The sequence below is a fragment of the Numenius arquata genome, unplaced genomic scaffold (genome assembly GCF_964106895.1).
Source record: "Numenius arquata unplaced genomic scaffold, bNumArq3.hap1.1 HAP1_SCAFFOLD_55, whole genome shotgun sequence".
Classification (NCBI taxonomy): domain Eukaryota; kingdom Metazoa; phylum Chordata; class Aves; order Charadriiformes; family Scolopacidae; genus Numenius; species Numenius arquata.
Window position 1 is genome coordinate 428,147 of NW_027415134.1, and position 70,454 is coordinate 498,600.

The following is a 70,454-nucleotide window of genomic DNA, read 5'->3' on the forward strand; positions in this document are numbered from 1 at the left end:
AAATCTTCTCCTTTTTATTTTGTCTGGTACATTCTCCCACATAATATTTCAAAACAGCTTAGGTTCTCTTTAGCTCTTGGCTTTACACGTAGTCTGAGCAGAGCTATGGGTAATGCCTGATACCAATACAAATTCGCTTCCTGACATATTTTGGCTATCTGCTGTTTTATCGCGTGATTCATTTTTTCTACTTGCCCGCTGGCCTGCGGCCTATATGGGGTGTGTCATTGCCAATCAATTCCCAATCGTTTACTAACTTGTTGCACTACTTGTGCACAGAAGTGAGTACCTCTATCTGATGAGACGACTGTAGGTACCCCGAATCGAGGCATTACCTCGTTCAATAGCACTTTAGTCACTTCTCTCGCCTTGCTTGTTCTACAGGGAAAAGCCTCTGGCCATCCAGAAAAGGTGTCTGTAAGTACCAATAAGTGCTTGTACCCCTCTTTTTTCTTGGGAGTTTGGAAAAATCGATTTGCCACTGGCCTCCTGGTGTGTTTCCTTTCCCAATAGTTCCTCACTGTACTCGATTACCTGTGTTGGGGTTGTTTCTTGAACACATTTCACACTGCTGAGTCACTTGTCGAACAGTGGTATATAAATTCTGTCCTATCCATTTCTGACTCAAAAATTTATATAACGAATCTGCTCCCCAACGTGTCTTACCGTGTTCTTCTCTAACAAGTCCCCACACTAGTTTGGCAGGTGTGATAATCCTACCGTCACTCAAATGAGCCCATCCCCTGGAGGGAACTTCTCCTCCTAGTTCTTGGATGAGCTCCTGGTCTGGTCTAGAATATTCAATGCCCTCCTGGTCGTCCAGGTCTTTATTTCTACTGTCTGGAATTAAAGCTGAAATGGGTTCTTTCTGGGTTCTTTCTGCTGCCTGTTTAGCCTCACAGTCAGCCAAGCTCTTACCTCTTTCTTGGTCAGTGTTCCCCCTCAGATGTCCTCGGCAATGCATGATGGCCACTCTAGCTGGTAACCGTACTGCCTCCAATAGGCGAAGTATTTCTTCTGCGTGTTTGATCTGTTTTCCTTGCGCGGTGAGCAATCCTCGTTCCTTCCAGACTGCTCCATGGGCATGAACAACTCCAAAGGCATATTTAGAGTCTGTCCACGTATTTATCTTTTTCCCTTTTACCAATTCCAAAGCCCTGCTCAAGGCAATAACCTCAGCCTTTGGAGCTGACGTCCCGGTAGGCAATGGTTGGGATTCAATTACCTTATTTGTTGTGGTCACTGCGTATCCAGCTTTACGGATACCTTGTCGGACAAAGCTGTTTCCATCCGTAAGCCAGGAGTCCTGTGCGTCCTCCAGGGGTTCTTCTTTCAGATCTGCTCTGCTGGAGTACACAGTCTCTATTGTTTCCAAACAGTCATGTGTCAGTGGTTCAGTTGTTGCCTCACTAAGGAAAGACGCTGGGTTCACAACGCTAGTCACCTCAATTTTAACATCATCGGATTCAACCAGGATGGGCTGGTATTTCAAAAACCTGGATGGGGAAAGCCAGTGATCCCCTCTCTGTTCCAATACAGTGGATACCGAATGTGAAACCAATACCGTCCTCTTCTGGCCCAAAACACATTTCTGGGCTTCCTCAATATTTAGTATTATCGCTGCTACCGCTCGGAAACATCCTGGCCATCCTTTACTTACTTCATCTAATTGTTTAGAGAAGTAAGCTATGGCTCTTTTGTAGGGTCCCAGACGTTGAGCTAGAAGTCCTAGAGCTATTCCTTGTTTCTCGTGAGCCAAAAAGGTTTGGTTACATCAGGCAAGCCCAAAGCCGGGGCTCTCACGAGCTCTTTCTTGAGTATTTCAAATGCATTCTGGGCTTCTTTGGACCATATCAATTGAGTGGGATTATTTTTCAAAAGTTCATATAAAGGTTTTACTATCATCCCATAGTTGTAAATCCCTAATCAACACCAACCCATCATTCCCGAAAAATTTCTGAGTTCTTTTACCGCCCGAGGGAGAGGGGTCCTGCAGATGGCTTCTTTTCGTTCCGTTCCCAATTCCCGTTGTCCTCCAGACAGCTCGTATCCCTAGTAGGTTACTTGCCTCTGCACCATCGGAGCTTTCTGTTGAGAAACCCAATATCCCTTTGATCCCAAAAAGTTTAACAAGCTAACAGTCCACCGGGTACAGTCATGTTTTGTTTCGGTTGCTATCAATAGATCATCCACATACTGTAAAAGGGTTCCGTTTTTGGAAGGAGGCTTCCATACCTCAAGCTCTTGTGCTAACTGATTTCCAAACGTTGTCGGACTGTTTTGGAAACCTTGGGGTAACACTGTCCGGGTAAGCTGGGTTTTCCTACCAGTGGTAGGGCTCTCCCACTCGAAGGCAAACAACTTTTGACTTTCTTTGGCCAAAGGCAGACAAAATATTTCAATAGTCGCTGGACACCGTGTTGTTTGGTTGTTCTCGTGGCTGTCTTATGTAAATTCCTATATGCTCTAGGTACTCCTCACGATGCTGGAGTCGGGGATACAGAGGATGCAAAGCCCCCTTTGTTCAAACTGAAAAAGAGATATTGGCAGCGTATGAAAGGGTTCGAGCTGCTCCAGGAGTGGTTGGTACAGAAGCAGAGCTCCTCTTAGCACCTCGGCTGCCGGTGCTGGATGTCCAAAGAAAGGGTCCCTGCCACACATCGTGCAACTGATGCCACGTGGAGAAAGTGGTTTGCCCTGATCACAGGGAACTCGAATGGGAAACCCCAGTCACCCTGGAATTCTGGAAGTGATCATGGACTGAAGGCAAGGATTTCTAATGTCACCAGAGGAGGAGGTGACACACACGGCAGAGGCTCCACTCTATGAAATACTACCAGAAAGTGAGATGTGCCCTCTTCACTGATGGGTCCTCCTGGATTGTGGGAAACATGGAAAGGGGAAGGCGGCCTTGTGGAGTCCTACACAACAAGTTGCAGAAGCCACTGAAGGACAAGGTGAATGGAGCCGGTTTGCAGAGGTGAAAGCCATTGAACTGGCCCTAGCCATTGCCGGAAGAGAGAAATGGCCAGTACTTTGTCTCTACACCCATTCATGGATGGTGGCAAATGCTCTGTGGGGGTGGTTACGGCAGTGGAAGCAGAGCAACCGGCAGCGCAGAGGCGAACCCATCTGGGCTGCTGAACTGTGGCAAGATATTGCTGCCCGGGTAGAGAATCTGGTTGTGAAAGTACGTCACATAGATGCCCATGTACCCAAGAGTCAGGCCACTGAGGAACATCAGAACAACCAGCAGGTGGATCGAGCTGCTAAGATTGAAGTGGCTCAGGTGGATCCGGACTGGCAACATCAGGGTGAGTTATTCATAGCTCGATGGGCCCATGACACCTCAGGCCATCAAGGAAGAGATGCCACATATAGATGGGCTCGTGACTGAGGGGTGGATTTGACCATGGACACTATTGCACAGGTCATCCGTGAACGTGAGACGTGCTGCAATCAAACAAGCCAAGCGGTTAAAACCTCTCTGGTGTGGAGGACAATGGCTGAAATATAAATCTGGGGAGGCCTGGCAGATCGATTCTATCACACTCCCACAAACCCGTCAAGGGAAGCGCCATGTGCTCACAATGGTGGAAACAACCACCGGATGGCTGGAAACATACCCTGTGCCCCACGCCACCGCCCAGAACGCCATCCTGGGCCTTGAAAAACAAGTCCTGTGGCGACATGGCACCCCAGAGAGAACTGAGTCGGACAACGGGACTCATTTCCAAAACAGCCTCATTGACACCTGGACCAAAGAGCACGGCATTGAATGGGTCTGTCACATCCCCCACCACGCACCAGCCTCTGGGAAGGTCGAAGGGTACAATGGGCTGTTAAAAATGACACTGAGAGCAAGAGGTGGTGGAACTTTAAAATATCGGGATGCACATTTAGCAAAGGCCACCTGGCTAGTTAACACCAGGGGAGCTACCAACCGAGCTGGCCCTGCCCAATCAAAACCCCCACGTGCTGTGGAGGGAGATAAAGTCCCCGTAGTGCACATGAAGAATATGTCAGGGAAGGCCGTCGGGGTTAGTCCTGCCTCGGGCAAAGGCAAACCCATCCATGGGATTGCCTTTGCTCAGGGACCTGGGTGCACTTGGCGGGTGATGCGGAAGGACGGGGAAGTGCAACGTGTCCCTCATGGGGACCTGATTTTGGGCAAGAATAGCCAATGAATAAACTGTATGATGTTAATTGCTAAATGACCCTGCCGCTGCACATCTCATTTCTATAACTGCTCTTGGTTGCACTACAGCAAGAATCACCCAAACTAATGGACTCTGATGAAAAATCAAGTAAAGTGCAGCGGTGACGGCATCAGAACTGACCTCAGCAGCTGGCACCCAGCAACTTCGTCGAGGTCCACATCTTCAACCCATGGACCGTGGCATAAAACATCAGCAGCTACAGCTACAAAACGTTCTCCCTGATCCTGGCACCAGCCATTCCCAAGGATGTCATGGCCTTTAGGGGGTTAGTTGAGATTTTGCACCCACAGCTCCCCGCCTGCACCCACGGGCCCCAGGGCACCCCTTCACCAGCTCCCTCTCCCCAAAGCCCCCCGCAGCCTCCCCCGCAGCCTGCGCTGCGCACTCCACGGGTCGCCCCGAGTCGGGGAAAGGGCCACTACCAGCAGCAGGAATGGCAGCAGGGAAAGGAGGGCTTTGCTCGGGGCTTCATCTCTGCTCATGGCCCAGGGGAAATGCAGGCAGGAGGAGAAGCAAAGCCCTGAGCGTGGGGAGGTTCAAAGGTTCAAGATTTTGCCTCTTGCGTCTCTGTGGCCTGATCCCGGCTCGTGCCCCGTGAGTCCCTTCCCTTTCCCTCCAGCAGGAAGGGGAGCAGAAGGTTTCCTGCTGCTTTGACGGCATCACGGCAGGGGTGGGTCACCTCAGAGCTCAGGCTTCTGCTGGGGACCCCGTTGCTGCTGGGGACACCGCTCTCCAGCAGCCCATGAACCCCGCTGCTGCCCAGTGCCGTCCCCTGCGTCAGCGGGACCCCTCTGTGCACAGGGACCCCCTGCCCCCGGGGCGGCCGTGCCAGCACCCCCAGCCCCCTCCAGCCCCAGGAACCCCCAGCGAGTGGAAACCACAGCTCTGCAAACGCCGCGGGTGCCCAAGGAAACACAGAGAGAGCTTGGGTCTGAAAAACATACATACAACTCTTTATGAAGAACAAAACAACTTTCAACAACTGTTTACAACACAACAACAACAACTCTGTAAAACTATTTCCAAAAAAAAAAACACCCAACCCTGTAAAACTATTAACAAAACACCAACTCTCTAGAACTATTTACAGCGCTTCCTCTTCATCACTCCTCTTCCTCGCCGTCAGTCCCCACAGCTCTGCTGGCCCTGGAAGCAAAGCAAGTGGCAGGGCCGTTTGGCTAACGAGCAGCGCCTGGCCCAGAAGAGCTGGGGCTTCCTGAGCCAGCTCAGCGGCAGCAGCTGCTTGGGCTGGGGCTTGCCCCTGACGGGCATTCGATGGCCACAGCCCTGGGACACGCTGGGGAGAGCGGGACTCTGCCGCCAGCGCTGAGCCCCGGCTGGGCTCCGGCTTAGACTTGGGTGTCCCGGCCCCAAGAACCTGCTCCTGTCCCAAAGCGGACGGGGGCTCAGGGCAGCGCGGGGGGGGCGGTTGTGCCGCCAGGACGAGGGCACCGGGAGCTCTGTCCCTGCAGCGGGGACCCCCCAGCCCCAGCCCGGTGGCAGGACACCCTCCCTCCCTGCGGGCAGTGGGTGGGGAGCACGTGCCTGTGCTGCTGGTGGGGGGTCTACATCCATTGCCTCCTCCTCCTCATCCACCTCCATCTGCTCCTGTTCATCCTCATCGATCTCCATTGCCAGCTCCAGCTCGATCCACTCTTTTACACTTTGGGCAGCTGCCTCTGCAGACTCAAGGGCAACTTGGCACATCCTAAGCCCAGAGGCAAGCAGAAAAGTGCGTTGGTCCTGCCCTGGCCAGCCAAGAGGACCCGTGGAACAGGGGTCTCGCCACCCGGCAAGAGCCGTGGGGTGATGGGACCCCTGGGCATGTCCCCAGTAGGAGCTGGCTGGACCCGGGCGACTCCTTGGCCACCAGCACCCACCAGCAGTCGAGGGCCACTGCTTGCAGCTGCAGGCTCCTCATCTTCTTCTCCTTCCTGAGTTTGGGGTGTGTCAAGGTCTTCTGGATCTGCCGGAGCAGAGAGGAGAGGGGTGAGCGGCCCTGCTCCCTGCCCCGTGGGGCCCGGGCACAGACCCCGGCCCCGCAGGCGCAGACCCCGGCCCCGCGCCTGCCTGGGTTCCCAGAAGCTCCTTACTCTGTGCAGCCGCCCTTTGGGCTCGGCGCTGCTCTGGGGGCAGGGCTCGGCTCCCCCGGCTCCAGCCTGGAAAGGGGCAGAGGAGGCACGGGCTCAGGCTCTGGGCAGCACCCGGCTGCTCCCGGCGAGCATCCCTGCGGCACCAGCCCGGGGCGCCCTGGGCTCCCCCGGGGACGTGTCCCCCCGCGCAGGGATGCTCCGTCCCATCAGGGCACGAGCAGCCCAGGAGGGCTTCTGCCAGCCCCTGGCCTTGCAGGGCTGGGGGCAGAGGGCGAGCCCAGCTCCTGGCCCCCCAAGCTCCCCAGAGCGGGGTCCCTGCCCCATCCCACCCCATCCCTGCGGAGCCTTCTCCATCCTGCCTGGGCACTGGGGGGTGCCCACCTCCGTGGAGCGGGGCCGTACCTCTGCCAGCACAAGCGACCTCTTCCTGAGGGCCTTCATGATTCCCAGAGTGCAAAAGAGAGGGAGGAAGGTGGTTTTGGGAGCGGGAAGGGAAGGGCTGGGTCGTTGGTCCAAGGCACCAGGAGCAGGGCAGAAGGGCTGTGGGGCGCAGGGCAGAAGGCTGCGTCGTGCCCGTCACCAGGCACTGGCAGTTGCAGATGGAACACGGGCCATGGCAACGGGATGCGCAGCGGGGATGGGGACGAGTCCCCTTAACGGGGGGGCAGCTTAATACGTACACCCCCCCAAAGTTAATAATCCCAACACATTTCACTTCCTTCCTGTCCTAAGCACTTCTCCCCAACCATCCCATCACTGATCAAGTGGGTTTTGCCCAGAGTCTTGCAGAGTGTCTGTGGGACGCCGGGGCAAGTGGTGCCCGTCCTTCCCAAAGAGGTCTGGATGTATGGAAATGCCACGGGAAAACCCAGCCCCTCCTCACGGACAAATGCCAGCCCAGTCTCCAGGCAGCACCTGCCGGGCCTTTGAGCCACCCACCCCTCCCCATCCTCCATTCCTTACGTCTCATCACACGGCAGCTCTTACGGGTCAGGAGGTGACCAGCCAGAACAGCTTTTGTCTCACGGAGAAAGCTGGAGGGGCTGCTCCAGCTCTGTTCAGCCTGGGCTTTGGCGGTCTCTGTGCTGAGATCCTTTCTCCAGGGCTCTTTCTCCTCAGACCAAGAAGCCCTGCACCAACCCTTGCTCTCGCCGCTGCGGGGAGGGACAGTGGCGACTCCCCCTGGGGACCGCTCTGCCACATGTCCTTTGGGTCCCCTCGGTCCGGAGCGGGGAGGCAGGTCTATTGTGGAGGCCCAGGATGGTGCAGGGGAGCAGGTTCCAGCAGCCGGTGCCAGGGCTCACCCAAAGGGAGCTGCAGCAGGGAATGGGAAAAAACGGGGCGGGAGGAGATGTCCCTGAATCAGGGCCCTTCACCCGCTGTGTAAAATCCAACCAACCCGCTCAGTCGAGAAATCTGTCTTTATTTCAGTTCTCCAGCTAACCCAGTTTTCTCAATTGAATTTAACCGTTTCCCCAGACTAATTACATATTGTGGTAAATAATTGTCACCTAATTGTGTAAGATCTCTGGCATACTGCAATTGCTAGGGTCTTCCACACAGAATTTCAAAAGGGCTGATTCCTTCCTTGGACCTTGCCTTGGTTTGGATCCTTAGCAAGGCCAAAGGAAGTGCCTGATCCCAGTGCAAATTAACCTCCTGGCAAAGATTAGCCAGTTGTTGTTTTATCAGATGGTTCGTTTTCTCCCCCTGGCCGCTGGTCTGTGGGCGGTATGGAGTATGTAACTGCCAATCCGTTCCTAAAATGTTACTGACTTCTTTGACCACCTTAGTTGCCAAGCCACTTTCCATGATATTTGAAAAGTCGTGGCGGTCAGGTGAAGTCCCTGTGGACTGGAAGAGAGGAAACATCACAACCATTTTTATAAAGGGTAGAAAGGAGGACCCTGGGAACTACCGACCTGTCAGCCTCACCTCCGTGCCTGGGAAGATCATGGAACAGATCCTTCTAGATGCCATGCTTGGGCCCACGGAGGACACGGAGATGATTCAAGATAGCCAGCACGGCTTTACTAGGGGCAGGTCCTGCCTGCCTAACCTAGTGGCCTTCTATGATAGAGTGACTAGGTCAGTAGATAAGGGCCGACCTATGGACGTGATCTATCTGGACTTCAGTAAGGCCTTTGACACGGTCCCTCACAACATCCTGCTTGCCAAATTGGAGGGATACGGATTTGATGGGTGGACTGTTCAGTGGATAAGGAATTGGCTGGATGGTCGCACCCAGAGGGTGGTACTCAATGGCTTGAATTCCAGAGGGAGAGCAGTGACAAGTGGTGTCCCTCAAGGGTCCGTGCTGTGACCGGTACTGTTTAACATTTTTAAGGGAAGGCAACTCAGGAGGAGTACAGAGATCTTGTTAGGTTACACAGAGAAAAAATTAGGAAGGCAAAAGCCCAGCTGGAACTCAACCTGGCCATTAATATAAGGGACAACAAAAAAAGTTTTTATAAATATGTCAACAAAAAGAGAGTCAGGGAGAATCTCCATCCCTTCCTGGATGCGGGGGGAAACATTGCGACCAAGGACGAGGTGAAGGCTGAGCTACTTAATGCCTTCTTTGCCTCCGTCTTCAATAGTCAGACCAGCTACCCCCAGGGTGTACAGCTTCCTGGGCTGGAAGATAAGGATGGAGAGCAGAACAACCCCCCCGTAATCCAGGAGGAAGTAGTTAAGGATTTGCTTATGCACCTGGACACGCATAAGTCCATAGGGCCGGATGGGATTCACCCAAGGGTACTCAGGGAGCTGGCGGGAGAGCTCACCAAGCCTCTCTCCATTATCTATCAACAATCCTGGTCAACAGGAGAGGTACCAGATGACTGGAGGGTGGCCAATGTGACACCCATCTACAAGAAGGGACGGAAGAAGGATGCGGGAAACTATAGGCCTGTCAGTCTGACCTCGGTACTGGGAAAGATCATGGAGAGGATCATGAGTGATGACACCAAGCTAGGTGGGAGTGTTGATCTGCTTGAGGGTCAGAAGGCTCTACAGAGGGACCTGGACAGGTTGGATCATTGGGCCAAGGCCAATGAGATGAGGTTTAATAAGGCCAAGTGCGGGGTCCTGCATTTCAGTCACAACAACCCCAGGCAACGCTGCAAGCTCAGGGAAGAGTGGCTGGAAAGCTGCCCAGCAGAAAAGGACATGGGGGTGTTGGTGGCCAGCCAGCTTAACATGAGCCAGCAGTGTGCCCAGGTGGCCAAGAAGGCCAACGGCATCCTGGCCTGTATCAGGAACAGCGTGGCCAGCAGGAGGAGGGCAGTGATGGTGCCTCTGTACTCGGCCCTGGTGAGGCCTCACCTCGAGGGCTGTGTTCAGTTCTGGGCCCCTCACTACAGGAAGGACATTGAGCTGCTGGAGCGTGTCCAGAGGAGAGCCACCAAGCTGGTGAGGGGTCTGGAGAACAAGTCATAGGAGGAGAGGCTGAGGGACCTGGGCATGTTTAGTTTGGAGAAGAGGAGGCTGAGGGGAGACCTCATTGCCCTCTACAACTCCCTGAAAGGAGGGTGTAGAGAGGTGGCTGTTGGCCTCTTCTCCCAAGGGAATAATGACAGGACCAGAGGAAATGGTCTGAAGTTGCGGCAGGGGAGGTTTAGATTAGATATTAGGAAGAATTACTTTACTGAGAGAGTGGTCAGGCACTGGAACGGCCTGCCCAGGGAGGTGGTGGAGTCACCATTCCTGGAGGAATTTAAGAAATGTGTAGACGTGGCACTGCTGGGCATGCTCTAGTGCCCGAGATTGTTGGTTTCTGTCTGTTTGAGGGTGGGGTGAGGTGTGGTTGTGGGCATTTGGTTTGGTTTGGTTTGGTTTTGGTTTTGTTTGTTTGTTTTTGTTTTTTTTTTGTTCGTTGGACTTGATGATCTCAAAGGTCCCATCCAACCAAAAATATTCTGTGATTCTGTGACCTGCTTGGTGGATGAGGGAAAGGGTGTGGATGTTGTTTCCCTGGACTTTAGTAAAGCCTTTGACACTGTTTCCCACAGAGTTCTCCTGGACACAGTGAATGCTCATGGCTTGAGTGGGCGTGCTCTTCCCTGGGTAAAAAACTGGCTGGAGGGCCGGGCCCAGAGAGTGGTGGTGAATGGAGTTCAATCCAGTTGGCGGCTGGTCATTAGTGGTGTCCCCCAGGGCTCGGTGCTGGGGCCGGTTCCTTTTAATATATTTATCAATGACTTGAATGAGAGGATCGAGTACACCTTCAGTAAGTTTCCAGATGACACGGAGTGGGGTGGAGTTTTGACCTGCTTGAGGTTAGGCTGGCCCTACAGGGGGATCTGGACAGGCTGGATCGATGGGCTGAGGCCAACAGGATGAGATTGAACAAGGCCAAGTGCCAGGTCCTGCCCTTGAATCACAACAACCCCATGCAGCGCTACGGGCTGGGGAGGAGCAGCTGGAGCTGCCCGGCAGAAAAGCACCGGGGATGTCAGTCGACAGTGGCTGAATATGAGCCAGCAGAGCGTCCAGGTGGCCACAAAGGTCAACAGCATCCTGACCTGTATCAGGAACAGCGTGGCCAGCAGGAGCAGGGAAGTGATGGTCTCTCCTGTACTTGACACGGCTGAGGTTGCACCTCGAGTGCTGTGTTCAGGTTTTGGCTCCTCACTATAAGAAAGTGCTGAAGCGTGTCCAGAGGAGGGCAAGGAAGCTGGTGAGGGGTCTGGAGAACAAGTGTCATGAGGAGCAGCTGAGGAAACTAGGGTTGTTCAGCCTGGAGAAAAGGAGGCTGAAGGGAGACATTCTTGCTCTCTAGAACAACCTAAAGGAGGTTATAGCAAGGTGGGTGTGTGTCTCTTGTCCCAAGTAACAAGTTTACAGGGTGAGAGGAAATGGCTGGCAGTTTCTCCAGGGCAGATGTAGATTGGATATGAGGAAAAACTTCTTCACTGAAAACTTTCTCAAGCGCTGGAACAGGCTGCCCAGGGAAGTGGCTGAGACACCATCCCTGGAGGTGTTTATAAGATGTGTAGATGGGGCACATAGGTGTGGGAGAATGGCTAGCTGAGAAGGGTTACGTAGACATGATCCAGCTGGCCGAGCAAAAGCTTGAGAAACATCGGATTCAGCCCCCGTAACTACTGGGCTGGTAAAGACACCTCGTCCTTGACTATAATTGTTGTATGATAACAGAGAGGTTGCAGCTGCTCAGGCATGGGAAAAGAGGATGAAAGTAACTGTAAAGAAGGAACCAAGGGTGGAGTTGATCTTTCTAAGAACTAACCAATCATGAGCTTAACTTTTGTAATATGTATGAGCTAATTATGTTAGAACATAAAAGGCCACTGTGTGAATCAATAAACGAAGCTTGCTGATCACTCATATTGAGTGGCCCTGTCTTCCCTCCGTCGCGACAAATGGCGCCCGGAACAGGGACCCTACAGAGGGCTGAACCTGCGAGCCACGGTCAACGGAGTCTCAGTGCTGGTCCTGTAAGCAGCGCAGGAGGCGAAAGGGATTAAAGGAAAAGGTCCCCGCGCCGAAGAGCGAAAGGGATTAAAGGAAAAGGTCCCCGCGCCCTGGAGCACCTATAGAGAGTGTCCTGCCGGCTACGCGCCGCCGAAGTCTGGAAGGCTGCAACAGCGCGCTGACGAAGGTATGAATAGACAAGCGGCGTATGATTTGCTCAAATGCTTTTTAGAAAAGCGGAGCATTTAGGGTATAGATAACGAAGGTATGAATAGACAAGCGGCGTACGATTTGCTCAAATGCTTTTTAGAAAAGCGGAGCGTTCAGGGTATAGATTGTAAAAGGGAGTTGCCTGGGTTATCAGCGTATGGAGTAGCGAGAGGTTGCTTTGATAATCCAGATACGGTTTTTGAACACGAGGAATGGCGTAAATATGAGGATAAATTGTTTGACGAAGTTATATGCGATAATAAATCAGCCAAAAAGTTGATAAAGCCATGGCGGGCAGTCGCTAACGCCCCGTTGCAAACCGAGCTGGAAAAAAAAAAAAAAAAAAAAAGAGAGAAAAAAGCCGTTCACTCAAAAAAAAAAAAAAAAAAAAAAGGAATCCCTTCATATATGGGTATTAAGCAAGGAAGAGAGGAACCATTTGGCCTGTTTATCGATCGAGTAGCAAACACCATACAGGCGGCCGGGGTGCCCGATTATCTCAGAGGCACTATACTAAAGCAGTGTGCTATACAAAATAGTAATCCGGCCACACGCAACATCTTGGCTACATTGCCAGGGACATGGACTATCGAGGAAGGACTAGAAAGGATGGCTCAGGTACCGGTAGGGCCACAGGCAATGTTAGTTGAGGCAGTAAAGGAACTAGGGAATAGTTTAAAGGAACACGCGCAGGCTACGCAGAGTCAAGTTCTTGCAGCCCTTGCTCCTTTGCAAGCCTCCGTTCATCGATTAAATGCTAGTGAATCATCTCGCCCACGATGCTACCGTTGTGGCGCTGCTGGACACATCAGACGGAACTGCGACGCCGGCTCAGTATGGTGCAGAAACTGCCGGTCGGACAACCACAATGAGACTGCATGTCGCGCTTCTAAACCGGGAAACGGACGATTCAGCGGGAAGAGCCGCCCCGCGCCGACACAAAAAGCGGCTGCATATCCGGCAGCACTCAATCCCTTCAGCTCAGACCAGCCACAAGCGGAAGCCTCGGCTTGGACCTGGCAACAGCAGTAGATTGTACCCTGTTGGACTCAAAGCCTGTCCGGATTGCTACTAGCACTCAAGGACCAATCTGTATCAATGGACAAGCTGTCGGAGCACTACTTATAGGCCGTTCATCGGCCACCATGCTGGGACTTAATGTGTTGGTGGGACTGATTGATAAAGATTACCACGGTGAGATCCAGATCATGGCCCACACGTTATTCCCACCGCTCTTCATCGCTAAAGGCACCAAGGTGGCGCAATTAATTCCCCTACCACATCTTGCGGGAGCTCTTCCACTGCTGCAAGAGCAGCCACGAGGGCAAGGAGCCTTTGGATCTACAGGACAAATGGCCCTACTAACTGTCGGCTTGCGCCAAAGGCCACAACGCCCGGTTGCTGTGCAATACGCCAACCTAACTATATCACTTGTTGCTCTTCTAGACACTGGCGCTGACATTTCCATAATCAGCACGCATAAGTGGCCGGCTCAATGGCCGACCTACGCGAGCAGCGCCACGGTCGCGGGAGTAGGAGGATTGACCCTTGCTCGCAAATCACCCCTTCTACGATGGACCATAGGGGACAAGGTATCATCTGGGTTCCCAGCCGTTGGGTAAGACCCACCATCGACCACCCTGAAGTCGCCGCTAAAGGTGACCCGACTAATCACCATAAACCAACGGACTGAGACCGCTGCGCCTGAGTGTGAACCATGAGGTCGCAAAGACAGAAATTAATTGTACAGTCTGTGGGGTCTGTAACCCCTAGGTATTATGTGCATGCTATTTGCTTAGAAGTTGAAACAGAGAAAATGGTTAATTTAGGTATAGAAAGCTTTATAGGAGTTGCCTTAGTTGTAAGCATAAGAGCCATCCCATATAGCGAGATGTTTGACCCACGAGAAAATGTGTGGATAACTTTAGCTCGGTCACTCAACACGACCAGCTTTTGTGCAAGCCTAGCAACACCCTGCTCCCCATTTACTACGTGCCTTATAGGGGTGCTCTTGGAGACTGGTTGGGTCTGTCCGGATGGCTGAGAAACCTTTTACAGACGGGATTGCTAGTCTTAATCATTGTACTAATAGCATTGCTTTGTGTGAGTTGTGTGTTGTCTTGTATGAAAACCCTTGTGTTACGGATGTTTAACCAAGCCTATGTCATTCAAAATAAAAACGGGGGAATTGTGGGAGAATGGCTAGCTGAGAAGGGTTACGTAGACATGATCCAGCTGGCCGAGCAAAAGCTTGAGAAACATCGGATTCAGCCCCCGTAACTACTGGGCTGGTAAAGACACCTCGTCCTTGACTATAATTGTTGTATGATAACAGAGAGGTTGCAGCTGCTCAGGCATGGGAAAAGAGGATGAAAGTAACTGTAAAGAAGGAACCAAGGGTGGAGTTGATCTTTCTAAGAACTAACCAATCATGAGCTTAACTTTTGTAATATGTATGAGCTAATTATGTTAGAACATAAAAGGCCACTGTGTGAATCAATAAACGAAGCTTGCTGATCACTCATATTGAGTGGCCCTGTCTTCCCTCCGTCGCGACACATAGGGATGTAGTTTAGGTGTGGACATGGGAGTGTGAGGGACTCAATGACCGTAAAGGTCCTTTCCATCCTAAATGATTCTATGAGTCTATGATTCTTTTGAATCTTGGGACTTTGTTTCATCCTCGCCCCTTCTTTGGGAGGCCAGGAGGTGTCACAGAATTTTCCTGCCCTGGGCACTGCTCACCCCCACATCCCACTGCCCCCAGGAAGAGCCCTGAGCCACAAGTGAGGGGCAGGATCTGCCTTGCCAGGGCCTGGGGGTGAGGGCTTGGCCTTTCTGCTTCCTCAGACAAAGCCAGGCTTTCCTCAGCATTACAGCCACCTGCACTCTGCCTTTGCCTACCTGCAATCACAGCCTCCAATTATCTGCTCTAACGAGTCCCCAGGGAGCCTTTGTCAGTAACTGCCCTCAGTGGGGCTCCTTAAGGCTTCCAGGAAGTTTGGGTTGTGCTTCTCATTTCTTGAGCACTTTCTTCAATCTTCTCTCAGTATCTGAGGTTCATGGACTCAGCAGCAAATACCCCATGGGGCTCCTTGGAAACAGAAAGCCTTAACAAGGAATTTATCTCTTTGCAATTTCCTTCAAGACTTGTACAGCTACTTGGGGAGGTTTTGTGGTGTAGTTAAGGAGGAAGATTTCAAAGTGCATCTAATGAAAATGCTTTCTTGATTGTAAAGGATGTATTTTATGAGTGTTCAGTTTACAGAGGAGGTGATGGAAGCATTCTCCAAGGGATACTGAGGCCGAGTGTCTCCTCAGGAGGTCTGGCCAGGTCAGGAAAAGCAGTCCCGTGATGTCCATCCCTGTATGGACAGCTTTGCTCCTCACCTCCCCAACCCCACCAGGTCTGACCTCGCCCACCTGGGACTGACATCACTGTTCCTTGCATCAGACTTCTCCACTCCAGTCTGGATGTGACAGCTCCATTGCACCATCTCCCACCTGCTCTCCTCAGAGACCTGGCTGCTCACAGCCACAGGGGAATTCTGCCTGTTCTTCAGAAAAGAAAAGTAAAGCACAGTCAGTTTTCATAAACAAGAAAACACTGTGTAATCATACGCAAAGTACAAACTGCCTCTAATGAGGTTGCCTTTCTACAAGGGATAATCTTAGGAGAAATAGTTGAGGTAGGTAGATACACAAAGATAGATATAAACATAATGAAAGAGCTGGCTGAGGAGACAATGAGACTACTGAGAGCCAGGCAAGGTTTTACTCCCTGAGGGTGAAAGAGCAGCAGAGGTGAGAGGTACCTGGATGAACAAAGAGTAAAGGGAGGAGAAAACTGGAGAATGATGGAGAGGGCCTTTTCCTAGACAGTCTGCATCTGAAAAGATGACTTTGCAAATGACCATTGTATCAGGACAAGTGTAAGTATAGGAAAGATTAGAGAAACAAAATACACCATATAACAGACAAAATAGTTGTAGTGAAGTCACAAGGGAAGACTGAGATTTCTTTGGAATGTCACCTTTGGAAGGCGACAGTTTTGGCAGAGCTCTCTTGTGAGTGAGGACAAGCCAATGTTGCCCCCACCTTTGAAAGAGGCCCAGCCCAGGGACCCACAGGCTGTACAAGCTCCCTGGGGTGATTAGTGTGCCATCAATTAGAGTCCTCTTGGGTGACATTTCTGGGCACTGGAAAGAGAAAAAAGTGTCCAAAAGCAGTCAGCATGGATTTTCCAAGGGTAAATCAAGCCTCAGTGAGGAAGTGGTGACAGCAGGGAAAGCTCTCGGGTTTCCCGTGTCCATGAAAGTTGGTCAGATGTTGGTACAGTCAGACCAGCTGCAGCTTTCTTGTCCTGCTCCAGGCAGGGTTGCTCAGATGCAGGGCTACTTGACAGGTATCTCCAAACAGCCCAGATCATTTCCTTTGCTTAACCGTTCATTCCCATTGCACTATTTTCCCACGTCTCAAGTCCCACTCTTTAACCAACTTCATCCTCTCCCTTGCAAAAAGTCAACCCCTTTTCACCATTTCCCCACTGGCGCTGCCTTTCCTCACTTTGCTCCCACCTTTGCTGTTTCTGAGATGCTATCCCAGTGCTTTCTACTTTGATTAGCAACTCCATTACACCAGTACTGTCTTCTTATCTGTAGTGTCCTGCAGCTTCTACAATGATGCTCTTGCTAGAGGCACCCTGACTCAGGATGAACATCAGCACCTGCTGGTGGCAGGTGGGATGCCCCTATCCCAGAGGGGGAAAAGAATTTTGGGGCAGGAGTTAGCAGGGCTCATTGACAGGGCTTTAAATTTGATATGAGGGGGGAAGGGGAGATAACTGGGCCTGTCAGGATTAAACCCAAGGGAAGCACGCCAGGGCTTGAAGGATGCTGGACTAGTGAGGACTCTCGCTCTGCCATTTCATTTGAGCAAAGGGATAGACGTTTAGAAATTTCTGATTGCGAACAATGGGAAAACCCTCTCCCGAAAGGGGAGAAGGGTACTAGGCCAGGAGTTAACAAAGCTCATGGACAGAGCTTTAAACTAGAAGTGAAGGGGGAAGGGGATAAAACCGGGCCCACTGGCCCTGGGGGGGTAAAGGGGCAAGGATGAGGGTGAAATGGGGAGCCCAGCTCAAGTGCATCTACGCTAATGCACGTAGCACGGGCAACAAACAGGATGAGTTGGAAGCCATCGTGCAGCAGGACAGCTATGACATAGTCGCCATCACAGAAACGCGGTGGGACGACGGTCACGACTGGAATGCTGCGATGAGTGGCTATAAGCTCCTCAGAAGGAATAGGCAAGGAAGGAGAGGCGGGGGTGTGGCTCTGTACATTTGGGAGTGTTTGACTGTATAGAGCTTGATTCCGGTGACGATGAAGTTGAGTGTTTATGGGTAAGGATGAAGGGGAAGGCTAACAAGGGGGATTTTGTGCTGGGAGTCTGTTATAGACCACCCAACCAGGATGAGCAGGTTGATGAAGTGTTCTGTAAGCGGCTGGCTGAAGTCTCGCAATTGCCAGCCCTTGTTCTGGTTGGGGACTTCAACCTACCGGATATATGCCGGCAATACAACACAGCAGAGAGCAGGCAGTCTAGGAGGTTCCTTGAGTGTATGGAAGATAACTTCCTGACACAACTGGTAGGAGAGCCTACCAGGGGAGGCGCCTCACTAGACCTACTTTTCACAAACAAAGAAGGACTACTGGGAGATGTGGAGGTAGGAGGACGTCTTGGTCTTAGCAATCATGAAATGGTCAAGTTTTCTTAGTGAGGTAAGGAAGGGGGTGAGCAAAACCTCCACCTTGGACCTCCGGAGGGTGGACTTTAGCCTGTTCAGAGCCCTGGTTGGGAGGGTCCCTTGGGAGAGAATCCAGCGGGGCAAAGGGGTCCAGGAGGGCTGGATGCTCTTCAAGAAGGAAATCCTAAAGGCCCAGGAGCAGGCTGTCCCCATGAGGCGCAAAATTAAAGGGTGGGGAAAATGGCCGGCCTGGATGAGCAAAGAGCTTTTGATGGGACTTAGGGGAAAAAAGGAAGATTTACCACCTTTGGATGAAGGGACAGGCAACTCAGGAGGAGTACAGAGATCTTGTTAGGTTATACAGAGAAAAAATTAGGAAGGCAAAAGCCCAGCTGGAACTCAACCTGGCCATTAATATAAGGGACAACAAAAAAAGTTTTTGTAAATACGTCAACAAAAAGAGAATCAGGGAGAATCTCCATCCCTTCCTGGATGCGGGGGGAACATTGCGACCAAGGACAAGGAGAAGGCTGAGATACTTAATGCCTTCTTTGCTTCCGTCTTCAATAGTCGGACCAGCTACCCCCAGCGTGTACAGCCTCCTGGTCTGGAAGATAAGGATGGAGAGCAGAACAACCCCCCCGTAATCCAGGAGGAAGTAGTTAATGATTTGCCTATGCACCTGGACACGCATAAGTCTATGGGGCCGGATGAGATTCACCCAAGGGTACTCAGGGAGCTGGCGGGAGAGCTCACCAAGCCTCTCTCCATTATCTATCAACAATCCTGGTCAACAGGAGAGGTACCATATGACTGGAGGGTGGCCAATGTGACGCCCATCTACAAGAAGGGCCGGAAGGAGGATCCAGGAAACTCTATGCCTGTCAGTCTGACCTCAGTACCGGGAAAGATCATGGAGAGGATCATCTTGAGTGAGCTCTCACGGCAAGTGCAGGGCAGCCGAGGGATCTGTGCCAGCCAGCATGGGTTTATGAAAGGGAGGTCCTGCTTAACCAACTTGACCTCTTTCTATGACCATGGGACCCGCCTTCTCCATGTGGGGAAGGCTGTGGACGTTGTCTACCTGGACTTTGGTGAGTCCCCCACAGCGTTCTCCTGGAGAAGCTGGCGAATCATGGCATAGACAAGTGCACTTTTTACTGGGTAAAAACTGGCTGGATGGCCGTGCCCAGAGAATTGTAATTAATGGGGTGAAATCCAGCTGGCGGCCGGTCACCAATGGTGTCCCTCAGGGCTCAGTTTTGGGGCCAGTCTTGTTTAATATCTTTATTGATGATCTGGATAAGGGGATTGAGTGCACCCTCAGTAAGTTTGCAGATGACATCAAACCTGGTGGGAGTGTTGATCTGCTTGAGGGTCTGCAGGCTCTACAGAGGGACCTGAGAGAACTGGCGGACGAAGTTGCTAAGCCCCTCTCCATCATATTTGAGAAATCGTGGCAGTCTGGTGAAGTTCCCACTGACTGGAAAAAAGGGAACATAACTCCAATATTCAAAAAAGGAAACAAAGAAGACCCGGGAAACTACAGGCCGGTCAGTCTCACCTCTGTGCCTGGCAAGATCATGGAGCAGATCCTCCTGAAATCCTTGCTAAGGCACATGGAGAATAAAGAAGTGATTGGAAACAGCCAACATGGCTTCACCAAGGGCAAATCGTGCCTGACAAATTTGGTGGCCTTTTACAATACTGCCACAGACTTGGTAGACAAGGGCAGAGCGACTGACGTCATTTACCTGGACTTATGCAAAGCATTTGACACTGTCCCGCACGACATCCTGGTCTCAAAATTGGAAACTCATGGATTCGATGGATGGACCACTCGGTGGATAGGGAACTGGCTGGATGGCCGCATCCAAAGGGTTACAATCAATGGCTCAATGTCCAGGTGGCGGCCAGTAACGAGTGGTGTTCCGCAGGGGTCGGTACTGGGACCAGTACTGTTTAACATCTTTGTCGGTGACATGGACAGTGGGATAGAGTGCACCCTCAGCAAGTTTGCTGATGACACCAAGCTCGGTGGCGCAGTTGACACGCTGGAGGGAAGGGATGCCATCCAGAGGGACCTAGACAGGCTGGAGAGGTGGGCTCGTGCAAATTGCATGAAGTTCAACCAAGCCAAGTGCAGGGTCCTGCACCTGGGACGTGGCAACCCCAGGCACAAATACAAGTTGGGTGGAGAATGGCTGGAGAGCAGCCCCGAGGAGAAGGACTTGGGAGTGCTTATGGATGAGAAGCTCGACATGAGCAGGCAGTGTGCACTGGCAGCCCAGAGAGCCAACCGTGTCCTGGGCTGCATCAGGAGAAGTGTGGCCAGCAGGTCTCGCGAGGTGATTCTGCCCCTCTACTCTGCGCTCGTGAGACCCCTCCTGGAGTACTGTGTCCAGCTTTGGAGTCCTCAACACAGAAAGGACATGGACCTGTTGGAACGGGTCCAGCGGAGGGCCACGAGGATGATCAGAGGGATGGAGCACCTCTCCTATGAAGACAGACTGAGAGAGCTGGGGTTGTTCAGCCTGGAGAAGAGAAGGCTCCGGGGAGACCTTATAACAGCCTATCAATACCTGAAGGGAGCCTACAGAAGAGCTGAAGAGGGACTCTTTGTCAGGAAGAGTGGTGACAGGACAAGGGGCAATGGTTTTAAATTGGAAGAGAAGAGATTTAGATTAGATATAAGGAAGAAATTCTTTACAGTGAGGGTGGTGAGGCACTGGAACAGGTTGCCCAGGGAAGTTGTGGATGCCCCATCCCTGGAAGTGTTCAAGGCCAGGCTGGATGGGGCTTTAAGCAACCTGCTCTAGTGAGAGGTGTCCCTGCCCATGGCAGGGGGGTTGGAACTAGATGATCTTTAAGGTCCTTTCCAACTCTAGCCATTCTATGATTCTATGATTCTATGACCTGGAAAGGTTGGATCATTGGGTCAAGGCCAATGGAATGAGGTTTAATAAGGCCAAGTGCTGGCTCCTGCATTTCGGTCACAACAACCCCAGGCAACGCTACAAGCTCAGGGAAGAGTGGCTGGAAAGCTGCCCAGCAGAAAAGGACCTGGGGATGATGGTGGACAGCTGGCTTAACATGAGCCAGCAGTGTGCCCAGGTGGCCAAGAAGGCCAACGGCATCCTGGCCTGTATCAGGAACAGCGTGGCCAGCAGGAGCAGGGCAGTGATGGTGCCTCTGTACTGGGCACTGGTGAGGCCTCACCTCGAGTGCTGTGTTCAGTTCTGGGCCCCTCACTACAGGAAGGACACTGAGCTGCTGGAGCGTGTCCAGAGGAGAGCCACCAAGCTGGTGAGGGGTCTGGAGAACAAGTCATACGAGCAGAGGCTGAGGGAACTGGGCATGTTTAGTTTGGAGAAGAGGAGGCTGAGGGGAGACCTCATTGCCCTCTACAACTCCCTGAAAGGAGGGTGTAGAGAGGTGGGTGTTGGCCTCTTCTCCCAAGGGAATAATGGCAGGACCAGAGGGAATGGTCTGAAGTTGCGGCAGGGGAGTTTTAGATTAGATATTAGGAAGAATTACTTGAGTGAGAGAGTGGTCATGCACTGGAACGGCCTGCCCAGGGAGGTGGTGGAGTCACCATCCCTAGAGGGATTTAAGGAACGTGTAGACATGGCACTTCAGGGCATGCTCTAGTGCCCGAGATTGTTGGGTTGTGTCTGTTTGTGGGTGGGTGTGCTGTGTGGTTGTGGGTGTTTGTTTTGTGTGGTTTCGGTTTCGGTTTTGGTGTTTGGTTTCTTTGTTTTTTGGTTTGTGTGGGTAGTGCTGTTAGGGAGTTCTGGAAGGGAATTGCCCAGTGCCTGTCCCGACCTGTGGTCCAGGGCTGCCCCACAGCAGGAGGATGAGCTGCCAGAGCACTCGGGCTCCATAGCAAGGCAAGGGCTCAGAAGGAGAGCGTGGGAGTGGAAAGAGCACAAGTTGGAAAAGACCAAGGTTGGTGCTCGCTGACAGAGCTGCTGTGCTCAGACTCTTTCCCCTCCACCTCTGCTCAGAGGCATTGCCCTGCAGCTCCAGAGAAAGCCTGAGAAGAAGGATTTCGGGCAACAGGTCGCTGGATGGTTTTATATTTTATTTTAATACACAGAGAGAGCAGGTCCTCATTTATACAGTATGTAGATTTCACAAATTTGGAAAAATACATAATTCGAAACAGCAAAACAAGTTGGGTTTTTTGGTAGAAAACATTATACAAATTAAAGCAAAAAAAAAAACCAACAAAAGCCAAACAAAGGCCTAAACACAGAATTAAAACTAACATAAACTACAGTACATGAGCTTGACATACAATGAGTTACATTAACAGTGATTTGTAGAAGAAAACAGCTTATTGTTTCAGAAAATCATCTGGTCATCAGTTTCCACACTGCACCTTTGAGCTCCTGGTTCCTCATGCTGTAGATGAGGGGGTTCACTGCTGGAGGCACCACCGAGTACAGAACAGCCACCACCAGGTCTAGAACTTCGGAGGAGATGGAGGGGGGCTTCAGGTGGGCAAACATGCCAGTGCTGAGAAACAGGGAGACCACGGCCAGGTGAGGGAGGCACGTGGAAAAGGCTTTGTGCCGTCCCTGCTCAGAGGGGATCCTCAGCACGGCCCTGAAGATCTGCACATAGGACACCACAATGGAAATGAAACACCCAAATGCTAAACAGGCACTGACCACAAGAAGCCCAACTTCCCTGAGGTAGGAGTGTGAGCAGGAGAGCTTGAGGATCTGGGGGATTTCACAGAAGAACTGGTCCAGGACATTGCCCTGGCAGAGGGGTAGGGAAAATGTATTGGCCGTGTGCAGGAGAGCATTGAGAAACCCACTGCCCCAGGCAGCTGCTGCCATGTGGACACAAGCTCTGCTGCCCAGGAGGGTCCCGTATTGCAGAGGTTGGCAGATGGCAACGTAGCGGTCGTAGGACATGACAGTGAGAAGAAAATATTCTGATGACATCAAAAAGAGAAAAAGAAATATCTGGGCAGCACACCCCCAGTAGGAGATGGCCCTGGTATCCCACAGGGAATTGGCCATGGCTTTGGGGACAGTGGTGGAGATGGAGCCCAGGTCAAGAACGGAGAGGTTGAGGAGGAAGAAGTACATGGGGGTGTGGAGGCGGTGGTCACAGGCGATGGCGGTGATGATGAGTGCGTTTCCCAGGAGGGCAGCCAGGTAGATGCCCAGGAAGAGCCCGAAGTTCAAGAGCTGCAGCTCCCGTGTCTCTGTGAATGCCAGGAGGAGGAACTGGGTGATGGAGCTGCTGTTGGGCATTTGCTACCACTGGCTGTGGTTATCTGTTGAGAAGGAAAAGGCAGTACAAAGTTCGGCCTGACTTCTCTGAGCAAAACTGATTGCATGTCTCATTGCTACCCCCCACTCAGGCTCTCTCTTTTCAGGAAGACCTCTCTGCAGCTCCCTCACTTGAGCCCTGGCTTTTGCTGGATGAGGGTGCCATTGGGAGCAGGGACTCCGGAATGGGAAACTGAGGAGTCCTTCTGGCTGTGCCGCAGGGTGATCTCAAATTAAATGTACTTGTGAGACATCAAAGAACTTTTTGTCTCTGTTCTCTGCAATTTTCCCAGCTGCAGAACTGAGCTGAGGGGATTTTGTTTTGTTTAATGTGTTCTAGATTCACCTGCCACGTTTAGGAGTGGGTTTGGATGCTTGAAATCCCTCACATTTCTAATGCACTCCAAGTGAAATCCTGTGGGTCCCGAGCAGCAAAGGGACTGTCCCTTAGTGCAGAGAGAGGAGAGCTGCTCTGCCCATCGGTCCTGTTCTCAGCTGCCCTGTGTTGGCAGCTTGGACCTGGAGGAGGGTCACACTCCGATGTCCCCCTAAAAAGAAAGAGGACGCTGCAGAGAGCAGAGGAATCCAGGTTCAAAGAGCAGATTCACAGACTCCTCGCCCTTTCTCATCTCTCCCCTCCCAGACTGGGACACAGAGGGATCACTACAGTGGCCCATCTAACGCTGCCCAGCAGCATTTCCATGGCCTCAGCACCCAGATGTCTTCTCCATGGGCATCCTGGGCAGCACAGAGATACTCTGGGAGAGCTATGCCCTTCTGGAGGGCACCCTGCAGCCCCACAGGACACCCCAGGGAAAAAGCTGAAGGTCCTGAGCTGGCCTGGAGGAGACTTGGGCACGTTTCTCCCCTAGACACGTCTGTAGAGCAGGACCCAAAGGATGGGAGTCTGAACAGGAGCTGAATCTGCCACCCCCGACCCCCACCCCCGGCACTGACTCAGGAAAGCCAATGGTGAGAACCAGGGCAGCACAGGCAGGAGGGGACGGCAGTGAAATGCCACAATGCTCCTGGCCAAGGGAGGAGGGACACACAAACAAGATGGAAATCAGGGGTTTGCCCTTTCCTGGGCTCTGGCTGCTGCAGGGGTGATGCGCAGCCAAGACCCCATGGGCCTGAGGACAGAGGCTCTGCCTGGGCTGGGAAAGGAGACCAGGGAGGAGCTGCTCAGGGGAAGGTGTCTGTGCTGCAGGGACAGCAGGGAGGTGCCCACATCCCCTTCCCCAGCCTTTCTGGCAGCAGCTCCCTCTCACTCCCTGCCCATGTCTCTGCTGCCAGGAGCCGTCTCCCTGTCCCCAGCTCAACTCCTGCCAGTGCTCCCAGTGCTCCCATCCCACCCGCTGGGCGCCCACCTCTGCCTGCAAACACCTCCCAGGGGCATCTCTGCGTGTGCAGGGGCTAAAGAGCAGATCACACAAAACCTGATGCGGCTGCAAAGGGGAAGATGCTGCTGAGTGAATGTGCTTCCTGAGAAGTCCCCTTAGAAATGTCACGAGGAAGAGCTTAACCCCTGAGAAGCCCTGACCCGTGCAGCACTCTCTTGACAGCAGAGGCACCGTGCCCTCACCTGCTCGTCCCTACCCTACCGTTGTGGTGGTCACTCCTTCCACCCACAGCTTCTCCCCACACTCCCCGGGCAGGCTACAGCTGACCCTGGCAGCAGCAGAATCCCTTCCCAGCACACAGTGCCCTGGGGTGTAGGGTCCCCGCTCTGATGGACAGCCCTGGGCAGCCCTGTTTGCACACCCGGCTTCACGCCTCTGATGCCCCAAGGCCTTCTCTGAAGCATGTCCTCCTCCTCCACACCAGAAAACCCAGCAGAACCTTCCCGACAGGTCCTATCGGTCGTGGCATGTGCCAGGTCTAGGAGACGCTTCCAGGAACTCAGCTGCATTGCCCTGCAGCCAGAGACTTACCGTGTCAAAGCCTGGGAAGATTTCTCCCCCTGGTGAGCTCTCACTCACCACCCCAGCCTGCCTTTACCTCTCTCTCACATCTCTTGTCTCCCCTCGGTGCCTGCAGGCAGTGCCCTCAGCCCTGCTGCGCTTGGCAGAGGAGCTGCTCCTGGGCAGAGCTGTCTCTCTGCCGTGCTGCCCCATGGCCAGGAGCTCCCTCCATCCCAGGAGCCCGGCCCAGCTCAGCAGCAGAGCAACAGCCCAAGGCAGCGCTTCCTCTGGCCCCTCTGGGCTCCCTCAGAGATGTCCCTGGGGCTCCAGGGCAACTGACTCTGAAACCAACTGAAGTCATTAATGATGTTTGTTCCTTCCGCTGGGGAGAGACACTTCTTTCCAGCAGTGGCATTTCCCCTCTCAGAGACAGAGTTAGGTCCAAGAATGACCTCTTCTTGAGGTCACTGTGAGACAGGACACCCAGGCAGTGAAAGGGAGGAATCTCCTCTACCTCCTGTACCCATGCAAACCACAGGTGGCATTTGAGGTGCCAGAGGTGGTCCAAGACACTTGCAGATAACTGATGGAAACACTCAGAAGGACTGGGCAGCACCTGGGCTCATCATTTCGGAGGCTGGTGGAGCATGCCTTTGGCCAGCTGAAGTGACAGCAGATGTCCCCATTTAGGGCCATGAAGCTGATCCTGCTCATTGTGTCCAGGGCAGCCCATAGAGCTATTCCTCTGAGAGAACGGAGTCATTGCCATCAGGAGAGCTAAGCCTCTCTCTTCTCCACCAGCTGCATTTACCAGCTCTCCAGGGGCAGTGAGGGCAGGTTTCTCAGAGACACCCCTCCAAGGCCTCACCTAACTCAGGGCAGCTGCTCAATTTGGAGGTTGACTCCATCCTGTGGTGCTGCCTGAGGTGCCAGGGCTCTCCAGCACAGCAGCACGCAGCCAGCAGGGACAGCACAGGACTTGCAGGAACACCGTCCCCATTCAGAGCAGCCACATCGTCACAGACCCCAGGAGAACCTCAGACACGTTCAAGGTTTTCATTAAAGCAACCGCAGGGGGTCAAGTCCTGTCCCTTCTCCATCCAGTAGATGCTGGCAGTGCTGCTCCCGCATCCTTTAGTCATCCCTTTGATGATGCAATCAAGGAGCAGAGCAATGGTTTTCACAGTGTTGGATCACAGGTTGTCCGTAGCCAAGGACATTTTCAAGAGCACCTTGTCCTTCCTGGAGATCAGCTTCACCTGCACCACAGGCCCTCCAGGGCTGCAGAGACACCACAGGCAGCAAAGCCCTCTCCTGCCAGGGCCGCGCAGTCCAGCCCTGCGTCTCTCTGGTCCGAAGGGTTTGCTCTCCTCAGGGACATTTCATTTCCTCTTTACAGGTGTGGCTACTGCTGAATTTTGTCAGAGAAGGTGCAGATGTGTCTGAGGTCCTCTTTGTCCTCTTTGTCTTCAGCCATAAGGTCTCCCAGGCCTGTGTTCCTTGAAGCAGGACTCTGGAGGAGAACAACCAGCAGTGGATGTGGGGCAAGTCAGGGGTTACTTGAGCAAGCTCAGACATGAAGTGGTGGGGCAGGATCGAAGGGTTCTGACAACTTGGGAATCAAATAGAATAGAATAGAATAGAATAGAATAGAATATTTCAATTGGAAGGACCTACATCAATCATCTAGTCCAACTGCCCGGCCAATTCAGGGCTGGTCAAAAGTTAAAGCATGTATTTGAAGGCATTTCCAAATGCCTCTTAATCACTGCCAGGCTTGGGGCATCAACCACCTCTCTGGGAAGCCTGTTCCAGTGTTTGACCACCCTCTCGGTAAAGGAAAGCTTCTGGATGTCCAGTCTAAACCTCCCCTGTTCCAGCTTTGAACCTTTCCCACGCGTCCTATCCCTGGTTCCCAGGGAGAAGAGACCAGCACCTCCCTCTCCACTTCCCCACCTCAGGGGACTGTAGAGAACAAGGAGGTCATCCTTCTGCCTCCTTTTGCCCAAACTAGACAAGCCCAAAGTCCTCAGCCGATCCTCATCGTGCCTTCCAGCCCTTTCACCAGCTTTAATGCCCTCCTCTGGACGCTTTCAAAGACCTTCACATCCTTCTTAAATGGTGGGGCCTTGAACAGCACACGCTATTCAAGGTGAGGCCACACCAACACTGAATGCAGTGGGATAATCCCCTCTCTCGACCGGCTGGTTCTACTGTCTTTGATGCCCCCCAGCGTGTGGTTTGCCCTCTTGGCTGCCAGGGCTCCCTGCTGACTCCCAGGGACTCCTGCTGGGACTCCTGCTGCCAACCAGCACCCCAGATCCCTTTCTGCAGGGCAGCTCTCCAGCCACTCCTCTCCCAATTTATACTTGTGCCCGGCAATACTCCGTCCTAGGCGAAGGATCTGGCATTTGGACGTGTTAAATTTCATCACATCAATCATCGGCCAGTGCTCCAATCTCTCTAGATCTCTCTGCAAGGCATCTTGTCCCACAAGAGGGTCAATAGCAACGCCCAGTTTGGGATCATCAGCAGACTTGCTCACGGTGCATTCAACTCCTGCGTCCAGATCGCCGATAAACGTATTGGATAGAACTGGCCCTAGAATTGAACCCTGAGGAGCACCACTGGTAGCCCTATTCACTGCAACCCTTTGAGCTCTGCCCTTCAGCCGCTTCTTCACCCAGTGCACCGTGAACCCAGAAGCTCGTCTAGAAGGATGCTGTGAGGGACAGTATCAAAAGCCTTACTAAAACCCAGAAAATCTACATCCACTGCTTTCCCTTCATCCAGTGGGCGGGTGACCTTATCATAGAAGGATATCAAATCAGTTAGGCAGGACTTTCCCTTTGTGAACCCATATTGACTGTTCTTTAAGTGCCTTTCAATAGGACCCAGTATAACCTTCTCCATAAATTTTTCCAGGAACTGAGCTTAGACTAACGGGTCTGTAGTTCCCTGGGTCTTCCCTCACACCCTCTGGGTAAATTGGAATAGCAATGGCTACGTCCCAGTCAGGGGGGACCTCTCCTGACTCCCAAAACATTTGGTAGGTGATCGACAGGGGTCCTGCCATCACATTCACCAGCTCCTTCAGTGCTCTGGGGTGAATCCCATCAGGCCCCGTGGACTTGTGAACATTAATCTGATCCAGTTGGTGCCTCATGATTTCAGTGTCCACAAATGGACAGTCTCTGTTCCCACAGCCGAGCTCCTCCGACTCAGGGGACCGGGCAGCCCAAGCTCTAGCTGCATTATTAAAGCCTGAGGCCAAAAAAGCATGGCATGCCTCTGCTTTCTCTTCGTCCCTATTAGTCAGATGACCATCTTCAACACGTATTGGTCCAATGCTTTCTTTTGACCTCCCCTTGCTATTAGCATACTTTAAAAAGCCCTTCTTGTTTTCTGAGACAACACTGGCCAGTTTCAACTCTAATTGAGCTTTGGCCTTTCCTGCCTTCTCCCTGCATATACGAACCACAGCTCTGTAATCTTCCTGCGAAGCCTGACCCTGCTTCCAGAGACTGAAGCATTTCTTTTCCTCCTGAACTTCACAAGGCAGGATCTGCAGTTCAGGAACTTGGCTCATTAACATGCAAAACGCCCTAACAAGCCAAGCCTCTGGGCAGTTTTCAGGAATCCCTCGGTTCTTATGCAGTTACTGATCGGGATTTCAGAAGTGACAGTATCACAATACTAAAAAATAAGAAACTATTTCTTCTCTTTAATATTTTATCTATTTTTTTCTTACACGTGGGGTGATATCAGCAATCTCCAGTCAATATTGATCCTGAATGTCTCCCGATGCAGTTTGAATATGCAAGGCAAGACCCTTTATGTCAGACTCTCCACGGGCACTCGTTTTCTCAGTAAGGTCTGTAGCTGCACGTTTCAGCTCATTGGCACCAATTCCCACCTGCTTTCCTTGGAGAGCAAGCTGCACCCAGACACAGAGGGATGTTTTTTTTGTTCACAAAGAAAAACAAAGGAAGGCAGAGTTCAGTAAAGGACAAATGACATTCTTCAGCTGTACATTAAGTCCACTTTACCTCCACTCAGACCCACTTCCGACACTGGATAGACTTAGACCAAGAGGAAACACAGTTTTGTGTCAAGCAGAGATCCCAGCATCTCCCAAAACACTCCCTGCCCTGCACTTTGTTTGATTGTCCATTTCCGTTCTTTGCACACAGTGAGACACAGACTGAAGTCACGAGCTCCCTCGATTCACAGAGGGCAGCAAAGAGACAAGGTGAATTAAATGCTCTCCTTTGAACAGCCAAATCTGCCCTAAGCCCTGTGCCTCTGGTTACTGGAGCACCGTCAGGCAGACTCTGCAGCATCTACACCCACTCATTTTGCATTCCCTGCAGGGTGAGTTACATGTGCCTCCGGTGTAGGTGAAGGCAGGGATGAGAGTGATCTCCTTTAACATTGGACACCTTGGGTGCAATTGCCCAGGCTTCCCTTTGGAGCCAAAGGAGAGAAATCAGTTGTCTCAACCGAGACGCCTTGACCTACCCTGCCAATCACCCAGCGCCTGCTCCAGAGAGGTTCCTGTAGCTCCTGGCTTACATTTCCCAGTCCCAAGTGGAAGCTTCAGCGTCTCCCATGCATCCTGGAGGAAGAAGCCACCGCCCGGTGTGGGCAATCGAATCAACCCCTGATGGAAGATGTCAGGCAGAAGTTGCAACATATGCCGAAAAGGCCTTGGTGTAACAGGAGCGTAAGAAGTCTTTGACACTGGTCTGTAAATTCTCATGATTGTTTTTCATGGGACATGGACCAGCAAGGTGATGACACTTTCTCTGCCCCTATGTACATATAGATTTATGCAGCCATTTGCATGAACACATTTCCTCCCAACACACTGAATGGACAAACTCTGTTTCGAGGACATGTTTCTATCAGGACATTTCACATCTCCATTTCATATTTCATATGGGGATGTGAGTGGAGGCCCCGGTGTGATGTGCCTTGTGTTCCTGGACATCTACTGCGTAGAGAAGGGACAGAGCTTTCCTCGCTGCAGAGGTGGCAGCTGGTTTGGGATGGTTTTGGATTGAATGAGATGTGGTGGGACATCTTGCTGAGCTGTGGTACTGCAATGGAAGGGTACAGGCTCTGCTGGAGGGAGTAGCAGGGAAGAGGACGACCAGCAGAATGCCCCCTGAGTGAAGGAGCAGCTCAGATCTATGGAGCTCCTGTATGAGATGGGGCAAGGGTTGAGTGAGCTCGTGTGAGTGAGGATGAGAGGAGAAGCCAGTAAGGGTGAAAATGTCTTGGCCATTATAACCCACTTGATCGGGCATAGTAGGCAGAATAAGTCTTCTAACAGCAACCTGAAGAAGTCTCCGAGTCAATGAGCAGGTTCCTATGGGGAAGAGTAGTTGCCCTGGCATTCACTGGCCAGGCAAAGACACAGGGTGCCAGCAGCCTGGAGGACTTTGGGACAACTTCTTAACACAGCTGCCAGGTGGGCAAACAAGGGTGATGCTCACCTGGACCTGGTCCTGGCAAAAAACAAATATAAATAGAGAGTGGTCAGGGAGGTGAAAATCAGTGTCAGCCTTGGCTGCTGTCACCAGGAAATAGTGGGGTCCCAGGTGCCGAAGAGGAGTGAGGAAGGCCAGCAGCAGAGCAAAAACGGGTGGACTCCAGAGAAGAAGACTTTGATGTACTTGGGAGCCTGATGCGAGTGGTGCCATGGGAAGCAGCTCTGAAGGCTGAAGGATGATGGAAAATCTGATAGGCCTTACAGGACAGCCTCCTCCAGGCACAAAAATGATCTCTCCAACTCCCCTTGAAAAGAAGCCACCGTCTCAGGAGGCTGCTTGTTGGAACTGTCTGATCTCCAGGACAAAGAGGCAGCACAGAGGAGGTGGAAGCAGGGAAGCTGCAGAGGAGGAATTGAGAAACCTTGTCCCAGGACGTAGGGACGATGTCAAAGCCAAAGCTCCCATGGGCTTGACAGATGAAGGGAAGGACAGCAAAAGCACAACGAGCTGATCCAGGCTTCGAGGGTCATGGGAATGAGTCACCCTCTGCCTGGAGGCCTGTGACAAGTGGGCACTGCAGATATTTGCATCCTGACTGCCTCAGCGTGGGCGATGGGGATCCCCCTGCTGGGGGTGGCTCTGCCAGCCCATCCACATGGGTCTGGATGGTGCAGACTCTACTTGGAGACATTCCTGTAACCCAAATTCCTTGGCGTTAATGCAGAATTGGCAAGTTGAAATCAAGCATTTCATGCACTTGGCCTCTTCACCTTGACATCTTTTCGCTTTGACTCCACTCCCAAAAGCTCTCTAATCAACCACAGAAGAATTGAAGACGAAGGGAAAATTATGGCCTGGCTTGGCTCCTCAGGGCGTTTTGCATGTTAATGAACCCTCTGGTGCCGAGTTCCTGAACTGCAGATCTCTAAAGGCTGACCAAGTCTCTAGAGGACTAAGAGCCAGCAGCAAACCTCCAGGTTTCTGAGAGTGTTTGCAGGCCCTGCTGAAGTCCATCACTGAAGAAACCATGGAGGGAATGAGCAGACAAGGGTCCTGTCCCTGGGGGCTGGTGAAGCAGGAAGTTGGAGACACTTGGTACAACGGAAAATTTAAATGTAGAGATCACTATGGAAGCCCTTGATGAGCTCTTCCAAGCAGGAAGGCCACGTGCTTACCCACATCCCCTACAGATGGGGCTCCTTTCCCTCTTGGCATGTTCGGGGCTCTTCCTGGGGGCAATGTGATTGGGAGTGTGTGTTGCCAGGTGCAGGTCAGCAGTAGGGCACCTCCCAGGATTTATGGGGGGTGGCTGAGGAGGCAACGAGGCACTGGAGCTGGAAGGACCTTGTGTTCTCTCCTGGGTCTCAGTGGAAGAGACAGAAGCGACAGGCAAGAGAACAAGGGCCTCAGATCTGTTGGGGTGTCAACGCCCCACCAAGGCCCTTGGCCATCCCCACCACAGCTACGCTGTCCTGTGCCTGTGCCTGCTTCCTTGTTTCCAACACCAAAATGTGGGTGTCTGAGGATTTGCCAATGCCAGTGAGTTCCCCACATCTCACCTGGTTTCCTCCAAAGCCTTGCTACTGCTCATTTATCCCCAAGATTTCCAAGCTCCAGAATCCTGGAGAATCCATGCCAGAATCCTCTCTGTAGCTCCACATCCCAGCACTGAACAGCCAACCCCCAATATTTCATTTCTTCTTCCTGCCTTTAGCACACTCACTGCTGCCCCCACACTGCTCTCTCCCTGCACGCCCATGTGTCTCACAAACCCTTCCTCTGCCCCTGCAGTGCTGAGACCTCAGCCCAGGAGGTTTGTGCATCCTCCAGGCTCATGGATGTTTCCTGAAGTCCATCCAAGTGTGATTGGCTAAAGCCATCAGCCGTCCCCTTGCTTCTCGCTGACATTGCCTGACCCTCTCTAACAGACTTACACGTGGCCAATCACCACTGCTCAGGGCCACTCGCCCTTTGGAAGAGCATTTTGGACTTTCCTAGTGCTTTTTATAATCTTCCTCGCTCCCTCCAGAGCACATGGTGGGCTTTCTTGGCCAAACAGGGCCTTTTTCACCATCTCTTAAGAAACAGTCGTCTTTTTAGGATCCTCTGTGCGGGAATAGTCATCCCAGAAAAGCACCAAATGTATCCAAATAGCAGTTGAGTGAAGTGCCAGTAAGAACCAGGTGAGGTCCCCCCATGGCCTATCATGGGATATCATACCTTATATGGCAAATACTAATTTAATTGCCATTGTCCAGATTTGCTATTGTGGAAGTAGACTGTTACTTTAACATTTCTTTTCATCATTATTATTATTTTTTGCCACTCTAAAGGAAATCACAGAATCACTGGAAGGATCACTGATGCTTTATCAACAGAAGACCCGCCAGCTTTGCATCTCAAGAAATAGGATGCCAGAGGTCAAGAGAAGGATGGGTTGGGAAAACTCATGGGATTTGGGAAACTGAAGCGTGAGCCCCTCTCCCCGACATCCTGCCCTCCTCCGTGCCCTGTGTGAGAAACTCCATCCACTGGGTCTGAGCTCACAGTCGTGTCAAGAAAACGGTGTGTACCTGCAGCCAATGTTGTCCTTCCAGTTCAGGATTTGAGCTCCCACTTAAGACCAAGAAGCCCAAGGATCCCAGTTCCTAGAGGGCCAACTAATGAGGACATCCCACAGGCTGGGGGAGTTTTTCTTTACTGACAAAGATTTTGTTGCCTTTTTTTCCTCCCTCTTTGTAACTTGACTGTCAGAATTCATGCATTGAATCTACTTTGACCCTTTAAAACTGTCTCTGTGAAAAAATAATCCAGTATAGTTTTGGTTTTGGTTTTTTTTTTTTTCCCCCCGACCCGACTGTATTTGGAGCATTGAAGAGTCTTTCCAGATTTGGAGTGGTTTTTCAGAATGTCTGCTCCAAGAGGGGAAATATCTCAGCCTGCAGATGGAAGGACAGGAGGAGGACAGCATCATTCAGGCTCAAAGGGAATTGGAGGGTGTCTTGACCAACCTCCCATTGAAAACAGGGTCAGACCTGAAGGGTCAGGGCTTTGTTCAAAGATGTCTGGATCCCTTTCCAGGACAGAGCTGTTGCACGCTCTCTGGGAAACAGCTTCCAGTGCTTGACTATCCTCATGCTGGAAAAAGTTCCTCCTTATGTGGCTTGACCGTCCCTTTTCTCAGCCCATTGCCTCTTGTCCTTGTATCTTCTACCATGGATTTGACTCAGGCTCAGTCTTCCTGGTAACTGTGCAATGCTGCTCCATGTTCCCCCCAAGAGCTCCTCTCCTCCAAGCTGAACAAGCCCAGCTCTCTAAGCCTCTTCTCACAGTACAAGCTCTGTCAATGTTGGTGTCCCTCCAGTGACCTGGCTCCACTTTGCAAGGTCTCTCTGGCACGGTGTGGTGTCAAAACCTAGGGAAGTATTCTGGATAAGGTGTAACAAGTGCTGAGCAGACTGGCTGTGCTCCTGCAGCTCAGGGAGCTCTTGGCCACCTTTGCTGATGGCTCATGTTTTACCCAATAGAACCCAAGGGCCACCAGGGCCTTTCCCGCAGAGCTGCTGCCCACCTGGGCAGTCCCTGGTCTCTGTCATGGCATGGGTTTAGTCCACCTCCTATTGGCTCTCCTGAAGTTCCTATCGGTCCATCCCTCCATCCTGTCTAGGTCCCTCCGGATGGCAACCTTGCCCTGCAGTGCAGTGTCTGCTCTCTTCCTTGTGAGGTCATCTGCAAATGTTATGAAAAAGGACTCTCTCATACACTAACCCAAAGACAGCCCCCCAGCTTGTAGAAATCAGATCCTGCCCTGTCACCCTCCTGGTGTGCTGCCTCACGATAGGATAAGGAAAGGCGACTCTTAGTATTCTCATGGTTCTCATGCCCAACTCTTCTCCTGACAGGAGAAATGACACTGCTGGAAATGAATCTCTCCCACAATCTCTCCCATCTCCTGAGAGAACATCAGGGCTGACTTCATTCTGTTTCACAGCAGGTTCCCCTGGAGCCCCAGGGACACCTCCAGGGATCCCAGGGGGACAGAAAAGTGATGTCTTGGGCTGTTCCTTGGGCTGTTGCTCTGCTGCTGAGCTGGGCCGGGCTCCTGGGATGGAGGGAGCTCCTGGCCATGGGGCAGCGCGGCAGAGAGACAGCTCTGCCCAGGAGCAGCTCCTCTGCCAAGGGCTGAGGGCACTGCCTGCAGGCACTGAGAGACAACTTGTGAGGCCAGGAGAGCTGAAAAGCATTCAGGAATGGATGAAAACTGAGAGCTCACTGGGGGAGAAACCTTCACCGCCCTTCACAAAATAAGTCTCTGGCTGCAGGGCATTGACTCTGCAGTTGCTGGAGGGATCCAGAAGCTGCACAACCCACAGCCCGTGGGATCTGTAAGTACAACTCTCACAGTTTCTCTAGTGTAGAGGAGAAGGAGAACTTGTGGAGCAGGGCTTCCCTGCTGCAGGGTCAGAGGGACAGGGCGTGATGTTTCTCTCTGGTGCAGTATAATGCAGAGAGGCTTCCTGGAGCAGCCTCCTAAAGCTGGCATAGCCCGTGTCTCATGTGATCTGTCAGGAAGGCTCTCAGGGATCTGCTGGTGCTGAGAAGGATTTTCTTGAGAGCAGCGGATGCCCACCACATCATCAAAGTGCCAGGACGTGTCGGCTGCCTTCTCCCAGGGATGGCTGCAGGGCTGTGAAGGTGGGCGTGCAGCCAGGGGTGCCCAGGGCTGTCCTTCCGAGCAGGGTCCCTGTGTCCCAGGGAACTGTGTGCTGGGGCAGGGACTCTGTCTCCTGCCAGGGTCAGCTCTCAGCCTGCCCGGGGAGCTCCCCATGGCAGTGTGGGGAGAAGCTGTGGAGGGAAGGGGTGACCCCAGTCTGGGCATGGCAGGGTCCTTCTGCAGTCGAGAGGATGCTGCGTGGGTCAGGTTTGCTCACAGCTCCACATCACCCCCAGGACATTTGCAGAGGGTCCTTTTGAAGAAGGACACAGAGGCAGCATTTGCCAAAAGAAATGGAATCTGTGCTTTGAATTTTCCCCTCTTGGTTGGTTAGATGGGCGGTGGGAGATCTGAATTTACATCTCCATTCCCATGAAGGCAATGAGACCCCAGTTTTTGTTAGCACTTGTCCGAGCTGCTCCTTTAGCCCGTGCACACCCAGAGATGCCCCTGGGCCATTCCCTGCTGCAGAAGGTGTCTGCAGGGCAGAGCTGAGCCCTCAGCAGCTGGGATGGAGTCTCTGAGCACTGAAAGGGGGGAGACCTGGGGGCAGAGAAACAGCCCCCAGCAGCGACAGTGCAGGCAGCAGAGGCATGGGCAGGGAGTGAGAGGGAGCTGCTACAGGAAGGGTGATGGGAGGGGGGATTCCAGCACCTCCCTGCCATCCCCTGCAGCGCAGATGCCTTCCCTGCAGCAACTCCCTGGTCTCCTCTCCCACACAGTAGACTCCCCAATCGCTTCATATCTTGGGGGCTTAGTCCTGAGTCTCCCTCCCAGCAGCCCAAGCACCAAAGAGGAGAAATGCTCGCGTGTCTGACTGTGTCTCCCTGTCCCGACTCTCTTGGCAGGAGAACTTTGGCGTGTTCCCCTCTTGTCCCTGCTGCCCTTGTTCCTCCCCTTCTTTTGGCTGTGGTGGGGGGGTGAGGATTCAGGTGAAGCTCAGACACTGGTGTGTCCATGGATGAAAAGCATCCCAATGACCTTAATCTTTCAGGCTCTCGTGACTGCAATGTGTTGGGTGAGTGTAAGCCGACGCTCACATCAGGATATTCCATCTATAGGACAGTTGACTTGAGTCAACTCAAGTCAACATCCCCTTGCAGTGCCCTGTTGGGTGCCACGCTGCCCTTCAGAAGGGCACAGCTCTCCCTTTACATCTCTGTGGTTTTTAGGAGCCCCACGGAATAGACCTGACAGTGGCAAGGCCATGTCAGTCCTGCTGGAGGGCTGAATGTAGGCAGCTGCAATGAGCCCTGTGTGTCGCTGGCTGGGAGGGGAGAGCTGAGATCCTCCTCGGGTCCTGCGAGATGGGGTGGGGGGTTGGGAACAATACTGATGGATAGACGGGCTGTCCCCACTCTGTACTGAGGGACAGCCCTTTGGCTCTTAGGACCCACAAGGTTTTACATAGTGTGCAGCAGAAATGCCAAGGGTTTCTGTCTTAAAGACACTCCTCAGGTGTGGTGGGGAAATTAGAACAGAACAAACAGAGAAATAAAGTGCCCTCAGCTCTGTTCTGCAGTCGGGTGAATTGGGAATGACAAGGCTGAAAAGCCCTTTGATGCCATGAATGGATTTAATCTGAGATCGCCCCAGTTCCTATTTAACTATTGCTGTAGGACAGGACTGGATCCTGCAGAGCTAACACCTCCCTGATGGATCATCAGCCAGCTCCAACCAGTGTGTGCAAAAAGGATGCGACAAATACATTCCCAAAAGGGGAGAGGCAGTTGGCTGGGTCTCAAAGAGTGATTGAAGAGGCTTTTTTGAGAGAAGTCTGCCCTAACTTCTCACTGTCTTTCCTTCCATGGACAGGTCTCTAAGCCTAGGGGAAGATAATGTCCAACAGCAGCTCCATCACCCAGTTCCTCCTCCTGGCATTCGCAGAGACACGGGAGCTGCAGCTCTTGCACTTCGGGCTCTTCCTGGGCATCTACCTGGCTGCCCTCCTGGGAAACGCACTCATCATCACCGCCATCGCCTGTGACCACCGCCTCCACACCCCCATGTACTTCTTCCTCCTCAACCTCTCCGTTCTTGACCTGGGATCCATCTCCACCACTGTCCCCAAAGCCATGGCCAATTCCCTGTTTGACACCGTGGCCATCTCCTACTGGGGATGTGCTGCACAGCTCTTCTTCTTTCTCTTCTTTATCACAGCAGAGTACTCCCTTCTCACTGTCATGTCCTACGATCGCTACGTTGCCATCTGCCAACCCCTGCACTACGGGACCCTCCTGGGCAGCAGAGCTTGTGTCCACATGGCAGCAGCTGCCTGGGGCAGTGGGTTTCTCAATGCTCTCCTGCACACGGCCAATACATTTTCCCTACCCCTCTGCCAGGGCAATGTCCTGGACCAGTTCTTCTGTGAAATCCCCCAGATCCTCAAGCTCTCCTGCTCACACTCCTACCTCAGGGAAGTTGGGCTTGTTGTGGTCAGTGTCTGTTTATCATTTGGTTGTTTTGTTTTCATTGTGGTGTCCTATGTGCAGATCTTCAGGGCCGTGCTGAGGATCCCCTCTGAGCAGGGACGGCACAAAGCCTTTTCCACGTGCCTCCCTCACCTGGCCGTGGTCTCCCTCTTTGTCAGCACTGCAGTGTTTGCCCACCTGAAGCCCCCCTCCATCTCCTCCCAAGTTCTAGACCTGGTGGTGGCTGTTCTGTACTCGGTGGTGCCTCCAGCAGTGAACCCCCTCATCTACAGCATGAGGAACCAGGAGCTGAAGGAGGTCATTAGGAATCTGATTTCATGGATATTTTTCAAGAGGGAGACATTTACCACCTCTTTCCACAAATGACTCCCACACTATCTGATTCCATCTGGTTTTTTGTGTGTTTTGTTTGTTGGTTGGTGTTGAATTTTTAAACATTATCTTTATTGTCATTCATGGTTTTTATGTTTCTACACAAAGGTTTCATTTGTGTCACTGCACCTGAGACCATGTACCTGCTTGATGTCACCTGGTTCCCTTATAAAATTTAATTTAATAGTGGCTCCGAGCTGGCATCTTTCATAGCATCTCTGTAATAAAATGGGATCCCTTTCAGTGCAGTGCTTTCATACCAGGCTCCTTCTCCAAACAGGCCTGAGAACTGCACCCCTGAACTTCCTCTTCCTCCATCAGTTCAGGAATGAAAAGCTTAGTGTCTGTGACATTTTAGAGATGTAGAACTGGATTTTGGAGTCACCAGTCGGTGTTTGCTGACAGGTAAGATGGTGAGTGGAACTGAGGGATGTGCCCAGGCTTTTCACACAGGTTGTATTAAGGACATCCATCCTCTGGGAGGGGACTCTGGAGCGGTCTGGAGAGCATCCTGGTTCTCCTGGGTCAGCATGTTCCTGGTGTTGTGTTGAGATGGAAACAGTTGGCAGAGATGGGTTTTGGGGCCATGAGTAGTGGAAAAGGGCCTACCTCCTCCAGACACTCTCCACTTCCTCCCCACCTCTCTACAGCAGGAATTCCCACAGAGGGACACACACACGTGTCCAGGTGTGGCCACAACACAGCTCACTGGAGGGGTATGAAAATTTAAGATGCTGGGGGATGACCATGCTCCTCCTAATAAATCCCCCTTTGCAGCTGGCCTTGCTCATGGTGAGCATGAACCACTGGCTCATATGGTGTCCCTCATAATGCCTAGGTCTTCTTCTCAGGGTCACTGCTCATCCTTTCAGGTCCTTTCAGGTCCTGATATACGAGGTTTATCTTCCCTCTGATGCAGGACTGGTGACTCCTCCTTGTAAAACTTCGGAGTTTGCTGCTGGCTGAATCCCAGAGTTTCCCAAAGTCCCTCTGGACTGAAGCTCCATTTGGTCCGTTCTTAATGTTTGCGTGCAGACAGCTCACAGTGGTTGTGGTGATCCATCAGCACAAGATAACAGCAAGAGCAGTTGCAGGGCACTACAGGAAATAAAGGACATTACTAGTTTTGTACTGACCAACATAGAAATCAGCACAACAACTGTGTCAGAAATATCTTTATGCCCTGTAGAGAGAGCACAAAGCAAGTAAAGGAGAACAACCAAAACAACATGGTGCCCAGCGACTATTTAACTAATACAATAAATGTATATAACAAATTCATTTTAGCACACTCTGGTCAGATCTGTCGTTATCTCAACCCTTCGTGTGCAACATCGATTGCCGAAAAGGACTGTCGTGGTTTAGCCTCAGCCACTCTCTCGGGCCGCCCAGCACCCCCCTGGCCATGAGGGGAGAATCAGAAGAAAAAGGCAAAACTTGTACGATGAGACAAAGGCAGCTTGTAATAAGTAACTAAGGGTAATTTGCTGATCAAACAGGTTAAGCAAGAGGAACGAACCCATTGTAGCAGTCTTGAGAACTTCCTATTTAACCAGAAGATACACATCCACAATGTTATCTGGCAACACCAAACATGGGAACACCATGTTTGACAAGAAAGGCTTAACCACAATGTCATCAGAATGTGTTACCTTGAGCGAATGTTAAACCGTTAATGTCGTGCTAACGTGTGCCATTGTACCAATCAACCCTGAAAAGAATAGATTGTATAAGCTGATTCTGTGACGATATCTTATCGAAATTGCCCCAAGCAAGAAGCCCCTCGGAAGAAGCCGAAGAGGGGCGTACCGAAGATGTTGCAATCGACCTCTGTGAAGATAAAAGGAGTCGTTTAGCTTGCCTGAATTTGCGAGTCTTTGGTGGAGCTGCGACTCCCCGGCCGCCCAGCGCTGCTTTTGCTTTCCTACCTTAATAAATATTTACTAAATCTATTTCGGACTCGATTTGTCTTAAAATTCAACTATAACAACACAGTTACCAGGAAGACTGAGCCTGAGTCAAATCCATGGTAGAAGATACAAGGACAAGAGGCAATGGGCTGAGAAAAGGGACGGTCAAGCCAAACAAGGAGGAACTTTTTCCAGCATGAGGATAGTCAAGCACTGGAAGCTGTTTCCCAGAGAGCGTGCAACAGCTCTGTCCTGGAAAGGGATCCAGACATCTTTGAACAAAGCCCTGACTCTTCAGGTCTGACCCTGTTTTCAATGGGAGGTTGGTCAAGACACCCTCCAATTCCCTTTGAGCCTGAATGATGCTGTCCTCCTCCCGTCCTTCCATCTGCAGGCTGAGATATTTCCCCTCTTGGAGCAGACATTCTGAAAAACCACTCCAAATCTGGAAAGACTCTTCAATGCTCCAAGGACAGTTGGGTTGGGAAAAAAAACCAAACCAAAACAAAAAACTATGCTGGATTAGTTTTTCACAGAGACAGTTTTAAAGAGTCAAAGTAGATTCAATGCATGAATTCTGACTGTCAAGTTACAAAGAGAGAGAAAAAAAGTTAACAAAATCTTTGTCAGTAAAGAAAAACTCCCCCAGCCTGTGGGATGTCCTCATTAGTTGGCCCTATAGGAACTGGGATCCTTGGGCTTCTTGGTCTTAAGTGGGAGCTCAAATCCTGAACTGGAAGGACAACATTGGCTGCAGGTACACACCGTTTTCTTCACACGACTGTGAGCACGGACCCAGTTGATGAAGTTTCTCACACAGGTCACGGAGGAGGGCAGGATGTCGGGGAGAGGGGCACACGCTTCAGTTTCCCAAATCCCATGAGTTTTCCCAAACCATCCTTCTCTGTCATTGTTGAGACGGACAAATGACACGGACAGCACTCTTCTGAAGTTCAAGCAGTAACAGACTAACTTTTATTGCCACACGTACTTTCTCATATACTCTTTCTTAACACGTGTTCTTTTACTACTGATTACATATTGTCATAACAATATGTCATTGGTTAACTTTTGCAAACATCAAAGCTACTCCTTATCTTGTCAGTCTCCAGCTGGTTCCTTGAAGTTGTTTACTTCTCAGGATGTTTTCTACTCCCTTCTTTCTCAAGGATATACTTCAATATCTGCAAGGTCAATTCCTGACTCCATACCCTCAATCAAGGGGTCCACACCCCCCGTAGTCTCCCACACTTCTCTTGACCTCTGGCATCCTATTTCTTGAGATGCAAAGCTGGCGGGTCTTCTGTTGATAAAGCATCAGTGATCCTTCCAGTGATTCTGTGATTTCCTTTAGAGTGGCAAAAAATAATAATAATGATGAAAAGAAATGTTAAAGTAACAGTCTACTCCCACAATAGCAAATCTGGACAATGGCAATTAAATTAGTATTTGCCATATAAGGTATGATATCCCATCCTGAAGTACATATTGAAAGTGGTTCAGATGAAGGGTGGTCTTGCAAAAGTCACCCCTTGTGTCCCCGTGTGGCACAGACGCTGCTGGTTTCCCTCTCCAGAGAGTGGCAGAGGCCGGATCACCTTCTCAGAAGAGGCTCCTTGCCAGGGAGCCACGGCCATGGGGGGACCTCACCTGGTTCTTACTGGCACTTCACTCAACTGCTATTTGGATACATTTGGTGCTTTTCTGGGATGACTATTCCCGCACAGAGGATCCTAAAAAGACGACTGTTTCTTAAGAGATGGTGAAAAAGGCCCTGTTTGGCCAAGAAAGCCCACCATGTGCTCTGGAGGAAGCGAGGAAGATTATAAAAAGCACTAGGAAAGTCCAAAATGCTCTTCCAAAGGGCGAGTGGCCCTGAGCAGTGGTGATTGGCCACGTGTAAGTCTGTTAGAGAGGGTCAAGCAATGTCAGTGAGAAGCAAGGGGATGGCTGATGGCTTTAGCCAATCCTTACAGCCATGTCTGAAGCCAGCCGTGGGAAGCAGTGGATGTTTGTGGGTAGAGGCTGAGGAAGAGGCTTGTCCTGAGACAATGGCAGGAAGGAAGACCCTTCCTCTGCAAACCAGGGGTGATACAGACATTCATCTCTTGTGTGCCTGCCTCAGCCTGGCGGATGGGGAATGCCCACTGCTGGGGGTGGCTGTTCTTAGGAATGCCCCATGGGCTGACAACTTGCTCCTTTCCCCTCCTTCACTGCCCACACTTGGATGGACTTCAGGAAACATCCATGAGCCTGGAGGATGCACAAACCTCCTGGGCTGAGGTCTCAGCACTGCAGGGGCAGAGGAAGGGTTTGTGAGACACATGGGCGTGCAGGGAGAGAGCAGTGTGGGGGGAGCAGTGAGTGTGCTAAAGGCAGGAAGAAGAAATGAAATATTGGGGGTTGGCTGTTCAGTGCTGGGATGTGGAGCTACAGAGAGGATTCTGGCATGGATTCTCCAGGATTCTGGAGCTTGGAAATCTTGGGGATAAATGAGCAGTAGCAAGGCTTTGGAGGAAACCAGGTGAGATGTGGGGAACTCACTGGCATTGGCAAATCCTCAGACACCCACATTTTGGTGTTGGAAACAAGGAAGCAGGCACAGGCACAGGACAGCGTAGCTGTGGTGGGGATGGCCAAGGGCCTTGGTGGGGCGTTGACACCCCAACAGATCTGAGGCCCTTGTTCTCTTGCCTGTCGCTTCTGTCTCTTCCACTGAGACCCAGGAGAGAACACAAGGTCCTTCCAGCTCCAGTGCCTCGTTGCCTCCTCAGCCACCCCCCATAAATCCTGGGAGGTGCCCTACTGCTGACCTGCACCTGGCAACACACACTCCCAATCACATTGCCCCCAGGAAGAGCCCTGAACATGCCAAGAGGGAAAGGAGCCCCATCTGTAGGGGATGTGGGTAAGGACGTGGCCTTCCTGCTTGGAAGAGCACATCAAGGGCTTCCACAGTGATCTCTACTTTTAAATTTTCCGTTGTACCAAGTGTCTCCAACTTCCTGCTTCACCAGCCCCCAGGGACAGGACCCTTGTCTGCTCATTCCCTCCATGGTTTCTTCAGTGATGGACTTCAGCAGGGCCTGCAAACACTCTCAGAAACCTGGAGGTTTGCTGCTGGCTCTTAGTCCTCTAGAGACTTGGTCAGCCTTTAGAGATCTGCAGTTCAGAAACTCGGCACCAGAGGGTTCATTAACATGCAAAACGCCCTGAGGAACCAAGCCAGGCCATAATTTTCCCTTCTTCTTCAATTCTTCTGTGGTTAATTAGAGAGCTTTTGGGAGTGGAGTCAAAGCGAAAAGATGTCAAGGCGAAGAGGCCAAGTGCATGAAATGCTTGATTTCTACTTGCCAATTCTGCATTAACGCCAAGGAATTTGGGTTACAGGAATGTCTCCAAGTAGAGTCTGCACCATCCAGACCCATGTGGATGGGCTGGCAGAGCCACCCCCAGCAGGGGGATCCCCATCGCCCACGCTGAGGCAGTCAGGATGCAAATATCTGCAGTGCCCACTTGTCACAGGCCTCCAGGCAGAGGGTGACTCATTCCCATGACCCTCGAAGCCTGGATCAGCTCGTTGTGCTTTTGCTGTCCTTCCCTTCATCTGTCAAGCCCATGGGAGCTTTGGCTTTGACATCGTCCCTACGTCCTGGGACAAGGTTTCTCAATTCCTCCTCTGCAGCTTCCCTGCTTCCACCTCCTTTGTGCTGCCTCTTTGTCCTGGAGATCAGTCAGTTCCAACAAGCAGCCTCCTGAGACGGTGGCTTCTTTTCAAGGGGAGTTGGAGAGATCATTTTTGTGCCTGGAGGAGGCTGTCCTGTAAGGCCTATCAGATTTTCCATCATCCTTCAGCCTTCAGAGCTGCTTCCCATGGCACCACTCGCATCAGGCTCCCAAGTACATCAAAGTCTTCTTCTCTGGAGTCCACCCGTTTTTGCTCTGCTGCTGGCCTTCCTCACTCCTCTTCGGCACCTGGGACCCCACTATTTCCTGGTGACAGCAGCCAAGGCTGACACTGATTTTCACCTCCCTGACCACTCTTTTTTTTTTTTTATGTTTTTTTGCCAGGACCAGGTCCAGGTGAGCATCACCCTTGTTTGCCCACCTGGCAGCTGTGTTAAGAAGTTGTCCCAAGGTCCTCCAGGCTGCTGGCACCCTGTGTCTTTGCCTGGCCAGTGAATGCCAGGGCAACTACTCTTCCCCATAGGAACCTGCTCATTGACTTGGAGACATCTTCAGGTTGCTGTTAGAAGACTTATTCTGCCTACTGTGCCCGATCAAGTGGAGTATAATGGCCAAGACATTTTCACCCTTACTGGCTTCTCCTCTCATCCTCACTCACACAAGCTCACTCAACCCTTGAGTAGCTGCCCTGAATTCTGTTAGGCAATGAGGGGCTGAACTTGGGACAAATGCCATTGTAGTCACTGGAGATTGAGTAAATTCGGCTGATGGAAAAGAGAGAGACCTTGCTCTCCCTACAGGACATGACTGCAGTCCATTCATATGAACACCTCTGTGAACTGCCATGAACATCAGGAGTAGGAAAGGTTCCTTTTATTTGGACATCAGCTGTCATTTCACTTGGCTAAAGGATTTCCCACCAGGCTCATGTACGATCCCCGAGATGTTTCCCCGTCTCTATCACCGTCCCCATTAGAGCTTGCAGTTTCCTGCGTGTACCTTGCACCACCTCTGGCAACTGGAATGTTCCCAGGCATTTGCATCTGAACATTTCACTCCCGCCCTCCATCTCCATTACTTAGCGTGGGAGTGGAGAAAAGAGGCTCCCATGCAGGTGCCTATTTTGTGCACAGCTCAACACCTGAGGAAAGAGGAATCCCATCTCCTGTGGGCTTCTAGCAGGCATGGGAGGGCGCTGAGTCTCCGTCAAATGCTAGGAATAGAAACGCAGGATGAGATGCCTCGATTCCCTCAGCTGAATCCCTTCCCTCAGCAGGGGTAAAGGAGATGCCTGTCTGTCCCCGTCTGGCTGTCCTGTCTAATGATGGGCCAAGGAAAGTTGATATTTAGAGGTAACTCTCCCTCTCAGCAGGGAAATGACACTTCTGGAAAGGAGTGTCTCGATCCAGCTGAGAGAGAGAACATCAGGGATTGCATCAGCAGGTTCCCCGGCAGCCCCAGGGACACCTCAAGGGATTTTAGAGGGGGGCAGAAAAGGTACTGCCTTGGGCTGTTGCTCTGCTGCTGAGCTGGGCCGGGCTCCTGGGATGGAGGGAGCTCCTGGCCGTGGGGCAGCGCGGCAGAGAGACAGCTCTGCCCAGGAGCAGCTCCTCTGCCAAGCGCAGCAGGGCTGAGGGCACTGCCTGCAGGCACCGAGGGGAGAGGAGGGAAGCAAGACAGAGGCTAAAGGCAGCCTGGGGTGGGAGGACAGATGAGAGCTCGCCTGGAGAGAAATCTTCACAGCCCTTGACAGGGTAAGTCTCTGGCTGCAGGGCAATGCAGCTGCGGTTCCTGGAAAGACCTCCTAAAGCTGGCACATCCCACAGCCCATGGGATCTGTCAGGAGGACTCTCAGTTTCCCCCGCGTAGAAAAAGGACGTGCTTTGGAGCACGGCTTCCCTGCTGCACCCTCAGCCGGCCAGGGCATGTCGGCTGCCTTCCCCTGGGGGAGGCTGCAGAGTGTGAAGCCGGGTGTGCAGCCAGGAGTACTCAGGGCTGTCCTTCAGAGCAGGGTCTCTGCACCGCAGGGGGCTGTGTGCCAGCGCAGGGACTTTGTCTCTTGCCAGGGTCAACACTCAGTCTGCCCAGGTTGTTCCCACAGCGGTGTGGGGAGAAGCTCTGGGGAGAAGCAGGAGAGGGTCCTTCTGCTGTCAAGACGGTGTTGAGTTGGTCAGGGCTGCTCACAGCTCCAGATCACCCCTACACGCTTCCAAGGGAACTATTTCCTCAGGTTGTGTTTCCAGTTTCTTATCCGGGGGGTGCGGGGAGAGAGGTGGAAAAAGGGATGAATGTGTAAGGATCTCTCAAGTTTGCAGAAGTCACTGTGATTCCTGAGCTGCAACTTTGAGGCATCAGTTGGTCTAAAAGAAGCCTCCTAAGGGGCCTTCAGCCGCTCCTCTGCCCATGGAGAGCACCAGCATCACCTCTGCTGGACCATCAGGGTTGCTCTGACCTGCCCTTTTGCACCTGCGAACAGGAACATGAACCCAGCCCCTGCCCTGCAAACAGGCAGGTGTCTGTAGGGCCAAGGTGAGTGCACAGAGGTTGGGATGGGCTCTGTGAGTGCTGACAGGGAAAAGACACGGCACAGGGAGACACTTCCCAGGAGGAAAATCTCCTGGCAGCAGGGATATGACCAGGGAACGAGAGGAAACTTAAACCAGAAATGTTGTGGGAGGGAGAATTCCGCAAACGCCGTACGATCCCCTCCAATGCAGACCCCTTCCCCTGAGCAAGCCCCCCCGTGCCTCCTCTCCCACCAAAGCCTCTGCCCTCAGGGCTGTGGGGTCCAAGGCATGAACCACCTCCTCTGCAGCCGGAGCTCCAGCAGAGCCGTGGTGCAGCTCTCCAGCCACGTGCCCCGTTCTCCCTGCGGAGCAGCGGGGCTGAGAGCGACTGCCCGGCAGCGTCGGTGTCTGGGAGGTGACAGGCACGGCTGGGCACGGGTGATGCTGTCCCGAGCGCCCGGCTGCCTCTGCCCTGGCCTCCTTCAGCCAGACCCTCGCTGCAGTTTCCCTTGTTTCTCCACTTGTCTGTGTTATTGCTGCTCTTTTCTTGTTCTCACTCTCAGGCTCTCTGGGGATGGGAGTTTCAGCTGCAGAGTCACACATTATCTTGTGCGTCCTCCCATGCAGGTGTGTCCATGGGAACAAGGGTCCCAGCTTTCCTCTCGCCTGTGCGGCTGTGGACAATGCAGCCTGTGGGGCTGGGGAATCAGCTGGTTTTCCCTTGGTGAGATAACATCGTGAAAAAACTGATGTATCTCCTTGAGGTGTCCTTCCAAGCTGTGAGCTGCCCTCCAGGATGCAAATCTGTCCCATAGCATCTTTGTGTTACCTGAAAGCCCCATGGAGAAGCGCAGAGACGCTATGACCAAGGAAATGCTGTTGGGTTGGTGAAATGAGCCCTGTGTGTCCTGGGCTGGAAGTGGTTGCTGAGACGCTGAGAAAGGGCGAGACATTTAGTTGTCTGCAGTGGATCCCTCTGCTCTCAGCAGGTTCTGCTGACGTTTCAGGGAAACATTGAGGGCGTGTGATCGCCCTCCATCTCAGAAAGGCGCAAGCCCAGTGTGTCAGGGGCTGAGGGACAGCCCAGCTCCCCTCGCTCTGTACTAAGCCACAGGCAATCCTCTTGCCTTGCAGGATTCACTCTGCTCTCCCTGAGTGCAGCAGGAATACTGAGGGTTTCTGACATCCCAAAACAGTCCTCAGATGGGACGGAGGGAATTTTTTTTTCAAAAAAGCTCTCAGTTGGCCTCTGCCTCCCTCACTCCTTCGAAGAGGCAGTGCAGGTACTGGCACACCCTTGTGCATTGGGCATGGTTTTATCTGACAAAGTCAAACACCAGGACTGGCCCCTGCTTCCAGCGTTCCCGTGAACTCTCTGCTGCAGAGCAGGGCTGACTCCTCGGCACCAGTGGGCAGAGGCCCAGCTCCTCATGGCACGTTCAACCAGCACGGTAGCAGAGCTTCAGCCATGGAGCTGAGGGAAGGTCTCCTAGAAAAGGAATACAGGGGGTAAGGCGTGTAGCAGGGAAGGGTCTGTAGGAAAAGGCTTTGGTTTTGCTGCTAAAAGTCTCCATTAACTTGTCAATAACTTTTCCTCCTTGCAGGGGTCTCCATGCCCAGAGGCAGCAAATGTCCAAAAGCAGCTCCATCACACAGCTTCATGGGGTTCCATGAGAACTGGAGTACGTTTTGCTCTGAGACGTCCACCGTAACTTGTCACTGCCTTTTTTCCTTGGACAGGTTCCAATGTGCAGAGGAAGCACATGTCCAACAGCAGCTCCATCACCCAGTTCCTCCTCCTGGCATTTGCAGACAAACGGGAGCTGCAGCTCTTGCACTTCGGGCTCTTCCTGGGCATCTACCTGGCTGCCCTCCTGGGAAACGCACTCATCATCACCGCCATCGCCTGTGACCACCGCCTCCACACCCCCATGTACTTCTTCCTCCTCAACCTCTCCGTTCTTGACCTGGGATCCATCTCCACCACTGTCCCCAAAGCCATGGCCAATTCCCTGTTTGACACCGTGGCCATCTCCTACTGGGGATGTGCTGCACAGCTATTTCTGTTTCTCTTCTTCATTGGTGCAGAGTACTCCCTTCTCACTGTCATGGCCTACGACCGCTACGTTGCCATCTGCCAACCCCTGCACTACGGGACCCTCCTGGGCAGCAGAGCTTGTGTCCACATGGCAGCAGCTGCCTGGGGCAGTGGGTTTCTCAATGCTCTCCTGCACACGGCCAATACATTTTCCTTACCCCTTTGCCAGGGCAATGTCCTGGACCAGTTCTTCTGTGAAATCCCCCAGATCCTCAAGCTCTCCTGCTCACACTCCTACCTCAGGGAAGTTGTTCTTATTGTGGTCAGTGTCTGTTTATCATTTGGTTGTTTTGTTTTCATTGTGGTGTCCTATGTGCAGATCTTCAGGGCCGTGCTGAGGATCCCCTCTGAGCAGGGACGGCACAAAGCCTTTTCCACGTGCCTCCCTCACCTGGCCGTGGTCTCCCTGTTTATCAGCACTGGCTTCTTTGCCCACCTGAAGCCCCCCTCCATCTCCTCCTCACCCCTGGATCTGGTGGTGTCATTTCTGTACTCGGTGGTACCTCCAGCTGTGAACCCTCTCATCTACAGCATGAGGAACCAGGAGCTGAAAGACACATCGAAGAAGCTGATTCTGTCACTAATCTCTCAGCAGCATTAACCTGCCCGTGTCTCTTCAGAAGTGATTTCAGATTCATCTGGGGAACTTCCTGGGCTTTGGGCCTTTTCTCTGTGATAACCATGTGTGTCCAGGAACCTTCTACTTCCCCACAAGCATGAACCCAGCCCTTCTGACCCTGAGGCCTGTTCACGTGTGCCTGGCACAGGGGTACAGCTGACCTCCCATCTCATGTCTCTTTAATAACATGGGATTTCTTCAGTGCCGGTGTCTGGAGGTTTGGCTCTTCTTCCAAAGCTGAGCTCAGGCTGAGGAAGTTGTCCTCACAAGGCCACGCTGCTTTGTTTGGGTTCTCCATGGGATGAGGGAAGAGTGTTAGGCAATGGGACAATGTGGGGCAATGTATTAGGGAACGGGCCCAGGCTGAGCCTTCACCCGTGGGTGCCCAGTTCCCCCGGAAACGGTGAATGATCCACAGGGATCTGCCTGGGACTGTCCCTCCATGGCTTTCAGTCATCACAGCCAACTCGCTCTGCGGAGCAGAAACAACAGTGCAGGACCCTGTGGAGATTGTGGGGAGGGGGCAGGAGTGGCAAATGAGGCCAGATCAGACAAAGTTCCCTGGTGAAATGTTCTCTGGGGACAGGGACACCCTTGGAGAAGAGCAAAGGAGCATCTCTGTGCATCCAAGGTGGAAAAAAAAGACGACAAAGAGAAATCAATCTCTGCATGCACCAGCTCAGGGCAGGCTTCTCTAGGGATGGAGCAGTCTGAGGAGCTCCGGGGCCCGGAGTCTTCTCCTGGAAGAGGGGCTGACACAGAGGGGCTTTATGTCAGTGGTCAGGATGTCTTGGAGACAGGCGCAGGGGACACGGGGAGACACTGGTCTCTGCCATCTCGTGCCATGTCCGGCCCTCAGCCCTGGGGCCAATGTGGGGCTGAGACATCTCTCTGCCCCCCAGGAGCTACTGTGGCCATCAGAGGGGCTGAGGCTGTGGGGTTGAGTCTGCAGAGCTTTGCAGAACCCATCAATGGGCACTGCCACGGGGTCAGCCCAGAATGGGCTGCTTTTCTGGGCTGGACAGGGGAGAGATGGGGGAGAGGGACAAGAAGCAAGAGGGAGAACCAGAGAGAGACTGGGATGGGCTTGAAAGTGCTTGGAAGAGGAACACGCTAAAGTTAGCTGAGCTGCCTGCCCATGCAGGGTGAGGAGTCACACAAGAGGGTTGGTGTTGCAGAGCCAGGGCTCGTAGAAGGCATCTGAGACTTGCAGACACGGGAGAGAGGAGGTTGGTCTGTGCCTTTGGTGGCATGGGCAGTTGAGGAAGGTGGCACAGAGCATTTGTAGCAGCCCAAATCTTTCGCACTGGCCACTTCCAGCACCGGCAGCACACCCCAAGTTTATGGGTGAATTTTCCTGTTTGGCCATCTCCATCCTCCTGCCGGGCTCAGTGCCTGCATCAATTTTCTTGAAGCAAAGGACCACCAAGATGGTCAGGTCAGCCTTTCCCATGAGGAGACGCTGAGGGAGATGAGCTAGTCCAGCCTGGAGAAAGGAAGGCTGAGAGGGATCTCATTGCAGCCTGCCAGTACGTAGGAGGACTTTATGGAGAACAGAGAGCCAAGCTCTTCACCAGGGTGCATGGTGGGAGGACAAAAGACGGTGGGTGGAAGGTGAAAGAGAAGAGGCTCAGCCTGCAGATAGGAAAGCGCTTTTCCCCATGAGCTGAGCCAAGCATTGGAGCAGGTCGCCCAGAGATGCCGAGCAGACTCCAGCCCTGGAGGTTGTCAAACTTTTTTCAAACTGGTCCAAGCCTTGAACAACGTGGCCTGACCATGTTTCTGACAGGCTGGAACGGAGACCTCCCAAGGCCCCTTCCAACTTGAGCTGATACTATGAACCTATGACCTCAGGCTCTTTTTCTGATAACAACAGAGCAAATGCTTATGGGGCACGAATCTCCCTCTGCTGTATGTGACCCCCTAAAACAAAACCTCAGCCAGTGACAAGAGGTCGGTATCACGGTGTGACTCTCTGTGCAAAGACTGAGGGGTGTCATTGACAGTCCTGGGCAGGAACTGTTTTGGGGACACGGGGCTCTATGCAAGGCACAAAATGACCATTTTTATTTTTTTTTTTTTAAATGCTGCAAGCCTCATCAAAGAAGAAGTAAGGAAAAGATGCAAAGAAAAGAAAATATACTTTTCAGCTTTTAAAATTATTTGTGGATTTTTTTCCTTTTGCTTTAATATAATAGTCAAAGGGGGGAATTTGTATCCTTGCTCTTCTTTTTATTTTTTTTTTAAAAAAAAAAAAAAGAAAGTGTGTTCCAGAACTGGGATTGGATGTAGGACACAAATACCTTCAGCTACAGAGGCACAGATACCTCCTGCCAGCATAGATGCCCTGGACAAGTGCCAGCGCACTCCTGACTTCTCCCGTCGCTCAATCAGCCAGAGCTTTTTGAAACATTCCATCAGGTACCAACTGTCGTGGTTTGGCCTCAGAGGACAACAAAGAACCACGGGGCAGCCGTGCTCTCTCAAGCCCCCCCCACGGCCATGAGGGGAGAATCGGAAGGAAAAGGCAAAACTCGTGGGTTGGGACAAAGGCAGTTTAACAGAACAACAAAGGGAACAAGAAAACAATAACAGTAACACGGATAGTGATGCCGTGAAAGTCGAAATCAGGACTCAAGAGTGGGGATGACTATTAAGCAGGTATTCTTTATTGCAGCGCTGGACGCACAGGGGATCGCTCCTCCAAATGTGCGCGCCGAAAGCCATGAGTTACACAGCTTATACACAAGTTAAACATACATATTCATTATTCTTCCCAGAACTCATTGTCATACGTTGCCACCCACTCCCGCATGCGTCTTTCAGTCTCTTGCTGGTCTTCAAAGACCTCTGGTGGTCGCTTACTTCATCCCTTCCTCTTCATCACTGCATCCTTTTGGTGAACTGCAGTCATCTACTTCTCTATTCTTGCTGACAAAGCCGCAAGGCTGGTTTAGGCTGGCTCTGCATGCCTTGGTGGTCTCGACACATCCTGTTCTCAGAGATAAGTTCCTCTTGGAAGATAACAAGGTGCTGACCTGTACAATTGCTAGTTGCATACGTGCTTAGGCCCCTGTTTGCATTTAGCCAAGTTAGAAAAACAAAGACTCACAGTATTTGCTAACTCATTGTTTGTGCTAAGAGCGGCTTAGTTGTGTCAAGCAAACCTTCAAGCCATACTCAGCCCTATTCCTTCATTCAACCCCCGCTTTTCTTTAAGCTACAGCAAATTCTTTTGCAAAATCTTGTTTACAGTCCACAATACATGTACTGGTTGAGCAAGAGTCCGTACTTTCCACCACATCCAAAGGTCGAGAGCAGTCAACAGTAGGGCTACAAGGATCAGCACTAGTACAGGATGCACTGGGAAGTTGAAAAACGGTGCCGCGGTTGGAGATTTTAATGAGGTATTTAGAAAAATGTCCCACCAGTGGTGTTCCCCGGTTTCCTCGATGGTTGTAATGATGTTCCTTATTTCCAGAGTATCGTGCTGGACTTGCCATAATGTTCGTTTAGAAGTTTCTTTCACTTTCTCTAGCAGTGAGTATACTTGCTTCACATCAAATTTACATGCTATATCAACTGAGCTGTTTTCTCTTATTTCTTGGATGGTATTTGTCCTTAATCTCCCCAGTCTCTCCTAATTTGGCCATCAATTTGTAAAACTGTGTATACCTTAGTTTATTCATCTGTGATATTCAGACCTACATTAACCAAGTATCCATTCCTGGTCCAGTCTTCAGGGTCGGGGACATCATCTAGACCTTGACGGGTGATGCAGTTCTCTGTCCAGCTGTGATGCAGAAGATCATGATAATGGTTTCCGGAATCGCAGTTTTGCTGGTCCAGTACATTCAGAGGTCCATTTCTGCTCAAGTGGGGGATCTTCCTCACGCTTAGGAGCCTTCCATTGTTTACGTCTTTGTAATCTTAGTTTTAAAGGTCCTAAAGGTTCCGAAGTCCACTGCTTATCTGGAGCCTTTTTCACTCGGGAGCAGTGAATCCAGGCCGGCTGTTCTTTTTACTTTGATTGCAGTGAAGGTGGTCAGTAGCACTTGGAATGCTCCGTTCCACTTTTCTTCTAGTGGGTCGCCTGAAAAATTCTTAATATAAACCCAATTTCCAGGACTAAAGGGATAGATAGGATGGTCCAGTCCCTTAACTCTGATTCCTAAGTCATTCTTATTGATTTTCTCTAATGAAGGGAGTAGGCAGCCTAGGAGGTTCCTTGAGTGTATGGAAGATAACTTCCTGACACAACTGGTAGGAGAGCCTACCAGGGGAGGCGCCTCACTAGACCTACTTTTCACAAACAAAGAAGAACTAGTGGGAGATGTGGAGGTAGGAGGCCATCTTGGGCTTAGCGATCATGAAATGGTCAAGTTTTCAATTCTTAGTGAGGTAAGGAAGGGGGTGAGCAAAACCTCCGCCTTGGACTTCCGGAGGGCGGACTTTAGCCTGTTCAGAGCCCTGGTTGGGAGGGTCCCTTGGGAGATAATCCTGCAGGGCAAAGGGGTCCAGGAGGGCTGGACGCTCTCCAAGAAGGAAATCCTAAAGGCCCAGGAGCAGGCTGTCCCCCTGAGGCACAAAATTAAAGGGTGGGGAAAATGGCCGGCCTGGTTGAACAAAGAGTTTTTGATGGGACTTAGGGGAAAAAAGGAGGGTTTACCACCTTTGGATGAAGGGACAGGCAACTCAGGAGGAGTACAGAGATCTTGTTAGGTTACACAGGGAAAAAATTAGGAAGGCAAAAGCCCAGCTGGAACTCAACCTGGCCATTAATATAAGGGACAACAAAAAAAGTTTTTATAAATACATCAACAAAAAGAGAGTCAGGGAGAATCTCCATCCCTTACTGGATGCGGGGGGAAACATTGAGACCAAGGACGAGGAGAAGGCTGAGATACTTAATGCCTTCTTTGCCTCCGTCTTCAATAGTCAGACCAGCTACCCCCAGCGTGTACAGCTTCCTGGGCTGGAAGATAAGGATGGAGAGCAGAACAACCCCCCCATCTGTGATTCTGTGAAAGAGACACAGTGAAAGAAATGTTCTCTTTGAACAGCTCCAACTGCACTAATCCCAAAACGTCAGGGTTTCAGGAGCATCTTCAAGTAGACTCTTCAGCATCTAGATCTGCCCATTTTTCATTGTCTGTGGGGTAAATTACATGTGACCCCACTGTCGTGAAGGCAGGGATGAGAGTGATCTGCTCCAGCGTTGGACATCATGGGTGCAATTGCCCAGGTTTCCCTTCAAGTCAAAGGAGAGAAAGAAATCCGTTGTCTCCACTGAGGTGCCCTGGCCTATCCTGTCTGTCCACCAGCTCCTGCTCCAGAAAGGCTCCCGTAGCTCCTGGGTCACATTTCCCAGTCCCTTGTGGAGGCTTCAGCTACTTCTATACAAGTATACATTTATGCAGCCATTTCCAAAAACACATTTCGTTCCAACCCTTGGAATGGAGAAGCTGTGCTCTGAGGACATGTTTATTTGAATACATTTCATGTCTATATCTCATATCTAAAGGGACCTGGGAGCAATGAAGTTTGGATAAGTTGGATAGATCCTGCTTTTCTCTCTTTGCTGTCAATTGATGGCCCCACCTGCTGGCACCTCCCTCATATCGTCCCTTTTTATTAGATTTATAGATTCATAGATTGGTCCAGGCCAGAAGGGACCTCCAAAGGTCATCTAGTCCGACCTCCCCGCAGTCAGCAGGGACACCCCCAACTAGACCAGGTTGCCCAGGGCCTCGTCGAGCTTCACCTTGAATATCTCAAGGGAAGGGGCCTCAACCACTTCCCTGGGCAACCCGTTCCAGTGTTCCACCACCCTCATGGTAAAGAACTTTTTCCTAATATCCAATCTAAATCTCCCCCTCCCCAGCTTAAAACCATTGCCCCTCGTCCTGTCACTGCAGGCCTTTGGAAACAGACCCTCCCCAACCTTCCTGTAGCCCCCCTCAGGTACTGGAAGGCCGCTATGAGGTCTCTCCAGAGCCTCCTTTTCTCCAAGCTGAACAACCCCAGCTCCCTCAGTCTGTCCTCATAGGAGAGGTGCTCCAGCCCCCTGATCATTTTGGTGGCCCTCCTCTGGACCCGCTCCATCAGGTCCATGGCCTTTCTATATTGAGAGCTCCAGACCTGCACACAGTACTCCAGGTGAGGTCTCACTAGAGCAAAGTGGCAGAATCACCTCTCTGGATCTGCTGGCAACACTTCTTTTGATGCAGCCCAGGATGTGATTGGCCTTCTGGGCTGCGAGAGCACATTGCCTGTGCAATGACAGCACATTGCCTGACCAATGAGATGGCCAAATCTTGATGGGGCGTATAAAAGCATAACACCATGGCCCTCCAAGGGCCAGACCGTAACCGATGTACATATTCCGAGTTCATCCAGTAACCTTCTCTTTCAGGCACCGTGAAACGCAGTCCAAGAGAGCATGCTCTAGGACACATTTCTCATCTGAAGTGAGGCTCAGCGGCCTTTAGCTCCCCAGCTCAGTGTCTGGGCCGTTTTGAAGGATCCAGACCATGTTTACTTTTGGCCAGATGTCAGGGAGTCCTGCCAGTCTCCATGACCATTAAAGTAAAAAAGCACAGGCTCATGCTCCATGTTTCTGTTCCCCTGGCTGAGGGATTTGATGCATGTCTGGGCTGTAGCACCTCGGGTGTAGCTCCAGGCCAAGCTTGGACTTGTCTTAAATGAAACCTGGGTACCGAGAGTCAAAGACCTTCTGTGTGCAAAGGCTTTGCTTCAGGGCAGAGCCATGGCCAAGTGGATGGCACCTGGAAACTTCAAGCTGAAAGTGGATGCCAGGACAGTGAGCAAACCCTGCTGTCTCCAAAACCCCTCAAAGTAAGAAGTTTTTCCTCACGTTGAGATGGAATTTCCCGTGTTCCAGCCTTTGTCCATTGCCCCTTGTACTGTCCCTGGGCACCACTGAAAAGAGTCTGGCCCCATCCTCTTGACGCCCGCCCTTTAGATACTGGTAAGCATTGGTGAGATCCCCTCAGTCTTTCCTCACCAAAGAGGTGCACATGTCCCTTGAGCATGTTTGTAGCCTCCGCTAGACTCCCTCCAGTAGTTCCCTGTCCTTCTTGAACTGGAGAGCCCAGACCTGGACGCAGTACTCCAGATGTGGCGTCACCAGGGCAGAGGAGAGGGGGAAGATGACCTCCCTCGACCTGCTGGCCATGCACCACAGGAGACCGTTGGCCTTCTTGACCACAAAGGCACATGGCTGGCTCATGGGCAACTTGTTGTCCACCAAGACTCCCGGGTCTCTCTCTGCAGAGCTTCTTTCCAGCAGGTAAACCAACCTCTAACTTGTACCATTGCATGAAACAGACACCTCTTAAGTTTTACAAGGAGAAGTGGCCAGTGCTGCATCAGCGGGGAGAAAAAACCCATATATCAGGGGACCTCACCAAGGGAGCAGTGACCCTGAGAAGAATGGCTTGGGCACTGTGAAGGACACCATACGAGCCAGTGGTTCATGCTCACCATGAACAAGGCCAGCTGCAAAGGGGCATTCATTAGGAGGAGCGTAGCCACCCTGGACGTCTGGAGTTTTCATCCCCCTCCAGTGAGCTGTGGTGTGGCCACACATGGACATGTGTGTCCCTCTGTGAGAATTCCTGCTGTAGAGAGGTGGGGAGGAACTGGAGAGTGCCCAGAGGAGGTCTGCACTTCTCTTGTACTCAAGGCCCCAAACCCCATCTTTGTCGACCTCTTCAAGCCCAACACAACCCAAGGAACACGCTCGACTCAGGAGGACCACCATGCTCTCCAGACCGCTCCAGATTCCCCTCCAAGACGCTGGGTGTCCTTAATGTCACCTGTGTGAAAGCCCTGAGTACATCCCTCAGATCCACTCACCATCTTATCTGTCACCAGACACCAACTGGTGACTTCTAAACCCAGTTTTACATTTCTAAAACGTCAGAGCTTTTCATTCCTGAACACATGGAGGAAGAGGATCTCTAGAGATGTGCTTCTCAGGCCTGCTGGGAGATAGATCCCGGTATGAAAGCAGGACACTGCGGAGATCCCCTTTTATTACAGAGATGCTGTGTAAGAGGCCAGCTCTGAGCCACTGTTAAACACACTTTTATAAGGGAAGCAGGTGACACAAAGTAGGTACATGTCTCAGGTGCAGGGATGCAAATGCAAACATTTCTGTAGAACTAAAATAAACATGAACACAAATAACAACAGCAATCATGATAACTAAAATGCTTTAAAATAAAAAATGAAAAAAAAAAAAAAGGACGTAATCAGATAGTGTGGGAATCATTGGGGGGGAAAGGTGGCAAATTTGTCACTCTCGGAGAAGGTCCATGAAATCAGCCTCCTAATGGCATCCTTGAGCTCTTTGTTTCTCATGCTGTAGATGAGGGGGTTCACAGCTGGAGGAAGCACTGAGTACAGAACAGTCACCACCAGATCCAGGTATGGAGAGGAGATGGAGGAGGGCTTCAGGTGGGCAAACACTGCAGTGCTGACAAAGAGGGAGACCACGGCCAGGTGAGGGAGGCACGTGGAAAAGGCTTTGTGCCGTCCCTGCTCAGAGGGGATCCTCAGCACGGCCCTGAAGATCTGCACATAGGACACCACAATGAACACAAAACAACCAAATGCTAAACAGGCACTGACCACAAGAAGCCCAACTTCCCTGAGGTAGGAGTGTGAGCAGGAGAGCTTGAGGATCTGGGGGATTTCACAGAAGAACTGGTCCAGGACATTGCCCTGGCAGAGGGGTAGGGAAAATGTATTGGCCGTGTGCAGGAGAGCATTGAGAAACCCACTGCCCCAGGCAGCTGCTGCCATGTGGACACAAGCTCTGCTGCCCAGGAGGGTCCCGTAGTGCAGGGGTTGGCAGATGGCAACGTAGCGGTCGTAGGCCATGACAGTGAGAAGAAAATACTCTGTTGTGATAAAGAAGAGAAAGAATAAGAGCTGGGCCACACATCCCCAGTAGGAGATGGCCCTGGTGTCCCAGAGGGAAACTGCAAGAGATTTGGGGACAGTGGTGGAGATGGATCCCAGGTCAAGAACGGAGAGGTTGAGGAGGAAGAAGTACATGGGGGTGTGGAGGCGGTGGTCACAGGCGATGGCGGTGATGATGAGTGCGTTTCCCAGGAGGGCAGCCAGGTAGATGCCCAGGAAGAGCCAGAAGTGCAAGCGCTGCAGCTCCTTCTTGTTTTCAAATGCCAGGAGGAGGAACTGGGTGATGGAGCTGCTGTTGGACATTTTCTTTCAGCAGGCTTGGAGACCTGTCCATGGAAGGAAAGAGAGTGAGAAGACAGGGCAGAATTCTCAGAAAAAAAAAGTTTTCAATTTCTCTTAGAGACCCACCCAACTGGCTTTTCCATTTCAAGGAGACCTTTAGTACTTCCATTTTGCACACTCTGGTGGGTGCTGGCTGACGATCCATCAGGGAGCTGTGAGCGCTGCGGGATTCACTCCTGCCCTACAGCAATAGTTAAACAGGAACTCGGGGCGATCTCTGATTAAATCCACTCCTGGCATCAAAGGGCTTTTCAGCTTTGTCACTCCCAATTCGCCCGACGGCAGAGCAGAGCTGGTCGGACTTTTTTTGTTTGATCTGTTTTAGTTTTCCCCACCACACCCGAGGAGTGTTTTTAAGGCAGAAATCTTTGGCATTTCTGATATGCCCCGAGCAAAACCTTGTGTGTCCTAAGAGCCAAGGGGACTGTCCCTCCGTGCAGAGCGAGGACAGCCCGTCTGTCCATCGGGATTGCTCTCAGCTACACTGGGCTGGTACCACTTTGAGATGGAGAAAGATTGATCACACCAGATGTTCCCCTGAGAAGAAATGGACACTGCTGAGAGAAGAAGAGCCAAATTTACAAGTGGAGGTCTCCCAACCCCCCACCCCATCTCACTGGACCCGAGAAGGATCTCAGCTCTCCCCTCCCAGTCGGGGACACAGAGGGCTCATTGCAGCTGCCTACATTCAGCCCTCCAGCAGGACTGACATGGCCTTGCCACTGTCACGTCTATTCCGTGGGGTTCCTAGAAAACACAGAGATGCCGTGGGAAAGCTGTGCCCTTCTGGAGGGCAGCGTGGCACCCAACAGGACCCTCCAAGGAAAGAGTCCACTGTCCTATAGATGAGGAGTTTTGATGGGAGGGTCGACTTACCCTCAGCCCCACACAGTGCAGTCCCCAGAGACCCAGATATTCAGCAATTTGGATGCTTTTCCTCCATGGATAAACCTGGATGACAGGATGCAGCACCAGCATTCAGCTGCACCTGAATCCTCACCCCCCACCACAGCCAAAAGAAGGGGAGGAACAAGGGCAGCAGGGACAAGAGGGGAACACGCCAAAGTTCTCCTGCCAAGAGAGGCAGGACAGGGAGACACAGTCAGACACGCGAGCATTTCTCCTCTTTGGTGCTTGGGCTGCTGGGAGGGAGACTCAGGACTAAGTCCCCAAGATATGAAGGGGTTGGGGACTCTACTGTGTGGGAGAGGGAAGTTGCTGCAGGGAAGGCATCTGCGCTGCAGGGGATGGCAGGGAGGTGCTGGAATCCCCCCTCCCATCACCCTTCCTGTAGCAGCTCCCTCTCACTCCCTGCCCATGCCTCTGCTGCCTGCACTGTCGCTGCTGGGGGCTGTTTCTCTGCCCCCAGGTCTCCCCCCTTTCAGTGCTCAGAGACTCCATCCCAGCTGCTGAGGGCTCAGCTCTGCCCTGCAGACACCTTCTGCAGCAGGGAATGGCCCAGGGGCATCTCTGGGTGTGCACGGGCTAAAGGAGCAGCTCGGACAAGTGCTAACAAAAACTGGGGTCTCATTGCCTTCATGGGAATGGAGATGTAAATTCAGATCTCCCACCGCCCATCTAACCAACCAAGAGGGGAAAATTCAAAGCACAGATTCCATTTCTTTTGGCAAATGCTGCCTCTGTGTCCTTCTTCAAAAGGACCCTCTGCAAATGTCCTGGGGGTGATGTGGAGCTGTGAGCAAACCTGACCCACGCAGCATCCTCTCGACTGCAGAAGGACCCTGCCATGCCCAGACTGGGGTCACCCCTTCCCTCCACAGCTTCTCCCCACACTGCCATGGGGAGCTCCCCGGGCAGGCTGAGAGCTCCTGGCAGGAGACAGAGTCCCTGCCCCAGCACACAGTTCCCTGGGACACAGGGACCCTGCTCGGAAGGACAGCCCTGGGCACCCCTGGCTGCACGCCCACCTTCACAGCCCTGCAGCCATCCCTGGGAGAAGGCAGCCGACACGTCCTGGCACTTTGATGATGTGGTGGGCATCCGCTGCTCTCAAGAAAATCCTTCTCAGCACCAACAGATCCCTGAGAGCCTTCCTGACAGATCACATGAGACACGGGCTATGCCAGCTGTAGGAGACTGCTCCAGGAAGCCTCTCTGCATTATACTGCACCAGAGAGAAACATCACGCCCTGTCCCTCTGCCCCTGCAGCAGGGAAGCCCTGCTCCACAAGTTCTCCTTCTCCTCTACACTAGAGAAACTGTGAGAGTTGTACTTACAGATCCCACGGGCTGTGGGTTGTGCAGCTTCTGGATCCCTCCAGCAACTGCAGAGTCAATGCCCTGCAGCCAGAGACTTATTTTGTGAAGGGCGGTGAAGGTTTCTCCCCCAGTGAGCTCTCAGTTTTCATCCATTCCTGAATGCTTTTCAGCTCTCCTGGCCTCACAAGTTGTCTCTCAGTGCCTGCAGGCAGTGCCCTCAGCCCTTGGCAGAGGAGCTGCTCCTGGGCAGAGCTGTCTCTCTGCCGCGCTGCCCCATGGCCAGGAGCTCCCTCCATCCCAGGAGCCCGGCCCAGCTCAGCAGCAGAGCAACAGCCCAAGGAACAGCCCAAGACATCACTTTTCTGTCCCCCTGGGATCCCTGGAGGTGTCCCTGGGGCTCCAGGGGAACCTGCTGTGAAACAGGATGAAGTCAGCCCTGATGTTCTCTCAGGAGATGGGAGAGATTGTGGGAGAGATTCATTTCCAGCAGTGTCATTTCTCCTGTCAGGAGAAGACTTGGGCATGAGAACCATGAGAATCCTAAGAATCACCTTTCCTTATCCTATCGTGAGGCAGCACACCAGGAGGGTGACAGGGCAGGATCTGATTTCTACAAGCTGGGGGGCTGTCTTTGGGTTAGTGTATGAGAGAGTCCTTTTTCATAACATTTGCAGGTGACCTCACAAGGAAGAGAGCAGACACTGCCCTGCAGGGCAAGGTTGCCATCCGGAGGGACCTAGACAGGCTGGAGGGATGGACCGATAGGAACTTCAGGAGAGCCAATAGGTCCTGACCTGGAGGTGGACTAAACCCATGCCATGACAGAGACCAGGGACTGCCCAGGTGGGCAGCAGCTCTGCGGGAAAGGCTCTGGTGGCCCTTGGGTTCTGTGGGGTAAAACATGAGCCATCAGCAAAGGTGGCCAAGAGCTTCCTGAGCTGCAGGAGCACAGCCAGTCTGCTCAGCACTTGTTACACCTTATCCAGAATACTTCCCTAGGTTTTGACACCACACCGTGCCAGAGAGACCTTGCAAAGTGGAGCCAGGTCACTGGAGGGACACCAACGTTGACAGAGCTTGTACTGTGAGAAGAGGCTTAGAGAGCTGGGCTTGTTCAGCTTGGAGGAGAGGAGCTCTTGGGGGGAACATGGAGCAGCATTGCACAGTTACCAGGAAGACTGAGCCTGAGTCAAATCCATGGTAGAAGATACAAGGACAAGAGGCAATGGGCTGAGAAAAGGAACGGTCAAGCCACATAAGGAGGAACTTTTTCCAGCATGAGGATAGTCAAGCACTGGAAGCTGTTTCCCAGAGAGCGTGCAACAGCTCTGTCCTGGAAAGGGATCCAGACATCTTTGAACAAAGCCCTGACCCTTCAGGTCTGACCCTGTTTTCAATGGGAGGTTGGTCAAGACACCCTCCAATTCCCTTAGAGCCTGAATGATGCTGTCCTCCTCCTGTCCTTCCATCTGCAGGGTGAGATATTTCCCCTCTTGGAGCAGACATTCTGAAAAACCACTCCAAATCTGGAAAGACTCTTCAATGCTCCAAGTACAGTTGGGTTGGGGGAAAAAAAAAAAAAAACAAAAACAAAACTATGCCTGCTTAGTTTTTCACAGAGACAGTTTTAAAGGGTCAAAGTAGATTCAATGCATGAATTCTGACAGTCAAGTTACAAAGAGGGAGGAAAAAAAGTCAACAAAATCTTTGTCAGTAAAGAAAAACTCCCCCAGCCTGTGGGATGTCCTCATTAGTTGGCCCTATAGGAACTGGGATCCTTGGGCTTCTTGGTCTTAAGTGGGAGCTCAAATCCTGAACTGGAAGGACAACATTGGCTGCAGGTACACACCGTTTTCTTGACACGACTGTGAGCTCAGACCCAGTTGATGGAGTTTCTCACACAGGGCACGGAGGAGGGCAGGATGTCGGGGAGAGGGGCTCACGCTTCAGTTTCCCAAATCCCATGAGTTTTCCCAACCCATCCTTCTCTTGACCTCTGGCATCCTATTTCTTGAGATGCAAAGCTGGCGGGTCTTCTGTTGATAAAGCATCAGTGATCCTTCCAGTGATTCTGTGATTTCCTTTAGAGTGGCAAAAAATAATAATAATGATGAAAAGAAATGTTAAAGTAACAGTCTACTTCCACAATAGCAAATCTGGACAATGGCAAATAAATTAGTATTTGCCATATAAGGTATGATATCCCATCCTGAAGTACATATCAAAAGTGGTTCAGATGAAGGGTGGTCTTGCAAAAGTCACCCCTTGTGTCCCCGTGTGGCACAGACGCTGCTGGTTTCCCTCTCCAGAGAGTGGCAGAGGCCGGATCACCTTCTCAGAAGAGGCTCCTTGCCAGGGAGCCACAGCCATGGGGGGACCTCACCTGGTTCTTACTGGCACTTCACTCAACTGCTATTTGGATACTTTTGGTGCTTTTCTGGGATGACTATTCCTGCACAGAGGATCCTAAAAAGACGACTGTTTCTTAAGAGATGGTGAAAAAGGCCCTGTTTGGCCAAGAAAGCCCACCATGTGCTCTGGAGGGAGCGAGGAAGATTATAAAAAGCACTAGGAAAGTCCAAAATGCTCTTCCAAAGGGCGAGTGGCCCTGAGCAGTGGTGATTGGCCACGTGTAAGTCTGTTAGAGAGGGTCAAGCAATGTCAGCGAGAAGCAAGGGGACGGCTGATGGCTTTAGCCAATCCTTACAGCCGTGTCTGAAGCCAGCCGTGGGAAGCAGTGGATGTTTGTGGGCAGAGGCTGAGGAAGAGGCTTCTCCTGGGACAATGGCAGGAAGGAAGACCCTTCCTCTGCAAACCAGGGGTGATACAGACATTCATCTCTTGTGTGCCTGCCTCAGCCTGGCGGATGGGGAATGCCCACTGCTGGGGGTGGCTGTTCTTAGGAATGCCCCATGGGCTGACAACTTGCTCCTTTCCCCTCCTTCACTGCCCACACTTGGATGGACTTCAGGAAACATCCATGAGCCTGGAGGATGCACAAACCTCCTGGGCTGAGGTCTCAGCACTGCAGTGGCAGAGGAAGGGTTTGTGAGACACATGGGCGTGCAGGGAGAGAGCAGTGTGGGGGGAGCAGTGAGTGTGCTAAAGGCAGGAAGAAGAAATGAAATATTGGGGGTTGGCTGTTCAGTGCTGGGATGTGGAGCTACAGAGAGGATTCTGGCGTGGATTCTCCAGGATTCTGGAGCTTGGAAATCTTGGGGATAAATGAGCAGTAGCAAGGCTTTGGAGGAAACCAGGTGAGATGTGGGGAACTCACTGGCATTGGCAAATCCTCAGACACCCACATTTTGGTGTTGGAAACAAGGAAGCAGGCACAGGCACAGGACAGCGTAGCTGTGGTGGGGATGGCCAAGGGCCTTGGTGGGGCGTTGACACCCCAACAGATCTGAGGCCCTTGTTCTCTTGCCTTCTTCTGTCTCTTCCACTGAGACCCAGGAGAGAACACAAGGTCCTTCCAGCTCCAGTGCCTCGTTGCCTCCTCAGCCACCCCCCATAAATCCTGGGAGGTGCCCTACTGCTGACCTGCACCTGGCAACACACACTCCCAATCACATTGCCCCCAGGAAGAGCCCCGAACATGCCAAGAGGGAAAGGAGCCCCATCTGTAGGGGATGTGGGTAAGCACGTGGCCTTCCTGCTTGGAAGAGCTCATCAAGGGCTTCCACAGTGATCTCTACTTTTAAATTTTCCATTGTACCAAGTGTCTCCAACTTCCTGCTTCACCAGCCCCCAGGGACAGGACCCTTGTCTGCTCATTCCCTCCGTGGTTTCTTCAGTGATGGACTTCAGCAGGGCCTGCAAACACTCTCAGAAACCTGGAGGTTTGCTGCTGGCTCTTAGTCCTCTAGAGACTTGGTCAGCCTTTAGAGATCTGCAGTTCAGGAACTTGGCACCAGAGGGTTCATTAACATGCAAAACGCCCTGAGGAGCCAAGCCAGGCCATAATTTTCCCTTCATCTTCAATTCTTCTGTGGTTGATTTCGGGAGTGGAGTCAAAGCGAAAAGATGTCAAGGCGAAGAGGCCAAGTGCATGAAATGCTTGATTTCAACTTGCCAATTCTGCATTAACGCCAAGGAATTTGGGTTACAGGAATGTCTCCAAGTAGAGTCTGCACCATCCAGACCCATGTGGATGGGCTGGCAGAGCCACCCCCAGCAGGGGGATCCCCATCGCCCACGCTGAGGCAGTCAGGATGCAAATATCTGCAGTGCCCACTTGTCACAGGCCTCCAGGCAGAGGGTGACTCATTCCCATGACCCTCGAAGCCTGGATCAGTTCATTGTGCTTTTGCTGTCCTTCCCTTCATCTGTCAAGCCCATGGGAGCTTTGGCTTTGACATCATCCCTACGGCCTGGGACAAGGTTTCTCAATTCCTCCTCTGCAGCTTCCCTGCTTCCACCTCCTCTGTGCTGCCTCTTTGTCCTGGAGCTCAGTCAGTTCCAACAAGCAGCCTCCTGAGACGGTGGCTTCTTTTCAAGGGGAGTTGGAGAGATCATTTTTGTGCCTGGAGGAGGCTGTCCTGTAAGGCCTATCAGATTTTCCATCATCCTTCAGCCTTCAGAGCTGCTTCCCATGGCACCACTCGCATCAGTCTCCCAAGTACATCAAAGTCTTCTTCTCTGGAGTCCACCCGTTTTTGCTCTGCTGCTGGCCTTCCTCACTCCTCTTCGGCACCTGGGACCCCACTATTTCCTGGTGACAGCAGCCAAGGCTGACACTGATTTTCACCTCCCTGACCACTCTCTATTTATATTTTTTTTTTGCCAGGACCAGGTCCAGGTGAGCATCACCCTTGTTTGCCCACCTGGCAGCTGTGTTAAGAAGTTGTCCCAAGGTCCTCCAGGCTGCTGGCACCCTGTGTCTTTGCCTGGCCAGTGAATGCCAGGGCAACTACTCTTCCCCATAGGAACCTGCTCATTGACTTGGAGACTTCTTCAGGTTGCTGTTAGAAGACTTATTCTGCCTACTGTGCCCGATCAAGTGGGTTATAATGGCCAAGACATTTTCACCCTTACTGGCTTCTCCTCTCATCCTCACTCACACAAGCTCACTCAACCCTTGAGTAGCTGCCCTGAATTCTGTTAGGCAATGAGGGGCTGAACTTGGGACAAATGCCATTGTAGTCACTGGAGATTGAGTAAATTCGGCTGATGGAAAAGAGAGAGACCTTGCTCTCCCTACAGGACATGACTGCAGTCCATTCATATGAACACCTCTGTGAACTGCCATGAACATCAGGAGTAGGAAAGGTTCCTTTTATTTGGACATCAGCTGTCATTTCACTTGGCTAAAGGGTTTCCCACCAGGCTCATGTACGATCCCCGAGATGTTTCCCCGTCTCTATCACCGTCCCCATTAGAGCTTGCAGTTTCCTGCGTGTACCTTGCACCACCTCTGGCAACTGGAATGTTCCCAGGCATTTGCATCTGAACATTTCACTCCCGCCCTCCATCTCCATTACTTAGCGTGGGAGTGGAGAAAAGAGGCTCCCATGCAGGTGCCTATTTTGTGCACAGCTCAACACCTGAGGAAAGAGGAATCCCATCTCCTGTGGGCTTCTAGCAGGCATGGGAGGGCGCTGAGTCTCCGTCAAATGCTAGGAATAGAAACGCAGGATGAGATGCCTCGATTCCCTCAGCTGAATCCCTTCCCTCAGCAGGGGTAAAGGAGATGCCTGTCTGTCCCCGTCTGGCTGTCCTGTCTAATGATGGGCCAAGGAAAGTTGATATTTAGAGGTAACTCTCCCTCTCAGCAGGGAAATGACACTTCTGGAAAGGAGTGTCTCTATCCAGCTGAGAGAGAGAACATCAGGGATTGCATCAGCAGGTTCCCCGGCAGCCCCAGGGACACCTCAAGGGATTTTAGAGGGGGGCAGAAAAGGTACTGCCTTGGGCTGTTGCTCTGCTGCTGAGCTGGGCCGGGCTCCTGGGATGGAGGGAGCTCCTGGCCGTGGGGCAGCGCGGCAGAGAGACAGCTCTGCCCAGGAGCAGCTCCTCTGCCAAGCGCAGCAGGGCTGAGGGCACTGCCTGCAGGCACCGAGGGGAGAGGAGGGAAGCAAGACAGAGGCTAAAGGCAGCCTGGGGTGGGAGGACAGATGAGAGCTCGCCTGGAGAGAAATCTTCACAGCCCTTGACAGGGTAAGTCTCTGGCTGCAGGGCAATGCAGCTGCGGTTCCTGGAAAGACCTCCTAAAGCTGGCACATCCCACAGCCCATGGGATCTGTCAGGAGGACTCTCAGTTTCCCCCGCGTAGAAAAAGGACGTGCTTTGGAGCACGGCTTCCCTGCTGCACCCTCAGCCGGCCAGGGCATGTCGGCTGCCTTCCCCTGGGGGAGGCTGCAGAGTGTGAAGCCGGGTGTGCAGCCAGGAGTACTCAGGGCTGTCCTTCAGAGCAGGGTCTCTGCACCGCAGGGGGCTGTGTGCCAGCGCAGGGACTTTGTCTCTTGCCAGGGTCAACACTCAGTCTGCCCAGGTTGTTCCCACAGCGGTGTGGGGAGAAGCTCTGGGGAGAAGCAGGAGAGGGTCCTTCTGCTGTCAAGACGGTGTTGAGTTGGTCAGGGCTGCTCACAGCTCCAGATCACCCCTACGTGCTTCCAAGGGAACTATTTCCTCAGGTTGCGTTTCCAGTTTCTTATCCGGGGGGTGCGGGGAGAGAGGTGGAAAAAGGGATGAATGTGTAAGGATCTCTCAAGTTTGCAGAAGTCACTGTGATTCCTGAGCTGCAACTTTGAGGCATCAGTTGGTCTAAAAGAAGCCTCCTAAGGGGCCTTCAGCCGCTCCTCTGCCCATGGAGAGCACCAGCATCACCTCTGCTGGACCATCAGGGTTGCTCTGACCTGCCCTTTTGCACCTGCGAACAGGAACATGAACCCAGCCCCTGCCCTGCAAACAGGCAGGTGTCTGTAGGGCCAAGGTGAGTGCACAGAGGTTGGGATGGGCTCTGTGAGTGCTGACAGGGAAAAGACACGGCACAGGGAGACACTTCCCAGGAGGAAAATCTCCTGGCAGCAGGGATATGACCAGGGAACGAGAGGAAACAAACCAGAAATGTTGTGGGAGGGAGAATTCCGCAAACGCCGTACGATCCCCTCCAATGCAGACCCCTTCCCCTGAGCAAGCCCCCCCGTGCCTCCTCTCCCACCAAAGCCTCTGCCCTCAGGGCTGTGGGGTCCAAGGCATGAACCACCTCCTCTGCAGCCGGAGCTCCAGCAGAGCCGTGGTGCAGCTCTCCAGCCACGTGCCCCGTTCTCCCTGCGGAGCAGCGGGGCTGAGAGCGACTGCCCGGCAGCGTCGGTGTCTGGGAGGTGACAGGCACGGCTGGGTACGGGTGATGCTGTCCCGAGCGCCCGGCTGCCTCTGCCCTGGCCTCCTTCAGCCAGACCCTCGCTGCAGTTTCCCTTGTTTCTCCACTTGTCTGTGTTATTGCTGCTCTTTTCTTGTTCTCACTCTCAGGCTCTCTGGGGATGGGAGTTTCAGCTGCAGAGTCACACATTATCTTGTGCGTCCTCCCATGCAGGTGTGTCCATGGGAACAAGGGTCCCAGCTTTCCTCTCGCCTGTGCGGCTGTGGACAATGCAGCCTGTGGGGCTGGGGAATCAGCTGGTTTTCCCTTGGTGAGATAACATCGTGAAAAAACTGATGTATCTCCTTGAGGTGTCCTTCCAAGCTGTGAGCTGCCCTCCGGGATGCAAATCTGTCCCATAGCATCTTTGTGTTACCTGAAAGCCCCATGGAGAAGCGCAGAGACGCTATGACCAAGGAAATGCTGTTGGGTTGGTGAAATGAGCCCTGTGTGTCCTGGGCTGGAAGTGGTTGCTGAGACGCTGAGAAAGGGCGAGACATTTAGTTGTCTGCAGTGGATCCCTCTGCTCTCAGCAGGTTCTGCTGACGTTTCAGGGAAACATTGAGGGCGTGTGATCGCCCTCCATCTCAGAAAGGCGCAAGCCCAGTGTGTCAGGGGCTGAGGGACAGCCCAGCTCCCCTCGCTCTGTACTAAGCCACAGGCAATCCTCTTGCCTTGCAGGATTCACTCTGCTCTCCCTGAGTGCAGCAGGAATACTGAGGGTTTCTGACATCCCACAATGGGACGGAGGGACTTTTTTCTTCAAAAAAACTCTCAGTTGGCCTCTGCCTCCCTCACTCCTTCGAAGAGGCAGTGCAGGTACTGGCACACCCTTGTGCATTGGGCATGGTTTTATCTGACAAAGTCAAACACCAGGACTGGCCCCTGCTTCCAGCGTTCCCGTGAACTCTCTGCTGCAGAGCAGGGCTGACTCCTCGGCACCAGTGGGCAGAGGCCCAGCTCCTCATGGCACGTTCAACCAGCACGGTAGCAGAGCTTCAGCCATGGAGCTGAGGGAAGCTCTCCTAGAAAAGGAATACAGGGGGTAAGGCGTGTAGCAGGGAAGGGTCTGTAGGAAAAGGCTTTGGTTTTGCTGCTAAAAGTCTCCATTAACTTGTCAATAAATTTTCCTCCTTGCAGGGGTCTCCATGCCCAGAGGCAGCAAATGTCCAACAGCAGCTCCATCACACAGCTCCATGGGGTTCCATGAGAACTGGAGTACGTTTTGCTCTGAGACGTCCACCGTAACTTGTCACTGCCTTTTTTCCTTGGACAGGTTCCAATGTGCAGAGGAAGCAAATGTCCAACAGCAGCTCCATCACCCAGTTCCTCCTCCTGGCATTCGCAGACACACGGGAGCTGCAGCTCTTGAACTTCGGGCTCTTCCTGGGCATCTACCTGGCTGCCCTCCTGGGAAACGCACTCATCATCACCGCCATCGCCTGTGACCACCGCCTCCACACCCCCATGTACTTCTTCCTCCTCAACCTCTCCGTTCTTGACCTGGGATCCATCTCCACCACTGTCCCCAAAGCCATGGCCAATTCCCTGTTTGACACCAGGGCCATCTCCTACTGGGGATGTGCTGCACAGCTATTTCTGTTTTTCTTCTTCATTGGTGTAGAGTACTCCCTTCTCACAGTCATGTCCTACGACTGCTACGTTGCCATCTGCCAACCCCTGCACTACGGGACCCTCCTGGGCAGCAGAGCTTGTGTCCACATGGCAGCAGCTGCCTGGGGCAGTGGGTTTCTCAATGCTCTCCTGCACACGGCCAATACATTTTCCTTACCCCTCTGCCAGGGCAATGTCCTGGACCAGTTCTTCTGTGAAATCCCCCAGATCCTCAAGCTCTCCTGCTCACACTCCTACCTCAGGGAAGTTGGGCTTCTTGTGGTCAGTGCCTGTTTAGCATTTGGTTGTTTTGTGTTCATTGTGGTGTCCTATGTGCAGATCTTCAGGGCCGTGCTGAGGATCCCCTCTGAGCAGGGACGGCACAAAGCCTTTTCCACGTGCCTCCCTCACCTGGCCGTGGTCTCCCTGTTTCTCAGCACTGGCATGTTTGCCTACCTGAAGCCCCCCTCCATCTCCTCCTCACCCCTGGATCTGGTGGTGTCATTTCTGTACTCGGTGGTACCTCCAGCTGTGAACCCTCTCATCTACAGCATGAGGAACCAGGAGCTGAAAGACACATCGAAGAAGCTGATTCTGTCACTGATCTCTCAGCAGCATTAACCTGCCCGTGTCTCTTCAGAAGTGATTTCAGATTCATCTGGGGAACTTCCTGGGCTTTGGGCCTTTTCTCTGTGATAACCATGTGTGTCCAGGAACGTTCCATTTCCCCAGAGGCATGAACCCAGCTCTTCTGACCCTGAGGCCCGTTCACGTGTGCCTGGCAGAGGGGTACAGCTGACCTCCCATCTCATGTCTCTTTAATAAAATGGGATTTCTTCAGTGCCGGTGTCTGGAGGTTTGGCTCTTCTTCCAAAGCTGAGCTCAGGCTGAGGAAGTTGTCCTCACAAGGCCACGCTGCTTTGTTTGGGTTCTCCATGGGATGAGGGAAGAGTGTTAGGCAATGGGACAATGTGGGGCAATGTATTAGGGAACGGGCCCAGGCTGAGCCTTCACCTGTGGGTGCCCAGTTCCCCCGGAAACGGTGAATGATCCACAGGGATCTGCCTGGGACTGTCCCTCCATGGCTTTCAGTCATCACAGCCAACTCGCTCTGCGGAGCAGAAACAACAGTGCAGGACCCTGTGGAGATCGTGGGGAGGGGGCAGGAGCGGCAAATGAGGCCAGATCAGACAAAGTTCCCTAGTGAAATGTTCTCTGGGGAC

The 70,454-nt window shown here is 52.3% G+C and overlaps 2 protein-coding genes across 2 annotated transcripts; one reads left to right on the top strand and one right to left on the bottom strand.

Moving 5' to 3' along the window:
• Positions 1-22,063: 22,063 nt before the first annotated feature.
• On the bottom strand, positions 22,064-22,981 carry LOC141478400 (olfactory receptor 14J1-like). The gene has a single exon (XM_074167486.1). It carries the CDS (start codon positions 22,979-22,981, stop codon positions 22,064-22,066), a length of 918 nt encoding a protein of 305 aa, XP_074023587.1.
• Positions 22,982-36,884: 13,903 nt separating this feature from the next.
• On the top strand, positions 36,885-37,913 carry LOC141478401 (olfactory receptor 14J1-like). The gene has a single exon (XM_074167487.1). It carries the CDS (start codon positions 36,954-36,956, stop codon positions 37,911-37,913), a length of 960 nt encoding a protein of 319 aa, XP_074023588.1. The 5' UTR covers positions 36,885-36,953.
• The last annotated feature ends 32,541 nt before the right edge of the window (positions 37,914-70,454 follow it).

What these genes read in the sequence shown, in the direction of transcription:
- LOC141478400 (XM_074167486.1), bottom strand. Translation starts at nt 22,981, where the DNA reads ATGCCCAACAGCAGCTCCATCACCCAGTTCCTCCTCCTGGCATTCACA.
- LOC141478401 (XM_074167487.1), top strand. Translation starts at nt 36,954, where the DNA reads ATGTCCAACAGCAGCTCCATCACCCAGTTCCTCCTCCTGGCATTCGCA.